At 46.7% G+C, this 71218-nt stretch overlaps 4 protein-coding genes across 6 annotated transcripts; 2 read left to right on the top strand and 2 right to left on the bottom strand.

The window, feature by feature from the left end:
• Positions 1-30006: 30006 nt before the first annotated feature.
• Positions 30007-35722, top strand: LOC124660794 (CMP-sialic acid transporter 3-like). Of its 3 annotated transcripts, none has more exons than XM_047198632.1 (15): positions 30007-30386; positions 30898-31014; positions 31231-31287; positions 31639-31716; positions 31966-32010; positions 32187-32246; positions 32559-32636; positions 33239-33316; positions 33463-33532; positions 33986-34093; positions 34509-34642; positions 34728-34798; positions 35005-35053; positions 35135-35198; positions 35354-35722. In XM_047198632.1, exons 1-14 carry the CDS (start codon positions 30228-30230, stop codon positions 35183-35185), a joined length of 1155 nt encoding a protein of 384 aa, XP_047054588.1. In that variant the 5' UTR covers positions 30007-30227; the 3' UTR covers positions 35186-35198; positions 35354-35722. The 3 variants fall into 3 exon arrangements, with proteins under 3 accessions (XP_047054588.1, XP_047054587.1, XP_047054586.1); XM_047198631.1 differs by having other exon boundaries at positions 32514-32636; positions 35008-35053; XM_047198630.1 differs by having other exon boundaries at positions 32514-32636.
• Positions 35723-44831: 9109 nt separating this feature from the next.
• Positions 44832-46744, top strand: LOC124661681 (cytochrome P450 89A9-like). Its single transcript, XM_047199559.1, has one exon. The coding sequence runs from the start codon at positions 45023-45025 to the stop codon at positions 46535-46537; it is 1515 nt and encodes a 504-aa protein (XP_047055515.1). The 5' UTR covers positions 44832-45022; the 3' UTR covers positions 46538-46744.
• A 1665-nt stretch (positions 46745-48409) lies between these two features.
• LOC124662593 (PTI1-like tyrosine-protein kinase 2) lies at positions 48410-54390 on the bottom strand. The gene is made up of 11 exons (XM_047200411.1): positions 54319-54390; positions 53407-53541; positions 52094-52270; positions 51194-51320; positions 50798-51048; positions 50566-50692; positions 50169-50442; positions 49302-49434; positions 49105-49191; positions 48792-48960; positions 48410-48697 (listed from the first exon to the last, which is right to left on the bottom strand). Exons 1-10 carry the CDS (start codon positions 54388-54390, stop codon positions 48820-48822), a joined length of 1524 nt encoding a protein of 507 aa, XP_047056367.1. The 3' UTR covers positions 48410-48697; positions 48792-48819.
• LOC124665182 (probable methyltransferase PMT17) lies at positions 54222-57067 on the bottom strand. The gene is made up of 5 exons (XM_047202586.1): positions 56943-57067; positions 56539-56828; positions 55649-56038; positions 55462-55539; positions 54222-54997 (listed from the first exon to the last, which is right to left on the bottom strand). Exons 1-5 carry the CDS (start codon positions 56961-56963, stop codon positions 54784-54786), a joined length of 993 nt encoding a protein of 330 aa, XP_047058542.1. The 5' UTR covers positions 56964-57067; the 3' UTR covers positions 54222-54783.
• Positions 57068-71218: the final 14151 nt, after the last annotated feature.

Below are 71218 nucleotides of genomic sequence, written 5' to 3'. Positions count from 1 at the left end.
TAATAACACATCACTAGAGTAGCTCATAGATAAATTGTGATACAAACTCATATGAATCTCAATGAGATCATTGTATTGAAGTACATGGAAGAGAGATGAACCACATAGCTACCGGTACAGCCCCGAGCCTCGATGGAGAACTACTCCCTCCTCATGGGAGCAGCAGCGGTGATGAAGATGGCGGTGGAGATGGCAGCGGTGTCGATGGAGAAGCCTTCCGGGGGCACTTCCCCGCTCCGGCAGGGTGCCGGAACAGAGATCCTGTCCCCAGATCTTGGCTTCGCGATGGCGGCGGCTCTGGAAGGTTTTCGTGGGTTTCGTCAATTGGTATCGGGTTTTCTGATCCAGGGGCTTTATATAGGCGAAGAGGCGGCGCAGGAGGGCTGACAGGGGGGCCACACCATAGGGCGGCGCGGCCCCCTCTGGCCGCGCCAGCCTAGGGTTTGGTGGCCCCGTGGCCCCCCTCCGGTCCTTCCCGGGTGTTCGGATGCTTCCGATGAAAAAAGGAACTTTGGCGTTGATTTCGTCCGATTCCGAGAAAATTTCGTTACTAGGATTTCTGAAACCAAAAACAGCAGAAAACAGAACCGGCACTTCGGCATCTTGTTAATAGGTTAGTTCCAGAAAATGCACGAATATGACATAAAGTGTGCATAAAACATGTAGATAACATCAATAATGTGGCATGGAACACAAGAAATTATCGATACGTTGGAGACGTATCACACAGCTGGAAAAGAAACTTGAGTCTTGATTCCGCTATGCTTAGCCGGAACCAACCCTCGGGAGCTGCGGTTTGATCTTAGGGGAAAAGTGTGTTTCCTTTAGGGTATCAGCGCTGGAAATTTCCGCCTAGATGCTTGGGATTTACGCTATTCCTAAGTCGCATATAAAGATAAAGCTACTCTAAGAGCACCAAGCCGGATTTTCAAGTAAATTCACCTTGGCGCTCGGGGGCTACATCGATGAAGTTCTCTTTGGAGCAACAAGCCGGAAATTTTCCACCTTGACGCTTGGGGGCTAAGTTTCTGAGCATCGAGTCTCCTTGGAGCAAGCCGAATCAACGCTCGGGGGCTACATACATATGGTTATGTCAAGAAAATTTTCAAAGATGGCGAAAATCTGGCTAACTAGTCGGATCCGCACCTAATTTTTTGGTAGCCGGATCCGCACCTAATTTTTGGTAGCCGGATCCGCACCTATATATTTGGTAGCCGGATCCGCAACTAATTTTTGGTAGCCAGATCCGCACCTAATTTTTGGTAGCCGGATCCGCATCTCAATTTTTGGTAGCCGGATCCGCACCTAATTTTTGGTAGTCGGATCCTCACCTAAATTTTGGGTAGTCGGATCCACACCTATATTTTGGCTAGTCAGATCCAAACCTACATTTGGCTAGTCGGATCCATACCGAAGATTACGTTGGATGGTGTCTCCGAAGAATCTGACCATTGGATCATGAAGTTTCCGACCAATACTTGGTTGGAGATATGAAGTTTGGAGTCCTTCATGATTCTCAATTATTCGTTCCAGCCAAAGGATGAAGATACATGCGCAAGCTGAGCTGGATGGAAGAACGGTGAATCTTGGAGACTCCGGGGGCTACTGTTGTGGATATACTTCATAGGTATACCATCAACATGGTCCGATTCCGGCAAGCCCGGGTGGCCCACAGATGGTGGTGATGGCATATGGCCCACCGGGCGGCCCAGTTGTTGTTGATCAAGATGGAAGATGTCCAACCCAGGAACAAGGAGCCAGATCCCAACCGACCTATGAGGTAGCTGGATCCGAACCGCCCTACGAAGGTAGCCGGATCCGAACCGCCCTACGAAGGTTGCCGGATCCGAACCACCCTACAGAGGTAGCCGGATCCGAACCGCCCTACGAAGGTAGCCGGATCCGAACCGCCCTACAGAGGTACCCAGATCCGAACCGACCTACAGAGGTACCCGGATCCTTGACGACAAGTTAGGAATAGGTGGATCCTTGACGTACACGGCAATGTAATATTCCGTAGTTAGGCAACTTGTATTCTAGGTAGGACTCTCCGTAGAAACCCTAGATCCGGGCGCCTATATAAGCCGGATCCCGGGAGCCCTGAGGGGAGATCTCGAGCGAGAAGCGAGACAACCACAACTCATTGTAACAACGCGAAAACGCCCAGATAATTCCAGACAAGCAGCAGTAGGCCTTGCCATCGTGCAGGTGTTCCGAAGCTGGGTAAATCGCGTACCACCGTCCCGTGTGCACTCTGCCCTATGGCCCCTACTTCTTCTCCCCCTCGTGAGGATCCCTCCTCCGAGGTACCGTCGAATAGGCAACGACAATGGCACAGTGGATATGGCGTATGACGAGAGGTACACGGAGTTCATCGAGCCTACCGGTCTTCTCCCGTTCATATCGCTTGTAAGCCGTGGGGGGCCGAACATGAACGCCGCGGCACTCACCGCCCTTGTCGACCGGTGGAGGCCGGAGACGCACACCTTCCACTTGAGGGCCGGCGAGATGACCCCTACTCTTCAGGATGTTTCCATGATCCTTGGACTTCCTATTCAGGGCGAGCTACTGTGTATGAACACAGCTTCTGATGGGTGGCGCCGATAGATGGAGGACCTTATTGGCATGGCTCCTCCGCCGCCAGAAGATAAAAAGGATAGAGCTCCCGCCGGCGCACCTTTCTCTTAGATTAGGCTTAACTTTGGACAATGCCCTCAAGGGGCCAACAGGGACACTCTCAGGACGTACACCCGTGTGTACTTATGGTACATGATTTCGAGGACTCTCTTTCCTGACAGTGGTGGGAAGCTGGCCCATTGGTGTTGGCTCAAGGCGCTTACGGTGTTGGAGCACCGGTGGAGTTGGGGAACAGCGGCACTTGCCTACCTCTACCGGCAGGTGATGATTTGTTGTATGAACTATTCTTCTATAGTAGTGTTCTAGACAAAGTACTAACCAAATGTCTTATGTACGCAGTTGGACGAAGCTTGTCGCAGGACTGGGAGCGGTGGTATTGGTGGATGCTTGCTCCTACTTTCCGTATGGAGCTGGGACCGCCTATCAGTTGGGCGGCCCAGGTGACATAGGCATCCCCAATGGGCCTGCCGAAGATGGTACCCGGGGTTTACTGAAGGCCCATGAGTCGAAGATTATGAAGTTTGGAAGCCCAGATTAGTACCAAGGAAAGTTAGAGTTGTATTAGGAAATATAGACTTGTAATTTTACGGGACGGGTTAGAAACCCTCCCGGACTCTGTAACTTGTGTATTACGAATCCCTCGGCTCCGCCTCCTATATAAGGGGGAGTCGAGGGACAAAGAGAGGATCGATTCATTGTTTCACGCAACCCAAGTTTTCATAATCGTCGAGTACTTTTCGGCTGAAACCTTCGAGATCTACTTGCCCCCTTCTTCCGACTAAAACCCTAGTCTACAATCTGTAGGCATTGATAAGTTAATCCCTTGTCAATTGGCGCCGTCTATGGGAATTAGAGGTGACAAGGAGCTGATCTCGATGGCACGTTCAAGATCATCGACTTCGTCAACTGCAAGCAACGCGTTGGATAGAGGTAAACAGATCGAAACTGGTCTAGTCGATTTTGTTCCTCACCCGCCCTCCCGTTTGGATGCATATGCGTATCTGGAGGAGCCCATGGAGATGACGTTCGGAAAGTTCCACTTCCGCGTCGAGAAGAAAGGAACATATCGTCTTGAAACTCCGATCTCGTCGGGATTATCGGCGGTTGATCCCGATTTTTCGGATTCAACATCGTCAACCGAGTCAGGCGAAGAAGAGATTTCGTCGCCACGCTTCATCAGCACTAGGGCAAGTGAAAAACTCGCCAAGATCTTCAGTGACATGTCTTTCGAGTCATCTGCGGACTCCTATATAAGCGATGACTCGAGCAACATCGACAGCTTCAACTTCATCGACAAATCCACTATTGTTGGAGAGGTCTTCACCAATCTCTATGATGGTGTCACCAAACCCGACAAAGTTTAGAATCCAAAATATCATCAGATCTATGCAATTGGAGAACCAAGCCGATCAGAGCCGGAGACGTCAGAGGCTTTCGACGATGCGGGAAACCCGTATGTCGATCCCGCTGATCTCAGGCAAGGTTTAGGCACTAAATATGTCGGGCCTACACCGCGACTGAGGGTTCAACTCCCACAAGAAGCGTGGGACAGAGTCGCAAGAGCCATGGACGGTACAGAACCAATGACTACAACTGCTACGGCAGAGGAATTGCAAGCTTACCAATACAGACTCGCTCGCTTTGGTAGAGAATTAGAAAAACAGACAGCCGCCCTGAACAGAAGAAGGGAGGCAGCTTCCGCGTCAAGCAGGCGAAGGGCAGATCTAAGCCGAAATTCAGGAACTTCGGGAGATAGTCATAGACAAGCTCGAAGGAGAGCAAGATCTCGGCTGCAAAATATACCTGAAGCAGAGAGAGAATTTAGTTCAAAACCTCGACATGTCTTTTATGTTAATCGACACGAGGGGGAATATCATTCCCAAAACACCGGAAGCGGGATACATGGCAACGCAAGCTTTCATCCTAGCGTCCAGGCCACCTCCCGGAGATCCAAGAGAAGCGTTGTATAACATGGCCATGGCAGGATGCGGAGCCATGGGAGCAGCATTCGCAACTACACCTCCCGAAGGAGCTGCAAGGCAAAATAGTCCACGACCTACTGTAGCAGTGCAGGATCCCCCGAGAGCGAGCGGGGTCAGAGATACAGCGACTCAGGCTAGGGTGGATAGAGCGCGACAGGATAGAAGGGAACATCGGCATTCACCAGAAGTTGATGAAGAAGATATGTGTGGACTCCCGTGCTTTACAAGAAGAGTTCGAAAAACTCGAGTCCTGTCAGGATTTAAGTTACCCGACAATTTCAAGAAATTTGATGGTCTACAAGATCCCGAGGATTGGCTAGTCGATTATCTCGAGACAGTGAAGCTGATAGGTGGAACCAGAGCAACAGCCATGCAGAGTATTCAAGTACACCTGAGCGGAGCCGCACGATCTTGGATAAAGAAGCTTCCTCCAGGTTCCATCGACAGCTGGGATAGTTTCGAGGATGTATTCGTCAAGAATTTCCGATCTACTTGCAAAAAACCAGCATCACTAGAAGAGTTGAGGTCGTGTAGACAAAAGCATGATGAATCAATGAGAAAGTACATCCAGAGGTGGAACATCATTAAAAACTCGGCAGAGAACATATCTGACGAGAGGGCAATAGATGCGTTCGTGGCAGGAATTCGACAAGGAGATTTCGTCAAAGATTTGGGAAGAACAAACCCAAGAACAGTATCAGCATTAATGGAGATAGCAAACAGATGGGCAGATGGAGAGGATGCTGTTCACAATAAGCGACATAGGTCACCAGAGGAGGACCGCAGTCGAAACTTCCAAAATAGACGATGATTCTCTCGGAAGTTTTTGAGTTATGACGCTCCTGGCCATATATCGGCTGGTTTCCGCGGAAATACTGGGGGAAACAGTCGAGATGATTATCAAAGGAGTAGCGAGCAGCGAGGCGACAACAGAGATGATTCCCGTAACAATAGACAAAATAGTGGACCAAGGTTCCAGAGACCATACGTGTCTCCCGAGGATATGATGAATGGACCGTGTCAAATGCATTTTTATCTTGACAGTAACGGGAAGAGACAGTCAGGACATCTCGCGAAGGATCTGTCGAAATTTTCGAAGCAATGTTGAGATTTGCGGTGGCAAGCCAATGCTCAAGCAACGCACAGAAACCCCCAGGGGCCAAGGAGTGAGATCCACCTTCCACCTCCTCCCGCAATTACGGACGAAAATCGGCACCAGCTCAGAATAGCGGCAGAACCACACCCACCTCCATATGTCGATCCTAACTCCAACGGCGCGGTCTCGATGATTCAGAAAGCTAGGCCGTCTAATAGGGCTCAGAAAGTAATCTCACGACAAGTGTTTATGGCAGAGAAGATGCCTCCACCAACGATCGAGTACCTAAATTGGTCGGGACAGGACATTGGCTTCACAATTGCGGATCACCCGCAGCAAGTTCCTCGACCAGGGCAGTCAGCACTTATCTTACCAGCGGTGATCGCAGGATTCGACGTATCTCGAGTATTCATAGATGGAGGCAGTCTAAACCTTATGTATGCAGATACACTAAGGAAGATGAACATATCCCTGGCAAATCTAAAACCAACTGACACACGTTTCCATGGAATCACGCCAGAGAAGCCAAGTTATCCATTGGGAAAGATCAATCTCGACGTTCAATTTGGAACCCGAGAAAATTACAGGATAGAAAGACTGGAGTTCCAAGTTGTGGATTTCCCGTTGCAATATCACGCTTTGTTGGGACGACCAGCATATGCCAGATTTATGGTGGTACCACACTACACATACCTTTTGTGGAGGTTACCAGGACCTAAGGGACCAATTACAGTCAAAGGCAGTTTCGCATTAGCTGATAAATGCGACAAGGATTTTCATCGACTATCAGAAACTTTCGGGATGCAGGCGGAATACATAGCGTCACGGCTAACAACTGATTATGATGTGCTACCAGATGTAGGAAGGCCACTTAGGGAGCCGACCTTCAACACTACCAAGGATTATAAGGAGGTGCAGATTCATCCGACAGATCCAAAGAAAACGACGTCCATTGCAACAGACATGGACCTCGGATAGGAAAACGCGCTCGTCGAGTTCATCCACGAGCACTGGAAAATCTTCGCATGGTGTCCAGCTGACATGCCAGGAGTACCCAGGGAACTTGCCGAGCACCACCTAAACTTGGATCCAATAGCGAGACCAATTAAACAACCTTTGCGGCATTTTTCAGAACCAAACCGCAAAGCCATGATGTCAGAGATTGATCGACTCAGAGAAGCTGGTTTTATTAAAGAGTTACATACAGAGGCCACGTGGGTCGCTAACCCAGTGCTGGTCCCGAAGAAAAACACGAAAGTCCTTCGCATGTGTGTCGACTTTACGTGTCTCAATAAACATTGTCCAAAGGATCACTTTCCCCTCCCAAGGATCGATCAAATCATCGACTCCACGGCAGCATATGAACGTCTTTCCTTCCTGGATGCATATTCTGGTTATAACCAGATCAGACTAAAAGAAGATGATGAAGTCAAGACAGCGTTCATAACACCTTATGGCGTGTTTTACTACAAAACAATGCCTTTTGGTTTGAAAAACGCGGGCGCAACATATCAGCGGATGATGCAAAAGTGTCTGGCAACACAGATTGGAAAAAACTTACAAGTGTACATTGACGATGTCGTCATAACATCAAAGAAGGGCTCAACATTGATCGAGGATTTAAAAGAAACTTTCGACAACCTTGACAAGTTCTGCCTCAAGCTGAACCCGACAAAGTGCTCTTTCGGCGTCCTTGTGGGAGAACTTCTCGGGTTCCTAGTCTCAGCAAGAGGAATCGAAGCCAATCCAGAGAAAATTCAAGCTATCGTAACAATGAGAAAGCCAACAAAGTTGAAAGAAATACAGCAGTTGACCGGGCGAGTCGCAGCTTTAAGCAGATTCGTCGCCAGACTAGGAGAAAAGGCGTTGCCGTTCTACGCCCTGATTAAGAAAGGAGAGAAGTTTCAATGGAACGAAGAGGCAGATAGAGCTTTTGAAGACCTCAAGCGCACAATCTCGACACCACCAATTTTGGTGGCGCCTAAGGAGAAAGAACCCCTTTTGCTATACATTGCAGCCACACCTCAGGTGGTCAGTACAGCCCTCGTTGTCGAAAGAGAGGAAGAAGGAAAACTCCATGGAGTACAGAGGCCAGTATATTTCATCAGTGAACTTTTATCTCCCTCAAAACAGCGGTATCCGCAGTACGAAAAGCTAGCATATGGAGTGTTTACAACCGCAAGAAAACCGCGGCACTATTTTTCGGCGCATCCAATAATAGTGGTCAATGAGGCGCCTTTATCCAATATATTAAACAATCCAGAAGCTACGGGCCGTGTCTCCCTGTGGGGAATAGAGCTTTCCCCTCGGGACATCACATATGAAAAAAGAAAAGCAATCAAGTCGCAAATTTTACCAGACTTCATCGCAGAGTGGATGGAGCTACAAAACACGGGACTCCCGGATTTATCGAGAACCTGGACTATGAACTTCGACGGGTCCAAGAGATTAGAGGGAGCTGGAGCAGGCGTGATACTAATATCACCTGAAGGCGACAAATCATAGTATGTCTTACGGATGACGTTTCCAAACGCGTCTAACAATGAGGCAGAATACGAAGCTCTCATACACGGGATGAAGATGGCGAAGGCTTGGGGCGCAACTCGACTAAAAATATTTGGCGACTCACAATTGGTGGCTCAGCAGGTCATGAATCAATGTGATGCAGTCAATGATAGTATGATAGCATACAAGGAAGTGTATAACGAGCTAGAGAAGCTGTTTGATGGATGCGAGGTAAATCACATCAGCAGGCTAAGCAATGATGAAGCCGATGTTCTTGCAAACATTGGGTCGCAGTGTCTCGCGATTCCACCAGGCGTGTTCTGGGAAGAGATAGCAGAGAGATCTACAAAGCCGAAGAAACCAAAGAAGAAGGAGAAGGATGAGAAACCCTCGGGGGCTACAAAAGCAGCACTGGAAGAAGAAGAGGAACCGGACTTAGTAATCATGGTACAAATTCCATGGATGCAAGCATACATATCATACATCCTAAGGAAAGAAATACCAGACGATCCAGTTGAAGCAAGCGAGTTATCAGACGTTCTAAGGCCTTTACTGTGGTCAAAGGGGAGTTGTACAAACGAAGTATTTCGGGAGTGTTACAAAGGTGCGTCACACCCGAAGAAGGAAGGTTAATTCTGAAGGATGTACATGAAGCAATATGTGGTCACCATGCAAGCAGCCGAGCTATAGCAGCCAAGGTTTTCAGAGCAGGATTTTATTGGTTGACAACAATCGAGGATGCAAAAGAAATAGTTCGTACTTGCGATGCGTGCCAGAGATTTGCCGCAAAACCTCACTCTCCGGCAGCAGAATTGATGTCAATACCGCTGTCATGGCCTTTCGCTCAGTGGGGTCTTGATATGGTGGGAAAATTACACAAAACTTCGCTAGGAGGATACGAGTACATGCTCGTCGCTGTCGACAAATTCACGAAGTGGAGAGAAGCAAAGCCGATAAATTCACCGGACGGAGCATCTGCAATCAAGTTCGTGAAAAGCATTGTCTTTCGGTTTGGAGTACCTCATAGCATCGTCACGGACAATGGTAGCAATTTTACATCCAAGGAATTCAAGGCATATTGTGTAGAGGTAGGCATCAAACTACACTTTGCATCAGTTATGCACACCGCGACCAATGGTCAAGTCAAAAAAGCCAATGGTATCATCTGCAATGGTATCAAGAAGCGTCTGCTAGCACCGTTGGAAAAAGCTCGACATACTTGGCCAGAGGAGTTGCCTAGTGTGTTGTGGAGTATGCGAACAACACCAAATACAGCGACACAGGAAACTCCATTTTTTCTGGTCCATGGAGCTGAGGCAGTCCTACCAATAGAAATAGAGCATGATTCTCCGAGAGTAACGGAATATGACGAAGAAGCTTCAAGAAAATCACTAGAGGATGATGTCGATGCACTTGATGAAGCTCGAGACGAAGTGTTATCACGGGTCACTAAGTACCAGCAAGACCTGAAAAATTACCACAGTTGACGATTGCGGCCAAGATCCTTTCAGGAAGCGGACTTAGTTCTTCGGCTCAGACAAAAAAGCCATGAAAAACTCGAGTCGCCGTGGCTTGGTCCTTACATCGTCGCAGAAGTAATCGAAGGAGGAGCATACAGGATAAAGGACAAGAAGACAAGAGTCGCAGAGCCAAATCCTTGGAACGTGGCGCAACTCAGGAGTTTCTACGCCTAGAGTCGAAATATAGTCCTCCTTGTAAACATACAATGTACTGAAACGCCCGCGAGTTTTCAGACGCACTCTTTTCCTTTCAGGGCACCGAGTGGGGCTGAAAGGTTTTTAATGAGGCGGGCTCGCGGTGCTGCAATATAGTAAAAGATATTTGTGATATACATCTTTTTCGTCGGCAGGCTCAGGGGCTCATACCCGTAAATATAGTACTCAATAAAATTTATTTGCCTTGGTTTAACCTCGCAAACACAATAAATAAATTAGCCACCGAAACACTCGGGGGCTAGGGAAAAGAAAAAATATATATATCTGTCTTACAACATACATACAGCAAATTATAATTCTCTTTCGACAACATAAGCTATCTACTGAAAAAATAAATTCAGTCATGACTTAACAGGTCGTCAATGTTTACTCCATCTTCTTCGGCAGAGGCACCCAGAAAATCAGCGTAATGGCCATCTGCAAAAAAGTCAGCATCCATCCGAAGAAGGTCACCAATTATCTCTTCAGCTACTGGGGTAACCACTGCATCGATTTTATCGACACCTCTTCGTCGTCGCGTCAACTTGGTATGGACAGTTTCTACCACCTTTGTCATATCAAGTTTGGAGTGGCAGATCTGAAGCATAATAAGGGCAAACCTGGCGCCAGCTACCAGTTGAGCTCTTACAAAACCATGGATTTTGTGTGAGTCCTTAAATTTCTACATCAGCTCAGGAAGGGTCTTCGGTTCAACATTCCGAGGAAATATAGAATTATAAATCATGGATAAAGTTTTGGTACAAAACTCAAGGAACTCACGAACTTGGCATGAGCGGTCCTGGAATCTGACGATTTGTCGGGTACGTTCCGGGGTAGCCCAAAAAAGAGAGCCATGGTCAAGTGCCATATTAACAAGGAAATTTGACCTTGTGTCCACCCATTGATCTTCGGCAGCGACGTCTAGAAAGGGACCTATTTGGTGATAGCACAAGAATTACAAAGGAGAAAACAAGGAAAAAACAGAGGAAGTTTAGGCTTAAGAAGTATACCTGCCATTTCCAAACTTGCTTCAGTCATCAACTCGAGCATAAAATTCTCTCGGGAGGTAGCCTGCGTAGCTTCAGCTACGGCGGTTTCTTTGGCAGCCATAGCCTCCTGAGCCTGCTGTAGCGTAACCTTCTCCCTCTCCGATGATTTTCGAGACTGCTCCATCATTATAAGTGCCTGCTTCTTCATAGACTGAAGCTGTTGGCGGAGTTCTTCCAAGTCTTGTGTTGAACCCTTACTCGAGGAATCTTCAATAAATTCATCATCGACAGGCGTTTTCTTCAAGTAGGATGAAGCAGGAAAAGCATCGGAAGGACGAGGAGTTGAAGTGTAGTTATCAAATACCAACTGGAAATAAAAGTTTCGACATCAATCATCAAGCAAAATAGCTTTCCATTGATTTTCAAAGTATTTACATGGCTATTACAAAAGGAGGGTTCATAATGAACTAAGAGAGGGGATTTGGTGACTAGGTGTATACGTGAGCACCCTCTAGATGCCACACGATCTGCGTTGAGATCCGGTTCTCGTCAATTGGATCTGTTGCCTTGACGTTGTCTTATCCATCGCTAAGCGTACTTGGCGTGGGCTGCGGGTCCCGCGTTTCAATGATTGGTAGCGCCAATCATTAGAGAAAATCATTAGCGAAGTGTTGTTAGTGCTGATGTGGTTTGCTAACCCAACAATGATTGTAATAGTGGATTAGTAGGTGTGACACGTGTCAACCAATGGATGCGTGCTCACGTATACACCCGGTCACCAGGCTTCATTCGAATGAACTAATGGGGCAGTTGTCGCCAAAGCTACTATGGCGACAGCATCAAAAGAGAAACAAAACAAAAGAGAAGACAAGGTGGTCTACTTGACCTCCGGCTTCGACGAACTAGGAGCGGGAGTTGGCTTGCATCCGAGGTAGGCGAGGATTTTCTTTGAGTTTGGCTTGGCAGCCTTAATCAAAGACTGCCACCTCTTCGTTTCCATCTCCTTCATGTCGCCAACTCTCGCCCAGTCGACATCTTGTTGGCTGTCAGCAACCAAGGCGATAGTGCCTTCAACACCAACTTTCAAACCTTCTTGGCGAAGTTTGAGCCCAAGATCTTCTTGAGAATTGAAGCACTTGGCGAGAGCAAGAAAAGTCGTGGGTTCTTCCTTCTTCGTGAAGAAGTAGGGAAAAAGCCGCGACAGACATGTTCTGGCGTCGGCAAGGCCTTCGCGTGCCTCATCTCCATGGATCTCAAGGAGGGAAAGCGCGTCGAGAAGGCAATCACCTTCAGGATTTTCCAGATCATAATCTTGCTGCGTTTTCCCTAAATGAGTAAAAAGAAGCTTGTCAAGAAAAAGCGAGCAAGGACAAATATGACGACCCGAAGAAATAGCAGTGATCTGAGTACTTACTAACAAAACGTCGACTCTGCGACTCCAAGCGAGTGAAGATTTCTTTTTCACGAGCAGACTGCTGAGCTATGTTGTCGCTCAAAGAAGTTTCCGCGTCATGGAGTCTTTTTCGAAGATCTTTGACAGCGGCAGCATCTGCTTCAGCTTTCTTGCGAGCTCTTTCGCTTTGCTCTAGCTTGATAGCAAGAGCATCAGCGCGTTTGTTAGCTTCCACAAGAGTGTCTGGCAAAATAAACGACAGTAAAATGTCATGGCAAAATAGTGAATGAGTCTATTTCAGCAGAAGAGGCGGGTAAAATAGTACCTTCAAGCTTCTTGGCATGATCACGGTACCCGATAAATTGGGTACCGAGGCGGACAAATTCCTTCATCAAAGGCTGAAGAGCAGACCACAGAAAAGAGAAATCAATATAGGAAGCGAAAGCTCGACAGCACCAAGCAAAAAACAGAGGGGAGTCCAAAGCACTGAAATGTTTGGAAAAAAAAAGAGACAACTTACATCATCCATTAAAGGAGTCGAGGAACCACCAATTAACATGGTAGGCTCCTTGGCTGGCTCTACCCTAGCTCTCTTTGGTGAAGAGGCTCGGGGGCTCGCAACTGGAGTTGGATGCTCTGTGTCTTGCTGAGGAGGCGAGGTTTCATCCCCATCAGGATGAGCTTCAGAGATAACTAAAGTACAAGACGTACTCGTTCGAGCAGTCGCGTCAATAGGTGGGTTTTCATCCTCGTCACCACTACAATAAATAAGGCGACAAGATAAGAAACAACATAGACAAAATATCGGGAGCAAACAACAAAAAGCAACAAGGACTTACGAGCTGACAAGAGCATCTTCATAAGGGTTGAAAGTTGTCCTTTCAGCATAAGGAACAACTTCTTCGGCAGGAGGTGCGCCGGCTTTGGAGGCGCCGGAATCGGCAACTTCGTCCCTTTTTCTCTTGTTCCTTGGAGAAGTAGCTGAGGGAAGAGAGTGTGTCGATGCGGTAGCCTTGGATTCAAATTCTTTTTCAGAGGATGCCGTGGATTTTCGAGAACCCGCGATTTCACTCTCAGGGCGAGAAGTACCCTGGTTGTCATCGGTGACAACAGCCCGTTCTTCGACTTCTCCACCTTCAGGAAGGGGAGGAAGGGAAGCGAGAACTGGATGATTCTACAAAGACAAAGAATGTCGACAAGAAGTTATGCAAGGGACGTCAGCAAAATAGTAGTCGACAAATATTAAAACATCGAGAGGACAAAATAATAGTCAAACAAAAATTACCTTGGGGAGGGCGTTCGTGCCACTATATGGCTTCACACGGCAAGAGGATGGAATAGCATCTTTCTTGCTGAGCGACGAGATTTTCCGAATAAGCTTCTCCAAGTCCTTTACATGAAGGTCTTGGGAGAGCCTGTTGGCATCTTCTTCGCCAGCATACATCCAAAGGGGATTTTTGCGAGCTTGTAAAGGCTGCACTCTAATCCTAAGGAAGTATGCAGTAATCTGGATACCCGACAATTCCTTGCCACGGGTATTTTGAAGCTCATGGATACGGGACATCAGTGCTTCTGTCGTTGTTTTTTCTTCTTCGGTAGCTTCAGCGTCCCAGGATCGGCGGCGAAGAATCTTGGCGCTTCCATCGAAAGGAGCTATGTTGTACTCCACCGAGTCGGAGCTTTCTTCGCGCACATAAAGCCATCTTTCGCGCCACCCTTGAACGGAGTCGGGGAATTTGACGTCGAAGTACTCGACATCAGGGCGGACGCAGATGACAACGCCACCTATGTTATAGGCGACGTTGGGGGAGCCATTACGGCGGAGGAGGAAGATGCGTTTCCATAGAGCCCAGTTAGGGTGGACTCCAAGGAAAGATTCGCAAAGAGTGATGAAGATAGAGATGTGGAGGATGGAGTTAGGAGTAAGGTGGTGAAGTTGCAGCCCATAAACAAAGAGCAAACCGCAGAGGAAATCATGAATGGGGGCAGAGAGGCCACGGATGAGATGGTCAACAAAACGGACCCGATAGTCGATAGGAGGCGATGGATAGCTTTCCTCGCTGGGGAAGCGCAGCGCGTCCTTCTTCTTCATAAACCCGAGCTTCTTCATCAGGTTGAGGTCTTGGTTCGAAATCTTGGATCTCTCCCACTCCAGATCTTCCGCCGCCATCTTGGACTCAGGAGTGCTGTGCCTGGTGAGCCGCGCGCGTGGTGGCATCAACAATGGTGTAGGCGTGAAGTGCGAGTGTGGTTGAGCTCGGGAAGTGTTGGGCGCAATGGGGGATTTTTGCAGAGGAGAGCAGAGGTGCGGCGCAAGCGAAAGATTGACTGGAGGAAGAAGACGAGCTTATATAGAAATATAGCGGAACGACGCACCGTTGGATGGAATAATTGTGGGATGGATGCTGTCCACGTGGCTAAGGGGTAAAAATGTATTTTGACTGTGAAGGAACAGAACAGGCGTTACAGTATGTGCGCCAGAAAAAGCGGAGGACGTGTGTCCCCCACTTGCACGACGTGTCAAAATTGATGAGGGTTTTGGGCCCGCAAGACAGAGAGAGAGCGTTGCTCGCGTCTTCCCGATACAGTGATCGTGGCTATCGTCAGTAATGATGTCACCTTGTCAAGAGAAAATCTCGAATGTGAAGATTAATGAAATTGGCGACAAGAAAAGACTATTGATTATCTCGAGAGCTTTTGATCAAATACAAAGTTTTTGATCAAATGCTCGGGGGCTACTTTTGAAAAAGGAAATTTCGGGAAGGACAAAATAGAAATGGCGAGAGCCTATGATCAAAAGCAAGCATTTGTCCATACCTCGGGGGCTACTCCCATCGGGAGCGCTGGTCGCGCACCCGATAGATATGAAAAGCTCGAGAAAGAATAACAATATAGCGACATAAGGTATTAAATTGTTGAGCCTACAACCAAGTACAAGTCCTTGGCTGTAGCCTCGGGGGCTACTCCCATCGGGAACGCTGTTCGCGTGCCCGATGAAATTATAAAAAGAAGTGAGCATATTTCGAATTATATAAATAACTCTACATATACTCCCATCAGGAAGGCAAGATAAGTTATCCGTTGACTCAATAAAATGTGCTATTCCAACAGCCGAAAAAGCACTCGACAATATATTCTCAGAGCGCCAAAGTCGCGAATAATCTCTGAATGCCGCAAAACTCTGCGAAGGTAAGACCCCAGATCCGTTCTGAGCGGCTTGGCACCGTCTCTGACGTCGGTTTGCTACTTTTTTCCGTATCAACAGATACGAAGAAAAATCCTAACGGACGCGTTAGGTACCCAATAAAATATAACTGGGACTCGACAGAATGGTAAGACCTTAAGCGGCACCTGACGAAGTTAACACCATTATCCCGAGATCATGTCCAGGGACGTGATCTTGAAGTAGGTTTTTGCGGATTGCCACTAGAGCAGTTAACTAGTACCTGATCCGTCAGATGAACTAACCCCAACTACCAGTATCCCTGTACAATATATAATTGCGTATCTAAAGATATGCGATAAAATCGACAAAGTTATTGGATGATTGTAAAGTTGGAGATTTTCCTTGATTCTTCGATTCAAGCAAAATCTCGGGGGCTACTGACATAGGCATCCCCAATGGGCCTGCCGAAGATGGTACCCGGGGTTTACTGAAGGCCCACGAGTCGAAGATTATGAAGTTTGGAAGCCCAGATTAGTACCAAGGAAAGTTAGAGTTGTATTAGGAAATATAGACTTGTAATTTTACGGGACGGGTTAGAAATCCTCCCGGACTCTGTAACTTGTGTATTACGAATCCCTCTGCTCCGCCTCCTATATAAGGGGGAGTCGAGGGACAAAGAGAGGATCGATTCATTGTTTCACGCAACCCAAGTTTTCATAATCGTCGAGTACTTTTCGGCTGAAATCTTCGAGATCTACTTGCCCTCTACTTCTGACTAAAACCCTAGTCTACAATCTGTAGGCATTGATAAGTTAATCCCTTGTCACCAGGATACTCAACGAGAGGCCATGGCCTCATCACCGGAACAAGCTTGACCGGGAGCCCACTTGGGCATACCTTTGGGACAATGTCTCCGAGATGACGAGCGATCCAAAGATCATGTACAGGCACTACGAGATGACGAGCAGGAGGAGCAGCAGCAACAAGAGCCACGGCAGCGGACGAAAAGGATGGCCGTCCGAAAGCACCCGTGAGGAGCGGACGTCGAGGATAGATGGATTTGTGTTGTGAACTCTATCTTTATTGCTACGTGTTCTAAACTCTATGTCATTACTACGTGTTGTGAACCCTATGTCATTTCGAACCATGTCTGTAATGCTACTTGTTGTTTGAATATATGTGCTACGATGTGAGCTATGATGTTATATGTGTATGCTATTGTTGTGTTCAAAACTGTTTAACTAAGGCAAGAATTTTCATGGTTTTAACACAAGTCAACAAGTGGCGCCCCTCACGCTGGCGCCACACCTCACTATGTGGCGCCCATGGCATCGGCGCCACATATGTTGATTATATGTCGAAAACATCCAGGGGCCACTACTAGAAAAAAGGCTTTCAGTGGCGCACCACATATAGCCATCAGTGGCGCACTAGTGGTGCGCCACTGTTATCACGCCACCGCTAACACATAGTAGTGGCGCACTAGGGGTGCGCCACTACTAGCCTAGATACCCGTGGCGCACCGCCCGGTGCGCCATTGACATGCCCTCCAAGGCGCCACTACTACTCCAAAGTGGTGCGCCACCGTTGGTCGAGGCGTGCGCCACCACCGTGTAGAAGAGGTGCGCCACCGCAACAGCTTTGCGTGCGCCACCGGTCCAGCCTAGTAGGTGCGCCACCGCTGCGTGAGTACGTGCGCCATCGCCCTCTCCAGACGTGCGCCACCGCTACTTATCCTTGTGCGCCACCGCTAGTCTCGGAGAGGATCACAGGGCAGTGCGCCATCGGATCGCAGCAGTGCGCCACCGCTACTTAGTGGTAGTGCGCCACGGATGGTCCACTAGTGCGCCACCGCTAGGATTTCGAATTTTTTTTTTTTGTATCTTGGCGTGTATTTATACAGGTTGTATATGACAAGACAATAGCACAATACAGGATATATAACAAAGCATATAAACAACAAGCACAGCTTATCCATACATAGTTCTTCACATTAGCCCCACATGATTCACAAGCATTCACATTAGAGGTTACAATGCAAGTTACGGTGTTACAAGTCACAAATGAGCTAGTAGTGGCACAAGGTCGATCATCTAAACTAGCATCACATAGAAGAGAGCTAGAGTCACTACTAGCACCGTCCCGATGAAAGTGGTCTTCATCCGGTTCCTCCTCCGCTCCGTCCTCTCTCCCGCCGCATAGCGTGCGTATCCGTCTTCGGCCTCCGCTCTAGTGGTGTACCCTTTGTAGCCGTTACCGCTAAAACGGTGAACCCGTCTCCGACACTCCTCCCGCCGTTGTAGACTCCGGGAACCTTGCCCTTGTACACGACATACCACGTCATATCTCGCGTACATATGCACAAGCCAAAGAAACATTAGTGCACGCTCATAGATGTTTGCAACGAATAAGAGCAAACTCAAAAACGATCCAAGTAGTATGAACTAAAAGGCATGCCTCATACATTGTTGGTCGGAACAAATATTAACATTTAGGGACGGAGTAAGCGAAACCAAGTAGGATGCACAATAGATTGATACTTGTGTCATCGCACCAGGTTCACTTACCCCTCCCCCAAGTGTATAGGTGACCAACATTCTAATCATCGGCATTTTGAGATACCAAAGCAAATGGAAGAATGACAAGGGCCTCATACTTTGTCAGTCCAAACAAATATTAACATTTAGAGAAGGCGTCGAGTGAAACCAAGTAGGATGCACAAGAGATTGATACTTGTGTCATCGCACCAGTGTTCACTGACCCCTCCCCCAAGTGTATAGGTGACCAACATTCTAATCATCGGCATTTTGAGATACCAAAGCAAATGGAAGAATGACAAGGGCCTCATACTTTGTCGGTCAAAACAAATATTAACATTCCGGGATGGCGTTAGTGAGGCCAGGTAGGATGCACAAGAGATTGATATTTGTGCCATCACACCAGGCTCACTAGCGACACCCCGGAGTGTACGGTTGACCGAACATTCTAATCATCGGCATTTTGAGATACCAAAGCAAATGGAATGACAAGGGCAAACAAATATGAACATCCCGGGATGGTGTCAGCGAGGCAAGGTAGGATGCACAAGAGATTGATATTTGGACATAACATCATCATACCTAACATCGTAGCTTCATACAATTTAATATAGAATTCAAACAACACGAAGCAACGAAGATAGAGTTGACAACACTCTAAGTTCTAACTATCGGTGTCCGAGCCGGATTCGCCGGTGTGGGGGTAGTGCACACGGCAGGCGGTGTCGTCGAACACCTTGACGATCATCTCGCCGTCCCCCTCGTACAGAAGGTGAGCCGGCAGCCGGGCTCGAGGTGGAGGTCACGGCGAACTTGTCCCACCCCGTGTGCAGGTACATCTTGCCCTCGCCCGTCGAACAGACCTCCACGGACCAGCGGCGTGGCTGCAGCCTGCCTCCCGTAGCCGCAAGTGCGCCGGCTCGACGCCGTCGACGAACTCGGCGAACTTGTCCGGTAGCCTCTTGATGCCGAGTGGGTCGTCGTCGATGCGGAGGAGGAACTCGAAGCAGCGTTCCTCATCCGAAGACGAGGAGGATGCAGGTGACGGTGACCGTGGGGCCCTTGCTGCTCCACCGCGGCGGCCTCGACCGCCTCGCCGGCCACCGGGACCGGCCATCCTACATGTTTACATTTTTGAACCATATTACGATCCATTCCACTAACAAAATTGGGCATGATCTATGCTAATTTATGTACATATGAGTGCCCCATTTTCGCCGAAACGGAAATGAATCAACATTTCGGCGATAATGGGCAACTCTGCGATCCCCGCACAAGAATATGTCACCATATACACCAGCTCAAGCACCATGGCACATGCACAATTGTTCCTCATATACACCAGCTGAGCACCATGGCACATGCACAAGAATATGACACCATATACACCAGCAAAGCATCAACAAAGCAAGTAGCAGCAGAAGAATAACAAGCCTAGTAGCAGCTAGTAGCAAGCAGCAGCTTAGCAAAGATGCATCAACAAAGTAGCAAGCAAGCAAGCTAGCAAGCAGCTAGTAGCAAAGAATAACTAGCAAAGATGCATCAACAGCTTAGCAAGCAAGAACTAGCTAGCAAGCATGCATCAACAACAAGCGGCAGCCTAGCATCTAGCAAAGAAGCTCACCGTGCGTCGCGTGGAGTCACCGAGAGGTGAGCTGTTGCTCCGGTCGAGGAAGATCAGGTCAGTGCTCAAGTTCCGTGAAGTAGCAAGCAACATACACACCTAGCAGCATTAAAATCAGCATTAAAAAGGAATCAAATAAATGGAAACTTTACATAGGAAAATGACACTACAGACTATGGCCAGAATCAGATAGCATCAAGCAATGTTCAGTATTGGGCCCAACTTGCATACATCGTCCCGAAGTTCTTAATCGAAGATTGGTTTACGTAATGTTTTGGTTTCGTATACTTGAACTTATATAGCCTAACTTGTACTTACTAAAACCGTGAGGGGCTGCCACACGCAACTCCCCTTCTTCTTCAACCTCTCTCTACTCTCTCACAATAACACACACCGTAACCCACACACGCACACTCACCAAGGAGGAGAGTAATGGCTTTGCCGAGAGTTTTTCTCCTTGGTGTGACACAGAACTACATTGTTTCTTCTCTCGCCCGCTGTGCCTTCCTTTCTCATTCATTTGTTCAGTACTTATATAGCCATACAAGGTACGAACTCACAAGCCAACAACCTAAGCACCACACCGGCCACTCACGCCATGCACTAACTAACCACGATCCACTAATCTCTCCACTAACTAGCCGCATGCTCACACACTTTCAAGCACTAGTGCGACTCCTCTAACGGCCACACGACTAGGCCAAACACAATGCGCCTTGCATATAGATCAGCTCACTCGACGCATGCCGCAACCATCGCGCCCGCTTCGTCTCCACTAATCTTCTCCGACTTATCCCTTAGGACTCCACGCAGCACTATGCAGATTAGTGTCTCGGCTACACATGCATGGTTCATGCGACACTCACAACTTGGCATGACTAACCATGACATGCACACTACTCACTAATCCGCACTCATTTCTAATCAGCTAAAACACTAGTAGCTTGCATGTACACAAATGATCACTTCTATTCTCTCGTGTACTTGCCGCAGCCTACTCCAACTACATGTATATGGATTAAACTTAAACACGATGAACTCGAACTTAGTACTAATAACAAGATTTGTTCCAATCCTAACTCCATCATTCCACTAATCCTAACTCCATCATTCCACTAAGCCTAACAATATTGACATTTGGCTCCGGCATTTGGCTCAAGCTATCATCCAAGGCAACATCTTATAAAAGGAAATTAGCAACCTTTTCTTTTGCTCTCTGACTAGGAAATTTTTAGCATCTAAATTATATGCAGTAGATGTCAGTAGATGGATACACTAGCAAGTAGCAAGCTAGCAAGCACATAGCAACAACACTACATGTGTACCATATTGTTTAATTTTTTCTTATCTTCGGTATTTTTGCTTTCTTCTTTCTTGCAAGCAGCTCGAGCATGCACTAGCTAGTAGCAGCAGCAAGCTACCAACAATATCAAGCAAGCAAGCAAAAAGTACCGCAAGGGCAAGCATCTTTAAGTTGAATTAACTTGCAGACTTAGTTGAATTAGGATTTAGTTGAATACTACCGCAAAATTATCATAATTGCATATCATATTAACATGTAAGCATTCACATGATGAACAACACATTTGCATATTGCCCAAGTACATATCTCGAGTATATAGAGTATATAAAACGAATTTCAAACCTTCAATTGGGCTCACAACTTCTTATTCTCCACGAATCCGCAAATCCAAAATTACAAACAGATGAATATGACAAGTTGTGGTGGAACCAGAGGAGAGGAGAAGGCACCGGGCTCCCCTAGTCCCGCCGCTCGCCCACCTTCCGCCGTTGTTGAACCACCTCCCGCCGCCGTTAAACCATCTCCCGAGCCACAGCTCTAGGGTTAGGGTTGGGTCATGGCAGTGGAGGGGCGGCCGTGGGGAAGGGGTGAAGGAGGGAAGGGGAGGACGGGAAAGAGGGAGGCCCCGAAAAGAAGACGGCGGGCGGAGGGAGACGCAGGGAAGAGGGAGGAGGTACCCGTCGCCGCCGGAGGGGAGCCTCTCCGTCGCCCGATGACCGCGGGCCGGGAGGGGCGGGGGCAGGTAGCCGGCGGGCGTCGCTCCGCGCGTGGCGGGCGTCGCCGGGGTCCGAGGTGAATCGAGGGAGGGGCGGCCACCGGTGGTCGCCGGTGGGAGGTGGCGTCGGAGAGGGCGTCGCCGGTGGGAGGTGAATCGAGAGCGAGTGGGGAGAATGGGGAGTGGGGAACCAAGGGACGGCCGGGGGATTTTTGTCTAAGTCACAGACCCCCTTAGCAATGGCGCACTTCCAGGGGTGCGCCACTATGAGGCTTAGCAATGGCGCACTTCCGTGGGTGCGCCACTACCAGCATAGGTTTGGGTCAAAACGCAAACGTACCAGTGGTTTGACGTAAATCGATTAGTACCGCACCGGCTCTGTCCCTTGGTTGGTTTGCTAAACCTGGCCGGCCAGGTTCGAACCTCGGCGGCCCCATTTTTTTCACTTTTTCATTAAATTGATTTAACACTATAGTACATAGCATAATACACCAAAATAAAAGGCATAAATAATTATTATTATGTAGAATATTTAAAATACTATAGAATCTAGAAAATATCCAAAAATATAAATTATATGTCTATTTTGATCGGTACAATGTGTAGATTAACAATATGACATCCATTATTCATACAAGAAAATGATACATAATTGATCTCAAAAAAAAGAAAATGATACATAATTATCTTTTCACAATCTTCTTGCCCTTCTTTCTCGCGGTTGAATAATTTAGCCCCGGAACTCCTAGACTTCTTCTCTTGAATGGACGGCCTTTAGGTAGGGTGGTCCTGCTTCTTCTTGTTGTGTATGGTTCTTCATCATCGTCGTCGTCATCTTCCATCTTCGGATCGCCGTAGTCTAGCTCGTTGGCGGCTCCATCCATTCCGATGATGCTCCTTTTGCCTCTCCTCACGACAACACGGCTGGGCTTTTGCGGGTCGGTAATGAAGAAGCATTGGTCCACTTGGGAAGCTAGTACCCATGGCTCATATTTCGCGGTGACCTTTGCGCCCGCTGTCTTGGATTTGGCTTCGGTATAACCATGGTGGTGAAATGCCGGTCTTCTTTTATGACGTTCTTGGCCCACCCGACACGGAACATCGGCACATTCTCTCCGGCGTAGCTCAGCTCCCGGATCTCCTCGATCTTTCCGTAGTATCTCTCGCTTGACGTCACCGGTGTAGGACTCCATCGTTACCCCGGAGTTCCGATAATCGCTCTTCATGTCCTTTTCCTCGGTGTAGAATGTGTAGCCGTTGATATCGTACGCCCGAAATGTCATCGAGTTGTGTTCGGCGCCCGTGACAAGGCGAATATGAGTTTTTCTTCCGCGTAAGAATCCTCGTCTATAGGGTACGTCAGCATCTTGTCCTTGAACCACCGCGTGAAGGTTGAGTTGTGCTCTTTGATTATATCTCCGTCCGTCCTCTCGTTGGCCCCGATCACCGTACGTCTTTGCGATGAAGGTTTTGTGCTCTACCACCCAAGGATCGACCACGTCTATGTGTTGTAGCGCGACTAGGTTTGCTCTTTCAAAGTCGGCGATTCGACCCTTGAAGTCGACATGCATTTCGCGGCTACCGTCGCGGTGACCCCATCCAGCCGAGCTTCCCGAGATGCCCGTTTACGGGCAGGCCAACGGGGTTCTCGATTTCTAGATAACTCGTGCGTAAGGAGATGCACTCTTCGGTCGAAAACCCTTGGCTATGCTTCCGTCCGGACGTGCCCCGTTGCGAACGTACCCTTTGATGACACCATTCATCCTTTCGAACGGCATCATGCCGTGCAGGAACGTCGGCCCCAGCTTGGATGATATCCTCCACGATATGTACCAGCAGATGCACCATAACGTCGAAGAAAGCGGGCGGGAAGTACATCTCAAGCTCGCACAGCATCACCACGATCTCTTCCTCGTAGCCTTCTAAGTTGCCTCACGCCAACGGACTTCCGAGAGATGACGTCGAAAAAGTTGCATAGGCCAAAAGCGTTTCACTGACGTGCGCGTCCATGATCCCACGGATTGCAACCTGAAGTATCTCGCGTCATCAGCACGTGACAGCCGTGAGACTTCATCCCGCTGAACCTCTCGCTTCGCTTTGTCTAGGTACCTGCTTATCTTCCCCGCGTAACCGTAGGGAAGTTTTACTCCTAGGAGACAGCCGAAAACCGCTCGATCTCCTTCTCGACTTAGAGTGAAGCACGCGGGGGGCAGTAATATTCAATCTTTTTGGCATTTTTTCCCTTGCGACGACTTTGCGTGTCCTCCGCCTCATCATCGTCATCGTCATCATCATCATTAGGGCGTCCCGCGTGAAGCTCCTCCCCGATCCCAATTGATTGCAAGTCGTACCTTGCTTTCGGCCCATCTTTGGTCTTCTCGGCATGTTCAGGAGGGTACCAAGCGTACTCTCGCACACGTTCTTCGTGATGTGCATGACATCAAGGCTGTGAGGCACACGGAGGATCTTCCAAGACGGCAAGTCCCGTAAAACAGCACCTCGTCTTCCATACCTTAAGCAGCCGGCTCCGGCGCCTTTCGCTTCTTCCCCGCGGTGGGCACTCTTTCCAATTTTTCAATAGCTCGTCTATTTGCTCGCCGCTTCTCGTACGTGGCCGTCTTCGGGGTTCGTCTTCACCATCGAACAGATCCTTGCGTTTCCTCCATGGGTCGTCCTCGCGAAGCCACCTTCGATGTCCCATGAACACCGTTTTCGAGGACCCGGGATCTCTATCTAGCCGGCGGTACGTTGTGTCGTCCATGCACCTTACGCATGCATTGAATCCGTGGACCACCTGCCCCGCGACATATCCGTAACCGAGAAAGTCGTGCACCGTCGTGAGCATTGCGGCTCTCATAGGGAAATATTCTTCCGCGGCGGCGTCCCACGTATTGGCAGTGCGTGTCCCATAGCGTGGCTAGCTCCTCTTTCGAAGCCCCATATACGCATTGATGTCGTTCCCTGGTTGTTTCGGCCCTTCAATTAGCATACTCATTTGAATGTACTTCCTCTTCATGCACAACCAGGGGGGAGGTTGTACATCCACACAAACACGGGCCAGGTGCTATGCGTGCTGCTCCGGCTGCCAAACGGATTGACTCCATCGGTGCTCGCGCCCAGCCTTATGTTCCTAGGATCGTCCCCAAATTCCGGGTACTCGAGGTCCAACGCATTCCACCGGCTAGCATCCGAAGGGTGTCTCAACATCCCGTCCTTTTTCTTTTTCTTCGGATCATCTCGCGTCATCTTCTCCCTTCCTCATCTCCGCGTGCCGCCGCATTAGCTTTGCTTGCTTAGGATCCGCGAAATACCGCCGCAGACGAGGAGTGATTGGAAAGTACCACACCACCTTCCGAGGAGCTTTCTTCCCCTTCTTGTACCGACCGACGCCGCACTCCGGACATATGGTACACTCTGCGTGCTCGTTCCGATAAATGATGCAATCGTTCAAGCACACATGGTATTTCACATGCGGTAAATCCAGAGGACACACGATTTTCTTGGCCTCCTCGATACTAGTCGGACACGTGTTACCTTTGGGAAGACGTTCCCGCCGTAATGACATGTTGTCGTTGAAGGATGTGTCGGTCATTTTGTGCTTTACCTTCATCTCCAGCAGCCATGAGCGTTACTTTCAGGCGGGTATCCTCCGGCCTCGCATCCTTCATACAATGGAGTAACAGCTGTCTACCTCCAGCTTGATCCATCTTGGCTTTCTCTCGGCGGCAGCTCTTGCGTTACTCGTCCGCTTGAGAAGCAGCTCTTGAAGATAAGGGTCCTCGCACCCAGCCCATCGACGATGGTTCATCGTCTTCATCTTCATGATCGTCATGATGACCTCCATCTTGATCTTCCTCATCATCGGTCCAGGATCTCCTACATTGTGGTCATCATCATCTCCGGGATCTTCTACATCCCGATCATGCCCGAGATCTTCTACATCCCGATCACCTCGGCCTTCCTTACTTCTTGTTGAATTCCCATGGACAAATTCATAATCATCTTCGTCGCCTTCCCACCGATAGCCATCCATGAAACCACGCATGAGAAGGTGGTCCCGCACCATATCGGCTTTAGGGTCCATAAGGCTCGTTAGCTTGCATCTTCGACACGGACATCTTATCTCCTTTTGGTTATTTCTAATCATCTCGTCCGTCGCGGCTTTCAAAAACCTAGCCACAACGCCTTCGCTCATCATGCGGACCATGGTCGCTCGCGGATATAGAGAAAATGGATATCTTAGCATACCAAAAGAAAATTTTGGCATGACCTTCCCTAAAAATAGGACATGTATATGCGTAGTATGCCCAACATTCGCCGAAACGGAAATGAATCAACGTTTCGGCAAAATATTGGCAACTCCATCGCATTTCAAATCCCCGCAAACAAAAACACATGCAACACATGTGTGGAGGCTTCGCATATACAACACACATGTGGATCCGGAGGCTTCGCATACAACACACATGCAATTACGTGACGCTTTTCGCGCATGCGCACGTACACATGATATCATCGAGCTTCGCACATAACATATGTGCATGACGTGTGTGCAAGACGATCGGAACCGTTCACACACAAAGCATAAAACCAACAAAGTTACCGATACGGCGAGACCTAGAGTGTTGGATGAGGTAAAAAGTTGAGATTGAGTAGGGTATTGAGCTAAGAAAGCTTCACCATTAGTTACCTATGAAGAAAATTAAGTTTACCAACTTAATTTTGGTGAATGAAGAGGTGAAAATGAGGTGGGAAGGAGGGGCAACACGACCGGATCCAGATTTGGTGGGAGGTGGTGGTGGAAGAGTGTTTGGGGAAAGTGGGTGGCACATGTGAGTGGAGGGTGAAAAGCAGGAAATGGTCCCAGGTTAGCAGTGGCGCACCACCTAGCCGTGCGCCACTGCTAGGGTGACATAGCAATGGCGCACTGCTAAGTGGTGCGCCACCGCTCACCTGTTACCCGCAAACCCACGCCCTCGCCCAACTTAGCAAGTGGCGCACCATGTCGGCGGTGCGCCATACCTAGTAGTGGCGCACCAAGCAAGTGCGCCATTGCTAAAGCCCTCATCTCTAAAGGGCCCCGGCCACCTCCTAGCAGATGGCGCACCACAAAGACATGCGCTATAAGTAAGCCATGTAGCGGTGGCGCACCATGGAGACGTGCGCCACTATTAGTTTTGGGTGGGAGCTGGCCTCCTGCCAGGAATTAGTAATGGCGCACCACAAACAAGGTGCGCCACTACTACATTTGTAACAGTGGCCCACCATTTTGTGGTGCGCCACTGCTAAGTAGTAGTGGCGCACGGCCATCCTGGTGCGCCACTGAAGTCAACCTTACGGCTAGGCCTTTTCCTAGTAGTGGGCTCCGGACGCTTGGTCCTTAGCCGTTTTGGTGAGACTGTTTGTGTGGCGCCGGTGGCATCGACGCCACACTGTGAAGTGTGGCGCCCGTGGCATCGGCGCTACACAAACAGCCTCGCCAAAACGGCTAAGTCCGAGACGATTTGTCTCACAATATGTTTTGGGCAATTATAAGTGCATGTGTGGCGCCGATGGGAGCGGCGCCACACATCCTGCCACGTCGGATCGGCGCACCAGCTCAGCGTCGAGGGCGCCACGTTGGCTGGGAGAGTGGCGTCGCCGGCACGGGCGCCACACTGCCAGGTGTGGCGCCCATGAGAGGTGCGCCACACAAAAAGGTTAGATGGGTGAAATAGTTTACCCGAAGGGTCAGTCTATGCTATAGTTGCAACAAAGTGTTATTTTTGTGTACATCGCCTTATTTTTGTCGGTGGCAGTGAGTGTACACGTGCCGCGCGCACGAGCCCCTAGATCTGAGGCTTTGACTCCGGATCGCGATTGTCCACACAAGCCTCGTACGTAGTACCGTGCAATCAATCTTCCATTCACGTTTATTTTAAAGAATGAATCCATTCCGCCTAACGGTTCGGTATGGCCGCACCTGCATCCCGTCGTTGAGTCCATCGCGAAGTTGCTCCAAAACACGGCCAGCGTCCGAGGGCAATGTCGTAACACCAGCTCGATTCTGTCTTTTTCTTGGAGGAAGATCGTGTCTTGGGTAAACTCCACTTTGTCGGTGTGTAATTCGTCGTCTTCAGCAAAGTCTCCGCCATGGTTCTGGCCGGTAATGTCAGCAAGCAGAAAAAAGGACGGTGCCATGTTTCAGTTTAGCCCTTGCACTTCTATTTCTGTTTGTGTTTGAGGTTGTGATGTACTTCTTTGCAATACAGTAGCTCTTTTGGTGGCTCCACAGAGAAATTTCCTGGAATGAATCAACACCGGCAAGTCGACCCGAACACTGTACAGTATTTGGCCACCTTTTACGTCCCGGCATCATAAAAGGAAGTAAATAAATTATGCCTTTTCGAGCCAAAAATAGATTTGTGCTAATGGCAAGGTCTAAAGATGGTATGCATTTAGGTCGTATATTCCATACTACTATTCATGTGCTTGTGCGTATTCGGTAAGTCCGAACCGTAATGGGCAAAAGTAAATAAACATTTCAGTGATGGACTAGGGTTTTTGTAAGTGTTTCATATTTGCTTCAATACATTAGGGATTTTTTGAATAAAGAAAATATATCAATATCGCAAAGGTACCGGTTACACCTAACCTCTGCATCAACAAGACGGTCAAAAACATTAGGGATGGACACGACCAAGAAAAATAAAAATAAAAGAGAAAAATAAAACAAAGACCCCGTCGCGATGTTGAACCACACACAACAATAGCACTCTAAATACAACACCTGAACTATAAACGAGATTCTCCAAAATCAACGCCTCCAAGAAGAAAATAATGCACAAATATTATCGTTGTCAGATCGAAGATATTGAATTTTCACCCTGGAGAAAGTACGATTTTTCCAAAACAATGTCTTCATCAAGAACATTGCTAGGTATATCCAATGAAGGCTAGACAATGGATTTTCACCCTAAAAATCGTGGCTCGGTCACCACCAGGTGATGCCACCCACTTGCCAAGGATGCTACTACAAGTCAGTCAAATATTTGACATACATGGAGAACATGTGCCCCCTTTTTTTCTTCACAACCAGTACCCTCTTCGCCAATACCGACCTTCGATCTCAAACACCATGGCTTTCTCCACCTCTATTAGTTTCATGAAAATCTATACCGAGACATGTCCCATGACACCAATAAGAAGGCGGAAGCTTCACGCCTCAATCGACTCCGCTCTAGATATCTAGTATCACCATGCGCCAAACTACAGAAATCTCCGAAAGTAAGACCGAAACTCATCGACAGTCAGATCGAGAAGGCTGTCATGAGGCAGATTGATGTCTGGGTGCTGAAAAAACAGCAGGGCAGACTACCTTTTATTCTTCGATGCAGGCAAGCAAGCACCACAGGCCGCCATACGCCTCCCAAACGGGTCAGCCATCCCTGCCGAAGCAGGAGGCGGAGCCAAAGCACAGTGCTTTCTCAAGCTGCATGCTGAAGCACAGGAGCCAAACGACGTTGGAGCGGAGAAGAAGCATGTGCGAACCGTTGCCCGTCTGAGTCCATTGGCCCAGATCTGGCCCAACCGCGACCCACTGCCTCGTCACCCACCACCGCCACCAATCACTGTGACCGCTGCTCCACCGCCGCCCGACCATCGGACCAATCCACCATCGAGAAGAACCGCCGCCGCCCCCACACCACCCAAGCTTTCCAAGGCGACGCCCCCTAGACGGCGACGAGAGAGGACTGCGCGGAGAGGAGGAGGCCGAGGGGATGGGGACGAGGATGCGCTGGCGTGGCTGGATCAGTGTGCACACTATTTTTGACAATGAATTGTAAAGTAAGTTCAGTACAAAAATATTAGAGTAACAATTGGCCAAGATAAATGCTCCATCCGATCTCGTATCTAAACAAAGTTGAGCAAGTTATTTTGGAATATAGGGAGTATATCTTTTTAATAAAAAATAAGCATATCATCAACCGATGTACATGGCGAGGTAACTGTTTTGGAAGGGAAAGATAAATTCACTTGAAATTCTAAGAAATTTTACTTTCTTAGAGGAAGAAATCTAACTTGTCAACTTCAATTTTAAGTAGAAAATAGGTGGTGTGTAAAATGTGCTCTGTATTTTGTACTCAAAGTTGCGTGAAGAAAAATAATCCTAGTGGCAGCAGTGGCCTCTTATGAGAAAAACACAAAATACCATGGCTTTCCTAGAAAACAGAAAACCTCGCAGAAAAGCCCTTTCCCCTTTCGTTCTCATTCTCATAAGATATTCCCACGGAATTTATATTTTCCGCTCCCCTTCCCTTCTCCTCTCCGGCCTCCCTTCGCCCTCGCCCGCTCGCGCCTTCCAGAAGCTTCGCATCGCGATCGCCTCCGCCGCCACGAGCTCCCACGGTGGACGCCCCCACCGGCGTCTAGGGCTCCCACCTCCCCTCCCTCCGTTCTTCCCGGCCCGGTCCTGAATTTTCCGCGATTTCTCGGGTGATTTCCCTGAAATTTTTCGTCACTTGTCGGCGCTGCTTCTCGGAATCATAGGGTTTTGCCGAGCCTCTTGCGGCGGAGGCGGAGGAGATGAGCGGGGAAGTGGAGTGCAGCGTGTGCCACGCCAAGGTGGCGCTGCCGCCGGCGGTGTCCAAGGCGTACCACACCCACCGGACCACCGTGTCGTCGCGGCAGCGCGCGCTCAACGTCCTCCTCGTCTCCGGCGACTGCGTCCTCGCCGGCCTACAGGTGACTCTTGCTTCCTTCCCTGCATTTTTGTTCCGTTTGGTCAGTGTGCAGGTGTTGTGTAACAATTGAACCATTATTGCTTATTTTAAGCTGGGGGATTGAACCGTTAGTGCTGACTGCTAGATGATGGCGGTGGAGGCGAATTGACTGGCTTTCGATTAGTGACTCGCTGTTTTTGTCAATATGGCTAGATACATTGCAAGCTAATTGCTAACAAGAAAAGTGTGGAGTTTCATCTTCCATGAGCTCCGTTTTTCAGTGTCAGTTTCATTTCCAGTGTCAGCTTTATTTTTCAGCACGCTGATGTTTGCACTGTCTAGATACACGCATCAGTTGTACTACTTATCAAAACTTCTCGATGATTTGCGTCGGTAGTAGTGAATCTATTCTGAGATCAAGATTGGCATTCTTAACAAATGATCATGCTTCTGTAGATTTTCATTAAACTTATTGGCAGCTTGCCACATTGCTACTTCTTATGGTTGTTAATACTCTTCCACATCTTGTACAGCCTATATTGGTCTACATGTGTAAAGTGGATGGGAAATTCAAATTTAGCCCAGTCAGTGTGAACTTCTTGACAGAGATTACAAAAGTTATCTTTGCCATCATCATGTTGTTCTTCCAGGTATGTGATATCATCTATAGTTCCATTCTGATTTGTTTCTGTACTTTTTAGTTCAATTAGAATGTTGCTTATCTCGTGTAAGGTCTGGTGTCATTTGTGTTCATATATGCTGCTAAGTGAGTTGAATGAATATCCTGTTTAAAATCCGCACATTTCACTCCAGCATTGCTTACAGAAGTTTTCTGTTTGCAATAATTTCCTTGATGCCTCTTGCAGGCTAGGCGCCTAAAGGTGGGGGAGAAGCCACTTCTAACGGTTTCCACCTTTGTCCAGGTAATATGACCCTAAATTTAAAGTGTGCATGTCTATACTATGGATCTGTTTAATGCATTGCGATGTTTCAGTCTCAAATCAACTGAAAACGTGCATGATGTAAATACCCAAATACATATATACTGTTCAGTTCAGAAAGAAGCTGTGGTTTTTCCGTTTTGGATCCCAATTATCTGGCCATATGCTGTCATGTATACAATAGCCCCGGACATCTCATGGAAATTCCATATAAATTTGAAATTGTAATCATTAATTACTTTCTCCACCTCTCTACATATATTTGTTATGATGGCAAAAGTAACAGAAAACTAGTCATCCTGTTTCCCATTCTAATTAATCATCACTTGGCAGGCTGCTCGCAACAATGTTCTTCTTGCAGTTCCTGCTTTTCTCTATGCCATCAACAATTATTTGAAGTTCACAATGCAGGTAAGAATCCAAAAGCACCTCAATACTCAGGACTTGTCATAGCAATCTTTTCTGTTTAAGGAAACAAAATAGTGGAGCTCAACATCTGTATGAGTGTAACTTGGATCTGGTAGATATCCTAACAAATATAATTCATCATATGTGTTTTCTGTTTAAGTAAAAAAAATAGTGGAGCTCAACATCTGTATGAGCGTAACTTGGATCTGGTAGATATCCTAACAAATATAATTGATCCTGTGTGTTTTGCAGTTATATTTTAACCCTGCGACAGTGAAAATGCTGGGTAACCTCAAGGTACGGTAATTTCCTCCTTCATTTTCTTTTGTTCATGTTTCACTTATAAGTACTAACCTCCTAAGTCCTAATAATCTCAGTCTTGTAATATACCTTTTGGTCGTTAACATACATATGCAACTGGCATAAACTGTTTATGTTCCGTGATTATATATTTATTGTATTGATATCTGTAGGTTCTGATAATCGCTGTACTGCTGAAAGTGTTATTGAGGAGACGTTTTTCCACAATTCAGGTAAATTTCTCCTAATTTTCACCAATCATGTCTTCCAACTTTGGGCATTTGTTCAGTATACTCCAAATGTAAGTCAATTTGTGTTGGTGCAGCTCAAATATGATTTGGCCACCTCCCTATAAAAGAAAAGGAAAAACGAAAGATAATTGACCACTTGTATTTCTTCGTATCTGTGGAATAATGTTGTAATGTCCAAATGCAATACTTTAAGTTGTTATTGATGCCATGAGCTTGTGTAATTGACATCATGCTATTCTTTGTTAACAGTGGGAAGCCCTTGCACTCTTGTTAATTGGAATATCTGTTAATCAGCTGAAATCACTGCCTGAAGGTTCGACTGCACTTGGTCTTCCCGTTGCAGCTGGGGCCTACATGTATACACTATTTTTTGTAAGTCCCGACTTGGGTTCATTTGTTGAATCAGTTTTCTCATACTTCCTTTCAAGCCATTTGTACCTGCTATTTTATTGAACATGTCAGGTTAGAGTATACCATAACTCGTGTAATTTGAGAAGCTAGCATGCTTATTATGTACTAATACTTCCCTTTTACGCTCTTTTCTTGTATTATGTACAACGCAAGTATGGTATTCTGTCAGTCAGTTGACTACAGCACAGTTTTGTATGTGCTCTGCTCCTTAGCTCTAGCTAATTATAAATGTTGCAGTCGCTCATCTTACTGATACAGTGCTCGCTCTTTGCTATTTCTTGCTTTCAACAATATTACTTCATATTTTGGTATAGTTTATGTCATCTATAACTTCAATGTGATTCAGAGCTTAGAGTAAACTACCATAGGAGAAAATAGTCGGTTGTAAGATCTCGGGATAGAATCTATACACTCAACTGCTTCACATGGGGACAATATGGAGCTTTTCGTTTTCATTTGAGCACGTAAAAAGAATTTAAAGTATTTTTTTAAACAACAGTATTGAGTGGCGACTGGCAAGAACTGAGACCTGACCATAACGTACAAATTTTGTGGGTTGTCAGATAACAGTTCCTGCATTGGCATCAGTTTACAACGAAAAGGCTCTGAAAAGCCAGTTTGATACGAGCATATATCTTCAGGTATGTCCATATCCATTTGTGCTGCTTTTATTGGTATTTTAATCTGGCACGATATGCTACTCGATGCAATATCCTAACTTAAATTGCTTATGTATTTATTTCATTTCTCTAAATGCTATTTGTCACCATTGTCTCCATCTCTACAGCACTTATTTCTGTACGGTTATGGTGCGATATTTAATTTCCTTGGGCTCGTGATCACCGCCATCATCCAAGGTAATGTTTGAGAATACATGTCTCATGAGAAGCATTAATTATTTTTGTTTCTTCTTCTTCTTCTTCTTCTTCTTCTTCTGTGATGTCTTGTCAAAACAATTTTTGCTGTGTGAATTGAATACATTTTTTTCATGTTAGCTTTGGATTTTGTTATTTTTTTCTTCGTTTGTATAAGTAATTCCCTGTTATATGTTTATATATTGTATCCTTACAGCTTGATTTACCTTTGAGAAATGTTTACTTTCAAGAACTTCAACTATTTGTATTTTTATTATTCATTTCGACATGGTTCATTCAACTTTGCTTTTGGGATGCTAGGATTTGAAACATGCATAACAAATTCTTGTGACTGAATTGTGCTGTCTCTGAAGTGTGTTCTTTTACATGATATGTTCATCATGGATATGGAATAATGCAATGCTGATATAACACATCTGTTGTGTAACTTTTCAGGGCCTAGTAGCTTTCACATTCTGGAAGGGCATTCAAAAGCCACAATGTTTCTTATTTGCAATAATGCTGCACAGGGCATACTTTCGTCATTTTTCTTCAAATATGCAGGTATGTTGCAAACATTAAAACCTTCTACCTATTGTTTGGCATGCTCTTAAATGCACTGCATTTCTTCAATATCCTTGAAGCTTTATTCTTCTATTTACGTTGCATGTATGGATGTATCCACTGAAAGTTTCCATATATGCAATGGCTTGCTTAAACCTGTGTGCAATACAAGAAAACGTCTAGCACGAGCACTGAGCACTGGCTTTCTTTTTTCGAATTTTCACCGGGGGTTCCCCACCTGAATATACTGAAAAAAAGGGCCAAACCCCAGATAGCACTGGTTATTCAGTCCTAGCTCGTAAGAGTATGCATATACATGAATAGGCTAATTCTGTGATGTGAAATTTGATTACTTTATGTTAGTTTTGGCAAACGGGAATGTAATAAGATTCAAGCACGTTAATGACCAATGCAGATACAATTTTGAAGAAATACTCATCGACAATCGCCACAATATTTACGGGTGTTGCGTCTGCTGTACTGTTCGGTCATACTTTGACTATCAATTTTGTTCTTGGAATATCAATAGTAATTATATCTATGCATCAGGTAACATGCTTTCTTGTCTGTTGATTCAGTTAATGTTGAAGTTACCATACTCTTACATGTTTCTGTGGATCTTAATTTGTTCCAGTATCTTTCAAACCAAATTAAAGATCAAGTGCCAAGCAGCAAAATTGAGATGTCTGATGTGGAGGATCACAAGTTAGTTCTATTGTGCACTCATAGTTTTTTTTAGATCAATGTACTCGAATAGTTGATGCTTGATATACCCACATTGTTCTGAAGTTTCATTCTGCAATCTATCTTCGAGAAGAAATCTATTGCTTTCTGCTGTAGCCACTGCAACCTTAATCCATGTCATTAGTAATATGTTTGTTTTGATTTTTTTTATGGATTGCCTTGTTCAGCAGATTAAAGGAATCTGTATATGTCAAAGTTGACCCAGTGGCAAGTGAGGTAATTATATACTACATATATTCAAAGGGATTTTTTTTTTCTATTTGCAAGTCTAACGGACATTCTCATTTGTGCATACAGGCTAAACACCGCCATGGATCTGATGAGAGGCAGCCACTTCTTCCTGTCTGATGTCGTCTGAGAGGTTAATATCTTCCTTTCTGAAGAGTAATAATATGTGCCATCCACCATGTGTTCTTTCAGTCTAATGTCGCCATTTCTCCTTTTATCGTGAAAGTAGGAATGCATGTCAACAATTTCTATTCCTTTGGTCCATTTCTGAATCATTTCCCTTGACAGTGATAAGAGGAGCACACATCTTGCCAGCATGGCACCAACACCTGAGCATGGGATGAGAAGATTTATACAGCCGCATAGGGTTTTGACCTAATATTCCCGAAGAATCGCTATCGCAGTGATGTTTAGAGGACTGTCACAGGGATGTCTATCCATTAGCAGAATGGCGTGCTTGCAGAGATACTGTAGCTGGGCCGGATACCTTCGCATTGTCATAGAATCGGTGTGATGTGATGGAATGATTTAGAATAACTGTATTTAGTCTACATTTTTCGTCCCATTTTAGTATTTTTGCCAGCTCGTGTTCTTTGTGCAGTATATTTTACTATTACCTCATATGTTAACTCTTAACAATGTGGCGATGCAAGCTAATCTTCGAGAACCTAACCTTGTGTAACGGAGAGGTAGTTTGATGTGCTCAAAATGTGGGCGTGGACATATAGATTCAATGTGCCCACATCACATCAACGAGGATATGACGTGTCAATGTTCAGAAGATCTGGTAATATGCAAGCATCAACTTCTTTTTTCTCCTTATCTTTATTTACACAGGTAATCCCTCTTTTTTTTTTTGTGAACTGAAACTTATATTACTCAAAACAGCAATTGCAATCTTGGTAGCACAACTAATTTGCTAAACCATCTTGGCCAGAGCAAAAGTTATAGTGTAATTGGCTAAAAAGTGACTACAGCTATTCTGACAAAGATTAACATGAGTAATATAAGTTCGACGGGCTTTCAGTAGAGACTTGATCTCCTTTACCATTGGTGCATGAACGGACCGATTCACACCTTTAGACCTCAACATCATCACGATCTCAAGACAATCAGTTTCAACCATGATCAGCAAGTTACACCAATTCAGGCTAAGCGATAAACCTTCCATGATCGCATATAATTCTGAGCTTAAGGGATCTCTTGATGACTGACGCTGTCGATAGGCCGAGGAGATAATGTTACCACCATGATCTCGTGCAATCATCCCTGCTCCTGCATCTCCTGTAGTATCGAATGACCCGTCAACATTGAGCTTACACCAACCAGCTAGTGGAGGCAACCAATGCACAGGTGATTTAATAACATTGTCTACGTGCTCATGAAAACGTTGCTCATCCCGATCAAAGACATACTTTCCCTTCATGATATCCATAGTAGCATGACACTTGATATTTATTAGGGACTCCAGATAGCTCACTAAAAAACGACGAGATACGTCCAATGGTGGTGGGGTTTATCATCGACAACTTCATTGCGGACATGCCAAATACGCCATAGGGTTAGCAAGACCATACATATTTATTGCTTGAGGAGTCCCTTATTAGATTGAGCACCCACTCAATCCCTGTATTCACAATTTTCTCTATGGGTGGTAGATGCTACACCTCTGCCATATAGGACCATAGCTGGATCGCTAGTGGACATTAAAGGGGTGGAAATTGTCCTTAGCCTCCATACTACACACAGAAAATTGATCAGTAACCTCCGAGTGCGACGACACTTGTTCCGCCAAGTAGGAAGTGAATTTTTTTAGCAAGACACCATGCAAAGTGTTGCACTTTTGGTGTACGTTGCTTTTCCATATGAAATCCCAGATTTTCCTTGTACCCTCAAACTCTTCACAGTGAATAAACCGTGCTTCTCAGGCGCCCAAGCAAGTTGCCGTGCTTCTCAGCTTCAATCTCATAATTTCAACAATGTCCATCGGTATGAAGTATTGGTTCAACAAATCTGTACGCCATGACCCAAATTGATCAAGAAGTTCTGAGACAAACCTTAGTCTGCACCTTTCTTTGGTCGACGCCAATCTATAAGATACAGGTCTTAGAATCCATGGATCTCTCCATATCCGTATACTCTGCCCATTACATACTCTCCAATCAAACCCTTCTTGAGAAGTTAAAAGATTGCAGTCCATGTTGAAGATGCATTCCCGCTGAAAACAGTATCTTCAGTCTCCCATTAGGATAGTATTTGGCATTTAAAACCCGCGCACACAAACTATTAGGTTTAGTAAGCAACCGTCATGCTTGTCTTGCAAGAAGTGTTTGGTTAAACATAAGGAAATCCCTAAAGCCAAGACCACCCTGGTATTTCGGTTTCTGCAACTTCTCCCATGCACGCCAATGAGTCTTCCTTTTTCCATCCCTAAAACTTTGCAGAGCTCGACTTCGATCAAACCCAGAACGCGAAGTAGTTGTGAATAGAGTGAGTAGCAGGCTGGTGTGTCACTCTGCAATTAATTTTGCAAAACGAGGACGGTCATCTCCTGAAAATTGTCGGCCATCCCTCAAATTGACGTACGTAATCGATCATTATTTTCCTCCAGAATTGCATGTAAACCTGCAATCTCATGTGGTTGTACTTATTAACCTAGGCGGAAACCATGATCCGTTAGGGCCTCGTGTTGCATGTTATATAGGTGGAAAAGCCCCACGGTGGCGTGTACATGTTGGATACGTAGACGTGTTGGAGTACTACTCCATACAGTATACGTGTCGAGGTGTTTTTACATCTAACAGCCTCCTTTAATCTAAACTACGGAGGACTGCGAAGAAGATTTAGATTACGATGAAACTCCTGTAGATTCTTGATAGGAAGCACTTTTGTGAAACCATCAGCAACTTGATATTTGCTGGAGACAAACCGAATATCCAACTGTTTACGGGCAACTCTTTCACGTACAAAGTGAAAATCTATCTCAATGTGCTTTGTGCGGGCATAAAACACCGGGTTTGCAGAAAGATATGTAGCTCCCAGATTATCACACCATAGACATGGTTTTTTCTTTAACTAAACTTCAAGTTCACACAAAAGAGCTTCAACCCATATTAATTTTGTTGTAGCATTAGCTAAGGCCTTGTATTATGCTTCGAGTACTAGACCTTGAGACTGTTGCCTGTTTTCGAGCACTCCAAGAAACTAGGTTAGGACCAACAAATATGGCAAACCCACCGATGGAGCGTCTGTCTTCAAGACAGCCAGCCCAATCAGCATCTGAGAAAGCACTCAGAAGAGTGGAGGATGACCGCTGAAACGTTATACCAATTTTGACTGTACCTTTGACATATCTCAGTATCCTTTTAACAGCCGACCAATGAGAGGTCATAGGAGCATGAAGATACTGGCAGACTTTGTTAACTGCAAACGACAAATCTGGACGTGTCAGTGTGAGACACTGAAGACCACCAACAAGACTGCGATATCGTGTGCTGTATTCAGGACCAAGTGGTCCCCCCCCCCCTAGGCCAGTGACTCGGTAGAAGACAAAGGTGTTGGTGCATATTTACAATCTGTCATGTGTGCTTTGGCCAGAATATCTAATGCATATTTTTCCTGTGTAAGAACAATACCATTGGCTGTTTTCTGTACTTCCATACCCAGGAAGTAGTGCAAGTCTCCAAGATCTTTGATAGCAAAATTTGTACCCAAGTCTTTGAGAAGAGCCGAAATTGCAGCATTGGAGGAGCTTGTGACTATGATATCATCAACATATATGAGCACATAGATAGTAATCTCTGACCTTTGATAAAGAAAGAGAGACGTATTAGCTTTAGATGGAACAAAACCAAACTCATGAAGCTTAGAACTCAAGTGAGAGAACCAGGCACGAGGAGCTTGTTTAACACCATAAAGTCACTACTAGAAAAAGGCTTATTAGTGGCGCACCAGCGGTGCGCCATTGGTAATCCAAATACCAGTGGCGCACCACCTAGTGCGCCACTGCTAACCGTAGAGGTGCGCCACTGCTGTGATATTAGGATGTGCCACTTTATATATGTAGAGGTGCGCCACTGCTGTGATATTAGGATGCGCCACTTTATATTAATTAGGGTGCGCCACTGCTTGGAGAATCAATAAAAAAATAAAAAAGCCGACCACATGGGCCTGGTCGTGGCAGCGGTGGATTTGACCATGGATTACAGCGCCTTCAGTCCTTCACCCTGTTTTTATTACTTTGTTTATTTATTACACCTGGATTATTACAGAACCCTAAAAGAGAACAAGTCCCTAATTTTACAACTAAAACCCTACAAAAATTATAAAAAAGCAATCAGGTCCCTGAATCAAAAGGGACGGAGCACACCAGACCCCGTAGCCGCCGCCGCCGGAGCACGCGCTTGACGGTGGCGTTGCTCTGCTCCCAGACCGCTGCCACTGAGTCGACCGCCACCCTCTCCTCCTTCCTGCAGGTGGCCGAGGGGATGCACTGCGCAGCGTAGGTGCTGCCGGCAGCCGGTGTTGACGAGGGCCAAGCAGTGGCGTTGCTCTGCTCCCAGACCGCTGCCACTGAGTCGACCGCCACCCTCTCCTCCTTCCTGCAGGTGGTCGAGGGGATGCACTGCGCAGCGTAGGTGCTGCCGGCAGCCGGCGTTGACGAGGGCCAAGATGAGCTGCGTCGCCCGCGTGAAGTGGGGCGGCATGGCGACGACCGCGTTCCGCACGGACAGGCCGATGTGCGCATCGGCGTAGTGGAGAAGGGGGCGGTGGCGGGGGAGAGGACCAGGGGGCGGTGGCGGGGGAGAGGACCAGGGGCGTCGCCAGAGATCATGGTGCGGTGATGCAGCGTGGCCAAGGGACGGCGTCGCCGTGGTCGCCCCGGCCGTGAGCACCGCCTCCCCTAGGCCATCGACGACGCCGCCACCGCTGCGCTCATATGGCTGGCCTCGCAGGCGGTGGCTTCGGTGGGGCACGACGCCGTCGTGGTCGCCCATCGCACGACCTCGCAGGCAGTTGAGAGGAGATAAGATTGGGGGGCGGTGTAGGAGATGAGTGAGGCGCGGTCGGAAGGAGTTTGTGCGAGCCTGCGAGAAGATTGGGGGAGAGAGAGACGGATGGGTGCGGTGGTGACGAGATAAGATTGGGGGAGAGAGAGAGGGGTGGGTGAGGTTTGGTTGTTGGGGCATGTGGTGGGTGGCCGGTGGCTTGGGTGGGGCATGTGGGAGGCGGTGGCGCATTAGTAGGGGTGCGCCATAACTAACAAATACCAGTGGAGCACTATAAACAGGTGCGCCACTACTATCTTAAATATGTGAGATAGCAATGGCGCACCACTAAAGGGGTGCGCCACTGCTAAGTTTGGGGAGGTGTGAGATCTGGACGACCTTTAGTGGTGGCGCACCTCAAAAGCAGTGCGCCACTGCTATGTTTGTATTAGTGGAGCACCACTTTTTGGTGCGCCACTGCTAGTTAGCAGTGGCGCACCAGTATAAGGGTACGCCACTGATACCATTCTTACGGCTAGGCCTTTTCCTAGTAGTGAGTGCTTTATCAAGCCTGCAAATATGATGTGGATTATTAGAATCTTCAAATCCAGGGGGTTGTTTCATATAGACCTCCTCTTCCAGAACACCATGTAAACACGCGTTCTTCACATCTAGCTGCCGGAGACTCCATCCTCGAGAGACAGAAATAGCAAGGACCACACGTATGGTGGCAGCTTTCACAACTGGACTGAATGTTTCTTCATAATCAAGGCCATAGCGTTGCCGAAATCCCTTGGCAACAAGACGAGCTTTATAACGATCAATTCTACCATCAGCACAACGCTTGATACGATACACCCATTTGCAATCAATCAAATTTTTGCTAGAACTGGGTGGCACAAGATGTCACGTTTTATTTTGCATAAGAGCACGATATTCTTCTTCCATAGCAGAACGCCAATGATCATCATTAAGAGCTTCAGACAACGACCGAGGTTCACCTGAAGTAGTAAGCAAACCATAGCGGATAGTGCCGTCAGTATATTTTTTCGGATTTCGAATACCTTTCTGTAAGCGTGTTTGCACACCAGGAGTAGCAGCAGCCGGAGGCACAGAATCTCCTGGACTAGGCGCTGTCGGCGCCAGGGGAGCAGCCGACCCGGCTGTCGGACGTGCAGCCGCATGCGCGGACGCGGCCTGCGAAGAGACAGGCGGGGTCGGGCGCGGTTCGGGCGGGAGTCCAGTCAGGGGTGGCGACGTGTCGCGGCGCGGTTGGGGCGGGTTCGGCCCGGCCGACCGGCCAGTAGAAGGCGGCGACATGGCGAGCGCTGGGGACGACGGACGCGCACGCGCGGCAGGGCGTTGCGGTGGATCATCCTCGGGATCCGCGCGCGCAGGGGTGACAACACCTGAATCAACTTCGTGTTCAGTGCTGCTGTCTTTTTCTGGCGTCGGTATTTCATGCTGTAAAAACTCCGTATCTTCTCCGTTTTCACTCAAATTTGTTGCGGTGTGCTCTGAATCTGATGTAGAATCATCTGCAACATCAAGCTCAACAATATTCTGGGCATTGTTAGTAACAACAGGTATGTAATGCATATTCATATGTTCATCAACTGGTGCATCCCCAATATTCGAAGATGTGGAAGGAGTATCAAGAGGTAACAAAGAAGCTCTTGACGGAGACGTTGACCAGCATTGGGATGAAGAGAGGCAAACGTGAAGACATTCTCATCGAAAACAATGTCACGAGGGACATAAACCCTGCCAGTTTTGACATCGAGACATTTAACTCCCTTGTGTAAAGGACTATATCCAAGGAAAACACATTGAGTAGAACGATACGCAAGCTTACAAGTGTTATAGGGACGAAGATTAGGCCAGCAAGCACAGCCAAAAATTCTAAGAGACTCATAGTTGGGCTTAATACCAAGAAGACGTTCTACCGGTGTGTCAAAATTGAGAATTTTGGTAGGAAGCAAGTTTATTAAAAACGTTGTTGTAAGAAAAGCATCATCCCAAAATTTGAGAGGCATAGAGGCATTAGCAAGAAGGGAAAGACCAACTTCAACTATGTGCCTATGCTTACGCTCAGCCGAACCGTTTTGCTGGTGAGCATGTGGACAAGAGACATGATGAACAATGTCTATTTTCTGAAAGAAACTGTTGAGTTTTTCATATTCACATCCCCAATCAGTTTGCATGGTTTTAATTTTGGTGCCAAATTGTCTTTCAACATACTGCTGAAAGTTAAGAAACACTTGATAGACATCAGAACGTTTCTTAAGAAGAAATATCCAAGAAAATTTACTATAATCATCGATAAAGCTTACATAGTATGAATTCTTGCCAACAGACAGATGTGCTGGACTCCAGACATCAGAGAACACTTGTTCCAAAGGAACAGTAGAAACACTAGTAGACACAGGATATGGCAATTGATGACTCTTTGCTAATTGACACGAATCACACACGTAAGGTGTTATTTCTGGAGTATACGAAATTTTATTTTTCCTAAGAATCTGCTGAAACGACAAAGGAAGAAGGATGTCCTAAGCGACCGATGCCACGTGGAGGAGCAAGGCTTGATGGTGATGAAGGCTTGCTTGGAGGCGTCGGTCATGTAGGGGATGAGGGGGTAAAGGCCGCCATAGCACGGACCTTTAAACAATATTCTCCACGTGGCCTGATCCTTAATCAAAAAGAAGAAGGGGTGAAATTCAATGAAGACATGGTTATCAAGTGTAAATCGATGAACAGAAAGCAGATTCTTAGAGGCACTAGGAATATGAAGGATATCATTAAGATGCATGCGACAATATGGGGTGCGAAAAGTTGAATGACCAATATGAGCAATTTGCATACCGTTACCATTGGCTGTTTGGACGCGATCATGTCCAGTGTATTTCTCCTGAGTAGAGAGCTTGCTCAACTCTCCAGTGATATGGTTCGTAGCACCGGTATCAGTGTACCAGTTTGTATCAACGCCATAGGATGCCATATTAGCAGCTTTGGTTTCACGGTCATCATCATCAGAATTATCACGATCGCCTTCATAGCGCCACCAGCAATCAGAAGTAGGGTGGTCATAGATCTTGCATATCTGGCATGTGGTATCCACAAAAGGAGTGGGCGCACGACCACGACGGCGACGGTCAGTGCGGTCGCCATCATCACGGCGACGGGGAGGAGCACCACCATCACGCTTGTCATCACGACATCGAGGAGGATCATCATCACGACAACGTGGAGCGTCATTACGGCTACGAGGAGGTTCATCACGGCGACGGTCATCATCGCGGCATCGGTCTTCACGGCGCCAATCATCATGACGCCGATCATCGCGGCGTCTAGTATCATCTCGGCGACCACCATCATCACGGCGGCGGCCACGATCATCATCAGCACGGCCACGGTCGGGACCCCCACGAGGATCACGTCCACGGCGAACAAGGTTGGCGTGAAGGGTGTAAGAATCACCCGAGGCTTGGAGATGTGCTTGGCGGATGTCATGAGCGCTGATTTGATCAAAGAGATCGTCCAAGGTGGCACCAGAATTGCCATTAATGGCAGAAACAACATCATTATAGGAGCCATCAAGGCCACGGCAGATGTAGCCAACGAGTTCATCCTCATCAGCGGGCTTGCCCATCGCAGTAAGCTCAGAACAAAAACCCTTCATCTTTGCAAAATATGCCCTAGCCGAGAGCTCGAGCTTTTTAGTGCTGTTGAGAGCATCATGGAGATGATTGACCTTGGAACGAGAGGCAGTAGAGAACATGGTGTTGATCTTGAGCCAGACCTGAGCCGAGGACTCGAGACCAACAGTGTGCGCAAGGATATCAGGGGACAGCGAGTTCAGGAGATAACTCATGACCGCCCGATCTCGAGCGATCCATGCGAGTATATTCCGGGCTTGCGGTCTTGATCTTCTTCTTGTCGGCATCTTCTTCTTCTATGAACTCCGGCGGGGCGACGTCAGTGCCCTCAAGGAGGGGCAGAACTTGAGCGCCACGCAGCGTCGGAAGGACGAGCGTTTTCCAGAATAGAAAGTTGCCCCGTGTCAGCTTCTGAGACGGAGGTGATCCGAGGGCCACACCAAGGACGGCCGACGATGAGGAAGACGACATTGGAGCAGTAGGGTGTTGGGCGGCAGCGGCGGCTAGGGTTTTGGAAGCGACGGCGGCGGACAAAAAAAAAGTCGGCGGCGGTGGCTAGGGTTGTGTTTTGGCGGCGGCGGGGGCACGTAGCGAGCTGCGGCAGCGGTGTTTGTAGGTTGTAGGTTTTGGGTGTATGGCGGCGGCGGCAGGTCAGAAGGACCGGCGGCGGCGGCAGTTGTGTATGCGGTGGCGGCGGCGAATTTTTTTTTGTGGATCGGCGGCTAGGAGGTGGAAGAGGCAGGCTCTGATACCAAATTAACCTAGGCGGAAACGATGATCCGTTGGGGCCTCGTGTTGCATGTTATATAGGTGGAAAAGCCACATAGTGGCGTGTACATATTGAACACGTAGACGTGTTGGAGTACTACTCTACGTGTCGAGGTGTTTTTACATCTAACAGTACTGATCAAGTGTGCATCTTTCTCCTCCATGCACATCTATGATCTATATATCTATCCTTTCCTTGGCGATTTGGTGTCCACTGAATTCCTCCACATCGATCGCTCTCATTCACGTAAACCACTCGAGAGTCGAGACGTTAGTGGCCGTGTATTATCTCCCCGTCGTCTTGTAGTGTTCATCTCCACCACTCACTCTACTGTCCCCAAGAGCTGAGAATTTAAACTTCGCAAGTCTCCGTCCATTGCAGAAGAAAAGAGATGAAGAAGAACTCAAACTCTGAAATGAAATCTTGACACGAACCTTTAGCAGAAGGTGCAATACGAAGTAGTAGTACGGACGGACTACGTAGTTGGAGTATAAAATCGTTGGTGCATGCCCAGCAACGAACAAGCACACCGGCCGGCAAAATGGATCAGGCGGCGGACTCGTACTCCACCTCTACCATGCCCCTGCTCCTCCTCGGCTCCCTCGCGCTGGCGGTCTTGCTGCTCGTGCTCTTCGGGCATGGGCGCGGGAAGGCGCGGCTCCCGCCTGGCCCGCCGGCGCTGCTCTTCCTCGCCAAGTTCGTGGCGCTCCGGCGGTCCATATTCGACCTGGGCCCGCTGATCCTCGACCTCCACGCGCGCCACGGCCCCGTCATCTCCATCCACCTCTTCCGCACCCTCATCTTTGTGGCCGACCGCAAGGTGGCCCACCGCGCGCTCGTCCAGGGCGGCGCCACCTTCGCGGAAAGGCCGCCGCCGGTCGATCCCACCCGCCTGTTCACGTCCGGGGGTCGCGACATCAGCTCCTCCCCGTACGGAACCTACTGGCGCCTGCTCCGCCGAAACCTCGCCGCGGAGGCGCTCAGCCCGGCCCGCGTCGCGCATTTCGCGGCCGCCAGGAGGTCGGCGTGCGACGGGCTCGTCTCCAGCCTACTCAGAGAGCAAGAGCGGCAGGGGCAGGAAGAGGCCGTGACGCTGAGGCCGTTGCTGCGGCGCGCCATGTTCGAGCTGCTCGTCTTCATGTGCTTCGGCGCTCGGCTGGACCGCGAGGCGATGGACGAGGTGGAGGAGCTGCAGCACCAGGTGCTCGTCGCCTTCACCTCCTTCCCGGTCTTCGCTTTCTTCCCGGCGGTCACCAAGAGGCTCTTCCGCAGGCGCTGGGCGGGGTACCTCGCGGTACGCCGCAGGCATGAGGAGGTGTTCGTCCCGCTCATCCACGCGGAGCGCGCCGGCGGCGACCCGCCGTGCTACGCAGAGTCCCTCCTCGCCGTCCGCATGGCCGACGACGTCCGGCTCACTGACGCCGAGATGGTGAGCCTATGCTCCGAGTTCCTCAACGGCGGGACGGACACCACGGTGACCCTGCTGGAGTGGATCATGGCCGAGCTCGTGAACCGCCCCGACGTCCAGGCCAAGGTCTACGAGGAGGTGAGAGCCAACCCAGAGCTCAACGACCTGCAGGGGATGCCGTACCTGAAGGCCATCGTGATGGAGGGGCTGCGGCTGCACCCTCCGGGCCATTTCCTCCTCCCACACGGCGTGCAGCACAGTGGCGACGGTGGCGTTGAGATCGGAGGCTACATGGTGCCCAAGGGTGCGGAGGTGAACTTCCTGGTGGCCGAGATCGGGCGCGACGAGACGGTGTGGACGGCGGCGCGAGAGTTCCGGCCGGAGAGGTTCCTGGAGGGCGCCGAGGGGCACGGCGTCGACATCACGGGCAGCAGGGAGATCAAGATGATGCCTTTCGGAGCGGGCCGGAGGATGTGCCCGGGTTACTCTCTCGGGATGCACCACGCCGAGTACTTCGTGGCCAGGATGGTGATGGACCTCGAGTGGCGGCCGCCGGTGGAAGGGGAGGAGGTGGACATGGCGGAGACGCTGGATTTCACCACTGTCATCAAGCATCCGCTCCGTGCGCGCCTCTTCGCCAGGACTTGAAGTTAATTCCCACAATGCATGATGAAATTTGTGTCCAAGGGATGAAGGGAGAGTGTTAGGAATAGTTAGCTAAGCAGGAAGTTAGTGATCCAAACGCTACTATATGTATTGCCAACAGTCGCAAACCTTTGTAAACCACCTCAAAGGCATCTCTTCAGGAACTATATAAAGCCCTGAACAAGCATGAATAACATTCTTGGGTCTCAATCACAAGTTCTCAACACAGAGAAGGAAGCGCCTCCTTAATCTCTGCTTCTTCTTGTTTCTCCATGTCCACATGGTTTTGCTACTTTCTGTACTTAACACGGCAGATCCAAAAGAAAAAAAAAGGAAATATTGTACTGTATCATATCTTTTTTTTTAACAGCGGAGCCCCCAGAAGGGGCTCGAACAGTGGAGGTACAATTTTGTTACAAAGGACCCCAAGAAATAAGAAATTACACATAGATCCCTAGTATTTGTAGAAAGGACCTTGCTAAAATATTTGAGATTGCAATCTAGTCAATCCTCTTCCCCACTGTGGAGCAGAGAACGCAGCACGCTGCAGCCATGGACGACGCGTGGGACAAAACCACTTACCTTCGGCCTGGCAAAGCTCTCAGCACCTGCGTTGAAGAAGGGTCTCCGAATGGAGGTTGAAAACATGCCGAGCACACCTTGGCCAAATATTTCAGCGCCCTCTTTCGGGACGCAGAAGAGATGCTCCAAGCAGAACAGGTTCTTGAACTCCAAAGCCACTCAAGCAGAGCACCAAATGCACGCCGACACCACGGCAGGAGAATCAACCTACCATCGAACACTGCCACGAACCTGAGGAGGCAAGCAAAGGTGATGTCGGTGACGACGAGCATGGGAGCTCACAAGAGCAGATTCACTGGTACCCCGGTGCAGGTCAAGGAGCAGGTTGCCGGAGAGTAGGAGCTCCGAGCCGTGCTCACCACCATGGCGAACAGCTAGCAGGAGATCTAGATCTTGAGCAGCCGATGTCGATACCTGCCAGGGCTTCAAACGCTAAATCCGGAGCCTGTGGGCCTCAAGCTTATTGAAGGACTGGGAGAGGAAGAGCTTGAGTAGCAGCCGCACGCACCACGCCGCCACCGCCAGCAAGATCTCCATTACCGGCTGCCGGACGCCGCCTGGAAGCACCGAGAGCCTCGGTCACCGGCACAACGCCATACTCCACTTGGGAAACAAACACAAGACCTGGGCTACTATGTACAAAGGGGAACTGGCCTCCTCTCTCCCAGTCACTCCGGCTGGCGAGGCCGCCGAAGGAGATGGAGAGAGGAGCCGGCAGAGGGAAGCCGACCCTCAAAGTACTATTCACGCGTGAGAGAAAGGGAAGGTTAGTAAAAAACTGGACTTTGTTACTGTTCACGCGTGAGAGAAAGGGAAGGTTAGTAAAAAACTGGACTTTGTTTGTTTGTACTGTATCATATCGGTTGCTTGAAAAAGGGACCGACGACTTGTTTTGGATTACTCGATATTGTTTTCAAGGGAAACACTAAGTACTATCCAGCTATGCACGACGATGGTTTGCCATACTCGTCATACAATCATAGCAAGTTTGTGAGCCACTTTGTTCGGGCTTGTTCGCACGCTGACACTCTACACACCTGGAAAAGGGCCACCTGCTGCGCCAAATTAAGTGCCTCCGTTGAAGCACTCAACTTAGCACCAAAGTGGCAAAGTCCGAAGGCGTCCCTGACATTGTTCCGCACGCTCTGCACCTCATTCGTCTTCTCTTCACGTTGGAGATGCCCTGAGGATGGCTGCAAGTTCTATTTCCCTCAGCTCATGCATTATCATGAGGATCCCCAAAAAGTATGGCCTTATATCCATATATAGTTAAACACCTACTATAGCTGCCAGGGAGGATCCAACTGCATTTTCGTCAAAAAGCCATGTAAGGATTTACAGTCCAATTTCAACAAATGTGAATATTTCGGACATTGTTCGCTACAGATATCCCATAGTTACACATAATGAAGGGCGTTTCCACCAAAACACATCTTAATGCAGTTAGTTGCAGAGATCTGACAAGTGATGGCTCTGTTGTCTGCTTATCTTGCATATCTATCGTCCAAGCTTTTCGTTAAAGAGATAGCAGCATGAGGAAAGTGAACTATGTTCATCCCACGTCTTCAGTTAAAAGGTATCCTGCGCAACAACAGAAACATTACTTTTGTGAGCCATAAATTCGATGAGAATCTAATGGCAGAACAAACTTGCGAACAAGGTATCCTGAACTTACTTATTTTTTGGTTAATTCTGTGTGTGAATCAACTGTCCATAGCTGCTGGTGGTGGTGCAGGGGGGGTTTGCTTGTTCAAGGTTAGGGGAGATAAAGCCTTCACCACAATGCTCATGCTTGGACGGAACTCGGCTTCATATTGCACGCACAAAGCTGCTACCGCTGCAAGCTGCATTTACGAAGATTCGGTGGTGAAAAATGTGAAAATAAAGACTGGTACTGACAGAACAACACACGAGTTGTCATGGAAGTGGATGCGTAGAGAGAGCAAGACGGGGAAGGACAAGCGGGGAGAAAGGTAGGAAGGAGAGACCTTTGCAACTCCTTTAGGTGGATATTCACCATTTAACCGGGGATCTATGCACTGCTTAACCTTATCTTCCGTCAACCTTGGTGTAGCCTGCACAACAGAAGCTATATATGCTCAGAAAACTGATTAACAAATTCTCATGTAAGGATGGTGATGTGTCTTGTTATGATAAATGAGTAAAACTATAACGTGATCATTACCCATGTAACCAGGCTCTGCTGTCCTCTAGGCATTGTATGGTCCACAGGCTTTCTTCCTGTCAGAAGTTCCAAGAGAACGACTCCAAAACTATATACATCACTTTTCTGGGTCAGCTGACCAGTCATTGCATACCTGCAGAAAGTTTATGACACACTCCATGTTACAAAATGATGTTACTTAATAATAGTACTGTCTATTTTCAGGATTCTGCAGACAACCGCATCAGCTCAAGCAAGATTTTCTATAGTCAGTATCACAGTACCAGAGTGGTTACTGCTAAGTGGGCTTGACTTGTTTCTGACTAGTTACAGATCTAGTTAGTAGCAGATAAAATACTTCAATTTCATGGCTACATTGCTAAATACTGGAACTGAGCCCCCTCCACCTGGACTAGTTTCTCCTTTTTGGAATGTTAGTTTACAATAAGCCGGTCTTACCTGGCCAAACAAGCTTGATGAGGGGCTTTTCATATAACTGATCTCAAGTGGGGCAACAATGTTGTAACAATAGAAAAGTAACGATGGGCTGGGCTCTACATCAACATAAAAATCTCAAATATTCCTATAGAAGAGCCAGTATGTCAAATGCATGCCAGAGTGGGATTGATTTCTAATGTTGCTTCTAGATGTGCTTATTTGTCAACTCAACATGTTTTTTTTTTCCTTCTGACAAACTATGTAGATATCACTTAGTTTATCGATATATCGCAGAGTCCATTAGAGAAGTGCACACAACTCACAAAATTAAATTTACCAACAAAATAGTCATCCAAATACTAACTCGTCATAGGCATTTGGTAATTGTTAGTGACCCAAGTACTAACTCATCATAGGCACTCTGTAGTTTTTTAAGTAGAGAAATTTTACTCTGGAGCGTGATAGCCGAAGGTTCCCAGCACGCGAGTAGAATGCAGCCGAGCAGCCATGTCTGGAGCCTGATTTGAGAGATTGAAGTCTGCAATCTTGGCCTTGAAGTCCTCAAATAAGAGGATATTACTTGATCTAACATCTCTATGCACGATAGAAGGTTGAACCTTCTCATGCAGATATTCAAGTCCTTTGGCAGCATCAACAGCAATTTTCATCCGTTGCATCCAATCAAGTGCAGGACCAGGTTGTGCACCTTGTACTCCTTTTCTTCCTGTTAACACAGAGGAAACAGATTGCTTACAAATACACAATAGATGTACCACCCAATTCTTCCAGATGAAAACAGGAAATTTTCTATCCAATTGTGGAGTATGTTGGATACGCGTAATCATACCATGTAGAATATCATGCAGAGAACCCATGGTTGCAAATTCATAGGCTACTATACGAAGATTACGCTCCATACAGTAGCCCAAAATATCTACGAAGTTGTCATGTTTCAATCTTGAAACCAAGGAAACCTAACATCAGAAAATAAGGATTACTGCTTACAGACACTTCATACGTTGAAAAACGTCAAAGATATAGCCAAGAGAATGATTTCAATCTTTAATAGCAAAGACAACCTGAGTCAAGAATTCCGAGGTGGTCTCGTTTTCAGTGGAATCAAGTTTCTTCACCGCCATTTTTGTCCCGTTATCAAGGACAGCATAGTACACTCTCCCATAAGACCCTTCTCCTATCAGAGCCGTTGCCCCGAAATCATCAGTCTTTTCTATCAGTTCATCCAAAGATAGAACAGGAATATCGATAGAGAGAGCTGAATCTTGTGGCTCAGCTTTCACAGTAGCAGAATCTTTCAAACCCTTTCTCATTCCTTGGAAAAGAAGAGACAACATCAGATTCTATATTAGAATGGTGGCAAATCTCAGATCATGCATCAGAACAGAGTTTTAAGTTCACATAGCATGGCAATTATAACATAATCAATAGAGGATACAATCAAGTTAAAACGAGCGTACCATCTACATTACTTGTTGGCGCCTTGACATGCCCATTTTCATGCTCATCAAACTCGGCATCTTGACGGCTGCAGCAAATCCAGCGACGCCACATTACTCTCTCTTTGCCTTGTTTTTTGCGCCTACTCTGTAAAGCACATAATAGTTTACCAGGAGAATATTATATGATCAAAACAGGAGAATGTCCAACTTGAGTAACTTCAGAGCTCTCATCATCTCCTTACAACTGAAGCAGACACAAAATGGCACGGAAGTTCGCAGCCAAAAGCAGCAGAAATTCTAGAACAGCACAATTCCAACCACCATATATGTTCGGAAGGAGCATTTTCCAAGATTTTTCCGTTAAAGGGGTTTAGATTAGCATTCTGAATCATCAGCTGTGTTCCTAGTGAAAACAGAACATCTCGATGTCACAAAAAATCTACAAAATCTTAGAACCAGCAACCATTTCGCGAAGTACACCAGCTAGATTTTGCTTCCTCTGATGCAAAGAATTTACGCATATGCATATCACCTCCATCAAAACAAAACGGGATTTCTGCAACCGTTTCAGCTAAAAATAAATAACGCCATCTGGCGAAAATTCCCATCCCAAACAACAAAAATCGTGTCGTATAAACCCCCAATACTAGAGATTCCATCACCAAACCCGTCATCTACGACCTATATATTCATACACAGCCCCCACGATCGCCTACATCAAATTGGTTTCCAGGTCAGGACCGCAGAAGAAAGCGTTTACGCACGGGCTTGTGGATGCTGTTGTTCAGAGCAAAATCCATGGAACTGGATTCAAGAGGAAAAAAAATAAGGAAAAGTCGTACCAAAGCTGCGCACTACTGAAAAGGGAGGGTTCAGGGTTGACGAAGAGGAGGGGACTAATCGGCGGAGGAAGCTCACCTTGAGACGACGGGGTGGTGCACGCGGGCGGAGAGAAGGATGCGGACGGGGACGAATGGAGGCGCGTCGCCCTGGGACTCCGGTCGCCGCTGCCGCCGGTCGTCGCCTCCTGTACGGGTGCGGCGGCGTATGTGGGACGGAAGTTGTGTGGGAGACGAACGCGAACAGAGTAAAGAGCTAGCCTGTTCTGTTCTGTTCACTTGCGAGGCAGGGGCGAATATGTAATTTCAATAGGGTTTAGAATGGATTATTACTACTTCCTCAGTCCTAAAAGAAGATTTTCTCAGATTTATTTAGATTTGTACTCCGTTCTCAAATAGTCTACATTTTAGGCTGAAAATTTGTTCTAAAATACTCTACATTCTAACTTTTAGTCAACAAAAACACAGAAAACGAAGCGGTTCTCTTTTATCTATTGGATGTTACTATTTTTAATATAGTTTGGAGTGGTTATTTACACACAGTCTCTGCAACAACGCAATGTCCTAAAACATTACGGATGCACACAATCAAAACAGAGAAAGAGATAACTAAGAAATAAAAGTACCGCTACAGCAACTGATATGTGATTTGGGGTAAACATGCCACATGAGTTTTTTTTAATACAAACAATACATCGCCCCCATGACTTATGCATATAAAATACAATAGACAGTCGTAAGTTCAACAAAAGTTATGAAGCTCAAAAAAGAGTTTGAACTAGAAAACTCTTATAATACACAAGGGCAAAGCTTACTCCCTAGCACATATGAGCTTTGGCATGAAGATGTCCCAAAGGTATCAATAGTCTAATACACTTGGCTGTTGTAATAACATATAATATGTAATTTACCTGAACTTAGAGTCTATCAAAGATTTAATGTCGTTTACAATATTCTTAGCACCTGCTGCAATACCAGTGAATCCTCTCCTTTCTAACCCAATACATTCGGGCCTATTTTCTCTTTTCCAATGATTCGGGTATTATTTTGGTCGGCGTACCATTATCATTTAACATGCTCTGACCATTCTCCGACCATAAATAACATATATAGTGGTGAGAAGATTGGATAATTATTGCACAAAATATGCAACTTAGACAAAAACAAAAATCAATGTTCGTAACTTAAGCCGCATATTTACAATGATTTTATATCCGGTTGCAAAAACTAACGCGTCAAATAAGATTTCATCCTCACATTGAAATTTAACTATATTGCCTGTGATATTACTAATGTTTCCGTGAACATGTAAAAGGTGAAGGAATATTAATGAACATGAGTAGTAATTCAATGTTTGTTTAAGATTTATTTCATGTCCAATGATATACTTACTTTGATGAGGCCTCTTATTATTAACCCAACAATGCCAATATCAACAACAGCAGATCGACCAGTTTTTGACTTAAGTGGAAAGTGGTGGGCTAGTGTCATTTCCAACCGGATGAGTTCCTTTGATATTACATGAATCTGCATATATGAAGTGGGTCACATATCTTGATAGGCCCTACTACCAACCATATTTGGGTATGTTTAGCCTATGGAGTAGTAGATTAGTGTTTCTTTCATTTCCCGTAGGATTAGAATGTTCCCTGTATGTTATACCGATTCTTATCTTTCTCTTTGAACCTTTAGATAAAATAAAACTGAAACATAATAGGATAAGAATGCATGAGTAAGGTCTCAATATTTTGACAAAAAAAAGGTTATTTCAACATGCATTTACAAAATATAACATATCGGATTATCTTAGTGCCACTGTCAGGCTCTAGCATGGAGATTAAAGTGCATATCTTGGCTTGCTAGACTTCTGAATCAAACCAAGCAGACCACAATATTTCTTCGCAGCTGTCTTCGTGCCCGTGCAAAGCGAACTATTCCACCACTCTACGGTGTTGACATACGTTGCATTTGCTTATGTTCTTAGGTTGCGGCCAAGTCTAGTCTACTGTCATGATTTGTCAGATGATCATTGCTGCAGCACTGCATTCACGGTTGTCTCGCACCTGTGAAGCACAAATAATTACTGACACGATGTCGCGAGAGATTAAAAAAACATGTCCATACTCAATTTACACTTTGCTTGTACAACACCCCTAAATAACATTATAACAAGTTTTTTTTTCAAAAATGGGGTTTGCCCCAGCCTCTGTATCGTGATGATGCACACGACCTTTATTAAAAGATTCACATTATAACAAGTAACAACCAGCCCTTCGGGCAACCTTAGTCTGAACTTGGACGAACCAGGCAAGGCGGGTCAACAACAGCTCTCTTCTGCACTGGGCCACACAGATTATTAGCTGTAGACTCCTCCATGAGTCCATAGATCATGAAACCAATCACAACGTTGTTCTCTCCAACAACATAGGTCGCCACACATTGCTTAGCGAGCAGACCAAGGCAAACCCAGAATGGATCTGACCAGTGACCAACTCCTGGCTCCAATATATTTACACCACCTCTTACAGAAACATGCACAACTATAGTTCAGTCATTCTGATACACATTCGATATATGTACAGAATGTCAGAGTCGAGCTGGATGGCATTCTATACTACAAACTCTACACCATCAGGATTATTTGCCTATCTGGACACGTAGGTATGTGCTAACTGTATCCTTGCCTTCGACTCTTCGTCTGTAGTCTGTACAGGTAATTAGATCATCATGGTACTCTTAGCCGATACCATATATTGTTGGTTCTTCTTTCTACTTCCCTGGCAGTGGGAGGGAATTATTCACGATGAGAAGTTTCTGAGGATCCGAGGCACCATCCTCCGCATCGACGACCCAGCTGCGCCATTGCAGCCGATCAGCAGCCTCCTTCACTTTCAGAACAACATCAGCTGTGTCCCGAATTATTGCAGCGCCCCCTGGCCGGAGAATGCGGTCCATCTCGACCAGTATGTCAAGGGTGCCACACCTGCAGATAGATTGAGTGTCAAAATGGTGCGCAGGTGGCTGCAATACTTATTGAGTTGCATAGTGATTGCTTTGTGAAGTCGTCATATTCGTCAGTCAGGTGATGTGTTCAAAATGGACAAAGACGTAACTTAGGCCCCTTTTTTTAGAACAGAAGATATTTATATACTGATTTTATTTAGCAATTAAGGGATTCAAACACTGCCATGATTATGTTGGACAAATTTCACGTTAGCTACCCATGTTTTCAGATAAGCAAATTCAGTAGGCCATCGTCCAAGACCCAATGGAAAATGATGAGTGTCTATTAAATGTTCAGGCAGAGTTTGCCCCTAGCAAAACTATGTGAACTATAGGTTGTGTAGTGGGACACTGGGTACTATACTTGTCTCTTTCTGAGGCTGTTCTGCCCCCACAACAAGAACAGGGATACTTCAGCAAATAAAATTACAGAGAGTAACTTACTTGTCGATATACAAGCTGAATACTCCATTAGCATGTATCAGATCATACGTACGTGGATAAGTAGAGAAAGCCTCACACCTGAAATTGGAAAAGAAAAAGACTCAGGATAGTTAGTTTTTCCTATATCTTAATGGAAGAGTAGAAACAGTACTTCATTTGAAGACAATATTCACTTTTGTAACATTACCAGTCCATATATGTCCCAATCAGTCCACGCTCATAGATGACACCGAGAGTGTTTTCCGTTATATTTGCAGGAACCACATTCATGACCCAAACAGGGTATTTCGACATAGCAGCAGCAAAGCCACCAAAGCCAGCATTCATGTCCATGACATTTCTGTAGCTCCTACGAGATAAATCTTTCAAATATGTCCCGTAGATTTCAACTCTTCTCTTCCAAATGGAATAGTCATGTTTATATGCCTGGATAGACATGCCCTTTATTCCCCCATTTGCTATCCTTGGTGGCACTGCAGCAAGTCTTTGAGGCCATTTCTCCATGGTGTCACGGGCGCTATCACCACCAAGATCAACTCTTGGAAGCTGACTTATGCACATCGGAATATTTACATACCTATAAGATTGAAGACATCCATTCATCCTTTTATGAGTTTATCTATAAGTAATCATTCAGTGCAAAGAAGAGAGGACATGTATGTTAGATTATCCAATGACTCAGCAACTGCCTTTTTTTTTCTTGTTTAGCAGTAAGCTCTTTGGACTCACTGGTGCTGTACTCACACTCTAACTAACTTACTTGGATGCACCTTTTTGTCCATGCTTTAAGAGTTTCCTTTTAGTCTTAGAGTTGTCCCCTGAAATGTTCCACGTACAACCTATATTCAACTAACCCCGAGAGATACAAGGCCTCCGAAAGTTACACATGACCAGGATTCAGTTAGAGGCAGATGATGTCATGATTTTACGAATCCTTTTGCCATGTTTCTTGTCAACCTCACAATAACAAGCACGGAGTATAACATAAACATTAACCCCGGACAAACTATTCTTATGCTTCAACCACACAAAAAATGCCTAGAAAAGCAAAGATGATGCTGGCAAGGAGAAACTTACCAAGCGCTATCTGGGTTATCTTCTGTGCACAACTGTACTTCTTGGACACAGCGGAGATGATCAGTAGGCTTTCTCCAAACAGAAACTGCACCTTTATCTGACACCATCTCCCAACAAAGCTTACTTGCAATATCCTCCCTTGCTAATTTCTCATCATCAAGGCTGTTGATTGTCCGGTTGAGGTTCTTGCAGGGTGATTTCCAGCCGATGGGTGGACCAGACATAACCCAATACCCACCAGGTCTCAAAAGCCGGTCAATTTCCAGCATGTACAGTCCATCTGGAATCAGCTATAGGTGAATGAGAACATCAGGAAATATGTGCATATCATAGGCTAGATGGAAGATAAGTTTCAGTGATCAGGACATGTTCGAAGATAGTGTCGATATTGTTGCATGTCCTACCATGAGCAGCCCATGAAACATGGCAGTCTGCGCAGTGCACCATGTCGAAGGACCTCGACGGATACGGCAGCCTGCGAGCACCGAGCGCTCCAATCATCGCGGGCAGTCCGCGCTCCAGGGCGAGCTGGACTGGTGCGCCGTGTGTGTCCCTCGGAGCGATGGACATTGTCAGGACGCCGTAGCTCATCAGGTAGTCCCCAAAGCTCGCAAACTGCAACAAGCCACAGAGCCACATCCATCGCATTGAGAACATATGTCAATCTACTGCAGATGTGAAGAGGTTTAGTTCAGTTTCTTACTCCGCACCCGATGTCGAGAGCCGTTCGCACCGCACCGCCGCGGAGCGGCACCACGTCCGCAAGCTGCTCGACGTAAGTCCCCACTCCCTTGGGGAACACCAGCCACTCCTCGCGCGCGCCAACGGGGTCTTGGGAGTCCGCGAGCTTGGTCACGGTAGTAAGCGGGGGGAGATCCGCGTTGGCGTAGCGCGCGCGCTCCCGCCGCTCGGGCCACGGCGGGGGCGGCTCGTACCCGGGTGGCGGCGGGACGCGGCAGTGCGGCGGTGGCGGTGGGGGATGAGGCGGTGGGTCCTCGGGCGGGTGCGGGGGAGGGTGCGGCGGGCGCGGGGGGCAGTGGCGCTCGGCGGAGGGAGGTTCGTGGCAGGGGACGTGGTGGGCGTGGTTGGGCGGGCAGGGCGGGACGGGCGGCGGCGGGGGGTGCGGGTGCGGGTGGGGATGCTCCGGGAGCAGCGGCGGCGAGGGTTCGGGCGCGGGGGGTAGCGCCGCGGTTGTGGAGGCGCTGGTGGACGGAGGAGGTGGCGAGGTGTAGGCGTAGTCGTCCCGGGCGCTGGAGACGACAGCGGAAATGAGGAGGAGGCACGTCGTGGCAGCGGCGGCGGCCGCGGCCGCCAGGGAGAGCGCCCGCGGGAGCGGCTTGATGACGGCGTCCACCACCGCCACCGAGTGCGGCATGGCGCCGCGCTTGATTGGTACACTGGAGACTGGAGTGGAGTGGATAGTACCGGATGCTCCGAGCTAGTGCTCGAAGCGTGGTGGTGGGGTGGCTCCGGTGCTGGTATTTGAGGTGGCAGAGGAGAGAGGGCGGTTACCCGTGCGGGCCCGGCGGTTAGCGTCGGGTGTGACCCACGCAACAGTGACACGCGAGAACCAAGGCAAATTCAATAAAAATAACCCTTAGAGCATCTCCAGTCGCGTCCCCCAAAGCGTCCCCCAAAGAGATTTGGGGCGCGCCGGACAAAAAAAAAGCGTTCCAGCCGCGTCCCCCAAAGCCCATTTTTATCCGGCGTGGCCCGATACGGTGTCCGGCGCCCCGAGCCCGTCCCCGTCCCACGTGGGACGCTCCGGGACGCCGGACACAACGAAAAGCGAGGCGGGCTCCCACATGTCGGCGACTATTTGCATAAACCGTTGGTTCGCGCCTCTTTCTCGTCGCTCCTTCCTTCCCGCGCCTCCCACCCACCGCCGCCGCCGGATTTCCCGGCCGTTTGGGCGTCCGATCCGTGCCGCGAGTCGCCACCGTTGTCGCGGTTGGGGGCTCCCGCCGGCCGTGCCGCCGCCGCGTCGCCGGCGCCTCCCGCAACGCGCCGTCAAATCCGCCACACCTCCGCGCACGTAAGGTGCTCGACGACTTGCCGGTAGGCGCGATTGGTCGCCGTTTGTTGCGTCGTCTCGCCTCGACGCAATTTTAACCATTGATTTTGCTTTAGCCATGGACAGCCGACGATGAGATGGTTGCCCCGCTCGCCGGAGGACGAGCAAGCGTTCGACGACGACCCACGGGAGCATTTGCCGATCATCGCGTCCCTCCAGGACATGCTTGACGCCGAGGCGGAGAAGAGGAAGAGGCCGCGCCGCGGAGGATCAAGGCCGGGAAGAAGGAAGTCGAAGCCCCGGCGAGAGGATGGAGGGGCATGCCATGCCGCACAACGACTACTTCGGCCGACGGGGCAACACATGCCGACAATTTTCGGCGCCGGCACAGGATGAGCAAGGGCCTCGTTCATGAATATCCTCCACGGCGTTCGAGAGTTCGACCCCTACTTCAAGCTCAAGGTCGACGATGTAGGCGTTCTCGGGTTCTCATCCATTCGAAGTGCACCGCCGCCATGAGGATGCTTGCATACGGAGCACCCGCCGATACACGTGACGACTACCTTCGCATGAGTGAGTCTACCGCCATTGAGTGCATGCACAAGTTTTGCCGAGCCGTGGTGGGAAAGTTTGGCAAATACTACTTGAGAGGGACAACCGAGGAAGAGACCGCAAGGATCATGGCACAAAATGCTGCCGTAGGATTTCCCGGAATGCTTGGAAGCATCGATTGCATGCACCGGGCATGGAAGAACTGCCCGTTTGCTTGGCAAGGTATATACAAAGGGCGTCATGGATATTGCAAGTGTGGTGCTTGAAGTCGTGGCGATTATGACCTGTGGATTTGGCATTCTTTCTTTGGCATGGCGGGATCACACAATGACATCAACGTGTTGCAGCTGGTCTCCGGTGTTCAGCAGACTAGTGGAAGGGCATGCTCCACCATGCAACTATGAGATCAATGGCCACCAATATACCAAAGGCTATTATCTAGCCGATGGTATATATCCAAAATGGGCCACTTTTGTCAAAACAATCTCGAATCCATCAGGTCCGAAGAATTCTCACTTTGCTACACGACAGGAGGCTTGCGGAAGGATGTCGAGCGGGCATTTGGTGTGCTTCAAGCACAATTTGCCATTGTCCGCACTCTGCTCTAAGCTGGTCTCACGACCAAATGTGGGAGGTGATGCGAGCTTGTGTGATCATGCACAACATGATCATCGAGGATGACCGCAAGAATCATGTTAGGTCACATGTTGGTCCCTATGAGTGTCAAGGCCCTCTCGCGGAGGTTGATCATGAGTTGCCTGCAGATTTTGCTGATTTTCTCGCCATGCACGCAGAGATCCGTGACAGCAATGTGCATGAGCAACTTCAAGCTGATCTCGTTGAGCATTTGTGGAGGATCAAAGGAAATACTGTGGCACCTTGATGTATCATATAGCCCTTTTTATTATATTTGATTACTTGTTTTATTGTTTGTTGTAATTTAATTTGAAAACAATCCTCGAAAACATTTTTTTTCATATGCTACATTTGATATAAATGGTTTATGTGTTAAAAAAATTATTTTAAATGTTTGGGGGCGGCGTTTGGGGGACGCGGCTGGGGAGCGACGTCCCCCAAACGCGGCACGAACAAAACACGTCCCCCAAACGCTCAATCCGGCGCGGTTTGGGGGACGGTTTGGGGGACGCGGCTGGAGATGCTCTTATAAATTCGAGAAATGAACTCTGGGCGAAACAATTTCACGGAAATGATCCTTTTGTGCCATGTCTGTCATCGGGACGTTGCATACTCATGTGTTGCTCCTAGCAGCACAGCGTTGCACCCCCCCTCCACCCCCACAGCATCGTGGAATGATGTGCCCAACAGGCGCTAGTGTGGCGCCCCAAGCTGGGGCGTTGCACAACAAAGTGTGGCGCCCTACCTAGTGGTGTGGCACATCGATAGTTTATCTCCGACAACCCGGGCCCGAGATGATCGAGTCGAGGCACTTCATCTCCCACAACGCTTCTTCCCTGGTTGAGAGCAGAGGTGGCGGCGGGATAACCTGTTGGAGATATGCCCAAGAGGCAATAATAAAATGGTTATTATAATATATCTTTGTGTTTATGATAATGTTTACATACCATGCTATAATTGTATTAACCGAAACATTGATACATGTGTGTTATGTGAACAACAAGGAGTCCCTAGTAAGCCTCTTGTATAACTAGCTTGTTGATTAATAGATGATCATAGTTTCATGATCATGAACATTGGATGTTATTAATAACAAGGTTATGTCATTATATGAATGATGTAATGGACACACCCAATTAAGCGTAGCATAAGATCACGTCATTAAGTTATTTGCTATAAGCTTTCTATACATAATTACCTAGTCCTTTCGACCATGAGATCATGTAAATCACTTATACCAGAAAGGTACTTTGATTACATCAAACGCCACTGCGTAAATGGGTGGTTATAAAGGTGGGATTAAGTATCCGGAAAGTATGAGTTGAGGCATAAGGATCAATAGTGGGATTTGTCCATCCCGATGACTGATAGATATACTCGGGCCCTCTCGGTGGAATGTCGTCTAATAGCTTGCAAGCATATGAATGGTTCATAAGAGACCACATACCACGGTACGAGTAAAGAGTACTTGTCAGAGACGAGGTTGAACAAGGTATAGAGATACCGATGATCAAACCTCTGACAAGTAAAATATCGCGTGACAAAGGGAATCGGTATCGTATGTAAATGGTTCAGTCGATCACTAAAGTCATCGTTGAATATGTGGGAGCCATTATGGATCTCCAGATCCCGCTATTGGTTATTGGTCGGAGAAAAGTCTCAACCATGTCTACATAGTTCGCGAACCGTAGGGTGACACACTTAAGGTTTGATGTCGTTTAAGTAGATATGGAATATGGAATGGAGTTCGAAGTTTTGTTCTGAGTCTCGGATGGGATCCAGTGACATCACGAGGAGTTCCGGAATGGTCCGGAGAATAAGATTCATATATAGGAAGTCACTTTCCAAGTTTGGAAATGACCCGGTGAATTTATGGATGGTGGTTTCTAGAATTATCCGGAATAAATCACTATGGAAGGAGTCCCGGAGGGACTCCACAAACCCTAACCAGCCAACCAAGTGGGAGGGTGGAGTCCATGATGGATTCCACCTCCTTGGCCGGCCAAGAAAAGAGGGAAGGGGAGAGTCCCTGTCCCTCTAGGTTTCGTCCATAAGGCAGTTTTTCTGTTGGGGTCTTATTCGAAGACTTTGGGCAAACCCTTGGGGTTCCACCTATATAATGAGGAGGAGAGGGAGAGGGGCACATATAGCTTTGCCGCACCACCCCTGCCCCCTTGAGGCCGGCGCCCATAGCCCCCTCTCCCCAAACCCTAGCCTCCCCTCCTCCACATACAAACTCCCGCAGCGCATAGGCGAAGCCCTGCCGGAGTTCTCCACCACCACCGCCACCACGCCGTCGTGCTGCCGGGATTCCGAGGAGGATCTACTACTTCCGCTGCCCGCTGGAACGGGAGAAGGACGTCGTCTTCATCAACACCGAACGTGTGACCGAGTACGGAGGTGCTGCCCGATTGTGGCACCGTCAAGATCTTCTACGCGCTTTTGAAAGCGGCAAGTGATCGTCTACCGCAGCAACAAGAGCCTCCTCTTGTAGGCTTTGGAAATCTTCAAGGGTTAGTCTCGTTCATCCCCTCGTTGCTCCCATCTTCTAGATTGCATCTTGGTTTGGATTGCGTTCTCGCGGTAGGAAATTTTTTTGTTTTCTATGCTACGAATCCCTACAGTGGTATAAGAGCCGTGTCTATGCATAGATGGTTGCACAAGTAGAACACAATTGTTTTGTGGGCGTTGATGCTTTGTTGTCTTTAGTTCGAGTACTTTGCATCTTTGTGGCATGGTGGGATGAAGCGGCTCGGGCTAACTTTACATGACCGCGTTCATGAGACTTGCTCCACGTTCGACATGCAACTTGTATTGCATAAGTGGCTTTGCGGGTGTCCTGTCTCTCCCACCATAGTGAAGATTCAATTTACTCTTTCTATTGACAACATTAGTATCACCGTTGTGGTTCATGTTCGTAGGTAGATTAGATCTTACTCGAAAACCCTAAACCACGTAAAATATGCAAACCAAATTAGAGACGTCTAACTTGTTTTTGCAGTGGTTTGGTGATGTGATATGGCCATAATGTGATGATGAATATGTATGAGATGATCATTATTGTATTGTGGCAACCGGCAGGAGCCTTATGGTTGTCTTTAAATTTAATGTTGAGTAGTATTTCAAAGTAGTTGTAATAGTTGCTACATGAGGTGAACAACCATGAAGACGGCGCCATGAACCTTGACGCTACACCGACGATGATGGAGATCATGCCCGTTGATGATGGAGATCATGTCCGTGCTTTGGAGATGAAGATCGAAGGCGAAAAGACTAAAGGGCCATATCATATCACATATGAATTGCATGTGATGTTAATCCTTTATGCATCTTATTTTGCTTAGATCGCGACGGTAGCATTATAAGATGATCCCTCACATTAATATCAAGATAATAAAGTGTTCTCCCTCGCATGCACCGTTGCACGGTTCGTCGTTTCGAAGCATCTCGTGATGATCGGATGTGATAGACTCAACGTTCACATACAACGGGTGTAAGCCATGTTGCACACGCGGAATACTAGGGTTTGCTTGACGAGCCTAGCATGTACGTACATGGCCTCGAGACAACGGAAACCGAAAGGTTGAACACGAGTCATATGGATGATATGATCAACATGTTGATGTTCACCATTGAAGCTACATCATCTCACGTGATGATCGGTTTTGGTGTAGTGGATTTGGATCGTGTACCACTTAACAACTATGAGGGATGTTGTATTAAGTGGGAGTTCATTAGTAATTAGATTAAAACATGAACTAATTATCATGAACATAGTCCGAGTAGTATTTTGAATTAATTTTGTAGTATTGGCATCCGTTTTCTACCATGCGCTAGTCTTGTAATTGAGATAGAAATACTGTTAGGTCTGACAAGAAACTTTACGGACTGGTACCGTATTGTTAAAGAATCAAGAAATGATTAAGTCCTATTGCAAACGTTTAGTAAACCTCACATTGTTGATTCAAAAGAGCTATAGTTTCAATTAGTACCTAAAGTTATCTTGTCTCCGTGAAACTTGAAGTTCAAATCTGTTTGAAAAGTAAGGAGCTGAAAATTTAGTTTTCAGAAATAATCAAGGTATGAGATATATGTGATATCTAAGACCTTATTGCAAGATGATAGAATATAATTTGGTGAGACTACATAAACTCATAAGTTTTATGGGAATGTACGAAGGTTGAAGACGCAAGGCGTCCCAATCCTCCAACTATTGGGGCACTAACGATATTCGCATATCCATGAAGTGATCGTCCTTAGTATGCACCGTTGCTAAAGACTCGTCGTTTCGAATACTGAGGTATAGATTCTACGTGTGCATACAACGGGTGCAAGCCAGATTTGCACATACGAATACTGAGGTTAAACTTTACGAGCCTAGCATGTACAGACATGGTCTCGAAAAGTCGTCATGATATGATGCATAAAATTATGAGTGAAATTGTTCATCATATTACAAAGTTACTAATAGTGAAATCTAGAACACTTGTCATATGATGATCAACTTCAAAGTAAGAACCTCAAGGTTATTGGTATTTGACCAACAAACTTAGAAGTTATTAAAGATGAAGTGTTTTTCTGAATAATGAGGAAAGCTAAAAGAGAAGCTACAAAATATTATTGGCAGAAAGAAAGAAAAGACTAGAAAGTCTAGCTCAGGTGTATATAAATGATATACATGTTATGGTTATATTCCTAGTTAGGTCACACAATGAAATTCTTGGGTATTTGTACCATATTGGTTGGTATGAAGTGTCATACAAAAACAACGCAATACAAGAATACAATGGCCTAAGTGACTGACAAGGAATGTGATAGGAATGCACGTCTGAAACAAAAATAAAGTGTTATTATGTTCATCGTTGGCATTCTATCTAGCCATTAGAATTTATAATAAAGAACTTAATAATTGCTATTTTGCTCTGGTCAAATGAAAACAATGAGTTGTTCAAATTATGACATTACTCCATGTACGATGGATAAGTTATTATAAATCTTAATGGTGAAACACACACACATAATACTGACGCTAAAATGCCATAAGGCAAATGATTTGAATTCCACTTATTTGTGGAACCGCCATTTAGGTCATGTTGGAAAGGAACGCATGAAGAAACTCCATGCAAATGGATTTTTGGAGCCATTTGATTTTTTGAATCGTTTGACGCTTGCAAATCTTTTCTAAAGAGAATGACTAAAATACCGTTCATAGGCCAAGAGTTGAACGGGCAACTAACTTAGTGGAAAAATACATGATGATGTATGTGATTCACTCGGGCATAGTTGTGTGCGGGAGATTCTTCTACTTCATGAAAACTTCCAACGATGAATTGAGTATATATGTGTGGATATATTCAATAAGGAAGAAGTTTGAAACATTTGAATAGATTCAAATAAATTTCAGCATGAAGTGGAAATCATCGTAATAGAAAAATCAAATATCCATGATTGGATCATGGTGGAAATATTTGAATTACGAGTTTTAGTGAACATCTAAGAGAGTTATGAAATTGTTCTACAACTCATGTTTCTTGGAGTATCATAGTGATGATGAAGTATCCGAGAGATGTATCCAAACCTTGTTGGATGAATGATGAGATAAAATATTAATGCCATCATATTTTTGTGGATTATGCTTTAGAGACTACCGCTTTTACACTAAATAGAGCATCATCATGATCTGTTGAAATGACATCATACGAGTTATGACATGGGTATGAACCCTAATAGTCTTTTCTTAAATTTTGGTATGCATACCATAAGTAAATAAGTTTACAACCAAAATCGGATCAATGTCTTTGTTGGTTATCCCAAAGAATTGATAGGGAATTGTTTCCACTATGAAGTAAAAGACAAAAGTGTTTGTTAATGTTACTTGCTTATTTCCAAGAAATTGTTTTCTAGCGAAGTATTTGAGTGGGAGGACAATAGAACTTGATAAGGTTTATGAACCCGAGCAAAATGATCGTAGTAGTACAAAGATCGGAAATGGTTCCGGAAGCGGCCACGACGATCATGGTTCCCATGACTACAAAGTGTTTTAGCCTTGGAGATCTAAGTACATATTGAACCTTCTAGGTAAGGTTTACTTTGTGATCAAATAAATGATTTGTGGACAAAGAATTGATTTTGAACAATGATAAACCAACTACAAACAAAGAAGTTATGATGGGCCCTGACTCCATTAAAATGGCTATACACCATGAAATCCAAGATAGATAAATACTTTTTGAAAGTAAATGGATCTATAGGATTGATGGACTTGGATGAAATATCCTTGAAGAAGCTCGACTTGTCGAAAAGTTGTTTACGACAAAGTTCAAAGAGTTGACTACGATAAGATTAGATCTTCCGTAGCAATGCTTATAGTCTATGAGGATTATTCTAGTAATCGCTACATATTTCTTTTATGAGATATGCTAGTAGGATGGCAAAATACATTACTTAACGAAGTGTGTAGTAAAGGTGTATACAAGATACAACCAAGAGTTTTGCTGGTCCGTGGAATACTAGATAGGTATACGAACTTCAATTGGATGAAGTGAGTATCGCGGAGTTGGAATATTCACCAGATGAAATAGTCAAAGAGTTTTTGATTTCATCAGAGACGATGAAGAGGCCTGCATTTGCAAGAAATTAAGTGGGAGCGCTGAGACATATTTATAATACTTTATGTAGATGACATATAGTTGGTTATAAATGATGTAATTATATACTTGATTAAAAAGGTTTCATTGAGAAATTAACTTCAATGAAAGGATATGGACTCGAAACAAATTTAGTGTCAAGATCTATGAAGATAGATTGAAACACATAATAAAGTTTAAGTCAAAGTACATAGAATGGATATTGAAGTAGTTTAATATAGAAATATTAAGAAAATGTTCTTGTCATGTGAAAGTTTAACAAGACTTGAGTGTGTCTGACACTCAATGAGTAAAAACACATGAGTGATTATAGATCACGAATAAAATGTACACAATCGGATGTCCCGTGCTCTAAAAATGTTATGAGCATGTACCGTAATGATTCATATGATAATCATTGAAAAACAAGTAAGAATATTCTTGAGTACTTAAGAAGAACCAAGGATATATATATATTTTTGTATGGAGAAATGACAAACAAATCGCCGTAAGTTGTTGCACCGATATTAGTTTGGTCACATATAAAAATGAATTTCAAATCTCAATTAGGCTAAGTGTTGATTAAAAGGTAGCACAATGAGCTAAGAAGTTGTCTATGCTAGATTTAGAAGAGTTCTAAAATATTGTGACGGATTCTACAAACAATGGCAGAGTATGTCATTGTTTTGACAATGACTGAGGATGTTAAGTTAAGAGGTTCTTTGAGAATTTGGTGTAGTTCCGATAGTGTCAGAACTTTGAAGCTATATTGTGTATGACAATATTAGTGACATATTACAGCATCATGGAATTAAGGTTCCACCAGAGGGCTGAACATATAAGAATAATGCCGACTCATTCGGAAAATAAGTGATGCGTTGAGACGCAAATGAATTGCAAAATACATACATTTCTGAGCGTGTCAGATCCGTTGACTAAAACCTCTCCCGTGAGCAAAACATGATAAAGCACCGGAAGGCCAAGGTGTTATATATTTACATATGTAAACTAGATTATTGACTCTAGTGCAAGTGGGAGACTCGTTGGAGATATGCCCAAGAGGCAATAATAAAATGGTTATTATAATATATCTTTGTGTTTATGATAATGTTTACATACCATGCTATAATTGTATTAACCGAAACATTGATACATGTGTGTTATGTGAACAACAAGGAGTCCCTAGTAAGCCTCTTGTATAACTAGCTTGTTGATTAATAGATGATCATAGTTTCATGATCATGAATATTGGATGTTATTAATAACAAGGTTATGTCATTATATGAATGATGTAATGGACACACCCAATTAAGCGTAGCATAAGATCACGTCATTAAGTTATTTGCTATAAGCTTTCTATACATAGTTACCTAGTCCTTTCGACCATGAGATCATGTAAATCACTTATACCGTAAAGGTACTTTGATTACATCAAACGCCACTCGCGTAAATGGGTGGTTATAAAGGTGGGATTAAGTATCCGGAAAGTATGAGTTGAGGCATATGGATCAATAGTGGGATTTGTCCATCCCGATGACGGATAGATATACTCTGGGCCCTCTCGGTGGAATGTCATCTAATAGCTTGCAAGCATATGAATGGTTCATAAGAGACCACATACCACGGTACGAGTAAAGAGTACTTGTCTGAGACGAGGTTGAACAAGGTATAGAGATACCGATGATCAAACCTCGGACAAGTAAAATATCGCGTGACAAAGGGAATCGGTATCGTATGTAAATGGTTCAGTCGATCACTAAAGTCATCGTTGAATATGTGGGAGCCATTATGGATCTCCATATCCCGCTATTGGTTATTGGTCGGAGAAAAGTCTCAACCATGTCTACATAGTTCGCGAACCGTAGGGTGACACACTTAAGGTTTGATGTCGTTTAAGTAGATATGGAATATGGAATGGAGTTCGAAGTTTTGTTCTGAGTCTCGGATGGGATCCAGGACATCACGAGGAGTTCCGGAATGGTCCGGAGAATAAGATTCATATATAGGAAGTCACTTTCCAAGTTTGGAAATGATCCGGTGAATTTATGGAAGGTGGTTTCTAGAATTATCCGGAATAAATCACTATGGAAGGAGGAGTCCCGGAGGGACTCCACAAACCCTAACCAGCCAACCAAGTGGGAGGGTGGAGTCCATGATGGATTCCACCTCCTTGGCCGGCCAAGAAAAGAGGGAAGGGGAGAGTCCCTCGTCCCTCTAGGTTTCGTCCATAAGGCAGCTTTTTCTGTTGGGGTCTTATTCGAAGACTTTGGGAAAACCCTTGGGGTTCCACCTATATAATGAGGAGGAGAGGGAGAGGGGCACATATAGCTTTGCCGCACCACCCCTGGCCCCTTGAGGCCGGCGCCCATAGCCCCCTCTCCCCAAACCCTAGCCTCCCCTCCTCCACATACAAACTCCCGCAGCCGCATAGGCGAAGCCCCGCCGGAGTTCTCCACCACCACCGCCACCACGCCGTCGTGCTGCCGGGATTCCGAGGAGGATCTACTACTTCCGCTGCCCACCGGAACGGGGAGAAGGACGTCGTCTTCATCAACACCGAACGTGTGACCGAGTACGGAGGTGCTGCCCGATTGTGGCACCGTCAAGATCTTCTACGCGCTTTTGAAAGCGGCAAGTGATCGTCTACCGCAGCAATAAGAGCCTCCTCTTGTAGGCTTTGGAAATCTTCAAGGGTTAGTCTCGTTCATCCCCTCGTTGCTCCCATCTTCTAGATTGCATCTTGGCTTGGATTGCGTTCTCGCGGTAGGAATTTTTTTTGTTTTCTGTGCTACGAATCCCTACATAACCTTCCTCTCCTGTTGAAATATTGGGCCTACACTTAATGGCCCATACTAGATTTCAGATTTTCCTATAAATCTCAAAGCCCACTTAGTGGAAGCCTTGTGAGTTTGAACCCAAGTTGGTGGCAGCTCACTAGGGAGTGGCAAGAGGTGGGAAGTTTAGTCCCACATGAAAAGTTGGGAGGAAGTTAGACCACCTTATAAGGTGGGTTGTTCCACCACTAGTAAGTGAGTGAGAAAAGGAGTGCTACACGCGCGCGCTCCTCCTCCTCGCTCGTCTCGACACGACACACGACGCGACGCGACGCGCCGCGCCGCGCTCGTGGTGAGTGGATTGAGCCTCGAGCCGAGACTTTCCTTACTTTTTGCAGCTCAGGAAAACGGACAGAGTCCTAGACGGACGCGTCGCAGTTAGTCGGTTCGGGTCACTCCCGGATCGTGGGCTATCTGTAACCGACTCGAAACGTTCGTGCGACGTGGGCGTGGCCCACGTTGCCTAGGGTTTCCCGAGCCTATATAATCTCTTGCCCGGCTACCGCAGAAATATACCGAATACACGAGTTAGGGTTTCCACCTCTCTCTGCTTGCGCCGCCATCGTAGCCTACTCCATCCCGCGCGCCGACGTGCATCGGCGAACGGGAGAGCAGGTCTCCGGAACCGCTCGTCCTTGCGATCCTGTACGGGAGAGGGCGAATTAGGTTTTTGGGAAGCGCTCGCGCGACTGCTCAAGCTCTTCATCACGGGTCGCCTTCCGTCCAAGTCGGGCGGTGCTGCCTACCGCCGTCTTCAACGCCGTCTACTACGACCCGTCGTCCCCGTCATCAACAACGTTACTTCTGCAACATCGTCTGCTACACCTTCACCGCCACCTCCACCAGATCGGTACGTGCGACATATCTCGATATGTTTAGCGATGGATGTTGTACTGTTTGTTCTGCTACTGTTCATGTTGATCACTGCATCTAGTATGTTCGAGTTTCACATGTTAGTAGTTACTGTCGTCATGCTTAATATTCTGGAATTAATCATGGAAATTGTACCTAATTATCCAACAATCCAAAAACCTAATTGTAGGCAATTTCCTGAGTTAACAATGGCTGGTTTTTCCGATGCACTTAGGTCGGATAAGTTTACCGGTGTGCACTTTAAGAGGTGGCAAGTTAAGGCCATGCTCTGGCTTACTCATCTGAAAGTGTTCGAAGTTACTGATGGTTTACCTGAAGGAACTATATCTGACCAAGATCAGAACAAGTTCAAGGAAAACAATACTCTCTTCGTCGGATGCGTTCTAAGTATTCTTGCTGACCGTCTGTGTGATGTGTACATGCACATAACAGATGGTAAAGAGCTCTGGGATGCACTGAATGCTAAGTTCGGTGCAACCGATGCAGGCAGTGAACTGTACATCATGGAGAGCTTCCATGACATCAGGATGGTGTTATCACCAGAATTTGACCGAGTCAGAGGTGGGCCGCGATCAAGATAGACTTGAAGAATATATATAGAAGAAATACGTGAATCGGCCTTACATGCAAAATTTGGGCTAGTTTGCCCTTTTATACGTAACATATTAGGTTACGTGTCGATTAGGAGTTAGAGTTTTACCCGTGCACGGTTAGGTGCACGCTTGAGTTAGAAAGTCCCCTGGACTATAAATATGTATCTAGGGTTTATGGAATAAACAACAACCAACGTTCAACACAAACAAATCTCGGCGCATCGCCAACTCCTTCGTCTCGAGGGTTTCTCCGGTAAGCACCATGCTGCCTAGATCGCATCTTGCGATCTAGGCAGCACAAGCCTGCCCACGTTGTTCATGCGTTGCTCGTGCTGAAGCCTTTTTGATGGCGAGCAACGTAGTTATCTTAGATGTGTTAGGGTTTGCATTGTTCTTCGTATCATATGCTGTCGTAGTGCAACCCTCATGCATCTAGCCGCCCTTACACCTATCTTAGGTGTAGGGGCGGCACCCGCTTGATCATAGTTTAGTAGATCTGATCCGTTACGGTTGCTCCTTGTTCCGCAAGGATTAGTTTAACATCCGCATTAG

The sequence above is a fragment of the Lolium rigidum genome, chromosome 6, assembly GCF_022539505.1.
Source record: "Lolium rigidum isolate FL_2022 chromosome 6, APGP_CSIRO_Lrig_0.1, whole genome shotgun sequence".
Lineage (NCBI taxonomy): Eukaryota > Viridiplantae > Streptophyta > Magnoliopsida > Poales > Poaceae > Lolium > Lolium rigidum.
The sequence above is the reverse complement of the archived record's forward strand: the minus strand, read 5'-3'. Positions and strand labels throughout refer to the sequence as shown.

Coding starts and splice junctions, on each gene's coding strand:
- LOC124660794 (XM_047198630.1), top strand. CDS start 30,228: ATGAGCGGGGAAGTGGAGTGCAGCGTGTGCCACGCCAAGGTGGCGCTG. Junction 32,247..32,513: donor GACGTTTTTCCACAATTCAG/GTAAATTTCTCC, acceptor CTTTGTTAACAG/TGGGAAGCCCTTGCACTCTT. Junction 33,317..33,462: donor ATACGAGCATATATCTTCAG/GTATGTCCATAT, acceptor CCATCTCTACAG/CACTTATTTCTGTACGGTTA.
- LOC124661681 (XM_047199559.1), top strand. CDS start 45,023: ATGGATCAGGCGGCGGACTCGTACTCCACCTCTACCATGCCCCTGCTC.
- LOC124662593 (XM_047200411.1), bottom strand. CDS start 54,390: ATGGAGGAGTCTACAGCTAATAATCTGTGTGGCCCAGTGCAGAAGAGA. Junction 53,542..54,318: donor TTGTTGACCCGCCTTGCCTG/GTTCGTCCAAGT, acceptor TCATATATGCAG/ATTCATGTAATATCAAAGGA. Junction 48,961..49,104: donor CACCTAAAGGAGTTGCAAAG/GTCTCTCCTTCC, acceptor TCGTAAATGCAG/CTTGCAGCGGTAGCAGCTTT.
- LOC124665182 (XM_047202586.1), bottom strand. CDS start 56,963: ATGTTTCATGGGCTGCTCATG. Junction 55,540..55,648: donor ATTGGGACATATATGGACTG/GTAATGTTACAA, acceptor TTCCAATTTCAG/GTGTGAGGCTTTCTCTACTT. Junction 54,998..55,461: donor TTCAGCTTGTATATCGACAA/GTAAGTTACTCT, acceptor ATCTATCTGCAG/GTGTGGCACCCTTGACATAC.